A 72,089-nucleotide genomic window follows, 5' to 3' on the forward strand; every position below is an offset into this window, starting at 1 on the left:
AGGTAGGTGTATGCCTTTAAAAAGATTATCGATCCCACTCCAACTGTACTGTACCGTTTCCGTGTGTTCCCTTTGTCTGTGACGGTTCTCAGTCTATCCAGATCTTATTGCTTAGGGGAAACTGTTTGATACATGGCTGTCTGGGATATTTCTCCTCGGGAAATTATGGATGTGGCCTTACGCATTTCGCGGGCTCCTCCCCACTTCGTCAGAGCCTAAGCAATAAGATCTGGACATCTGAGAACCGTCACAGACAAAGGGAACACACCGAAACGGTACAGTGCAGCTGGAGTGGGATTGATAATCTTTTTAAAGGCATACACATACCTCACAAGTTTGAGGGCAGCTTTGTGAGTGTGATATCTTTTTATGTAGCAACAAATAAAGTGTTATCTTTAATACTACACTTAGATTGTGGATGCACTCTATCTTTTCTCTTTTCTAGAGTCATTTGCTATATTTCTAATAGAACCCAAGAGTGGACACCGTTGGGCAGAAAAGGAGCAGCAACCCCAGTACATTACAGACAAAGTAAAAAAATGTTTGTCTATTTGGACATTATACCGGTCAATTGGGACTTTATATACTAACCAGAACTGTTTGTGTTTGTGTATATGAAACAAAAATAGAGTACACTGCGGTCCTTAAAAGTAAAAGAAAGTTTAATAATCCATATCGTAAAAATAGCAAAGTATTGAAAAAGGCAACAGGGTTAAAAACAAAAAAGTTAGACAATACATTTTCAGGAACCAGTCTGTCCTACATGTTTCGGTTAATTCCTTGTGTTTGTGTATACCCTAAACATTTGAGTTAGTAACTCTTATATACCGATAGTATATGATCTTGTATTGGGTATTACGATACAGTATTTTTAAGTATAGTGTCTGTACACTCTAACTAGGACTGTTATCAATCTATACTCATGAAAGATATATGAGATTGTGTGTATGCTTATAGGATATTGTGATACAGTTCGAGCCCTCTATTGATTGTAAAGTGTGGGGGTATCCTATTAGTATTTTATAATAATTTTAACCTTATTGAGTTTTTAGTGTGGCGCTGTCTATTAAGTTGTATGTGCATTTTTGGTTGAGAACCTGGGTTATGCTTGCTTATTGGTGGGTAAATGTAAGCCTACAATGAGCAAGCACTATCCATGAACCTAAAATGGGATGGCTGCTAATATTTACATTTCTGCTTTTAAAATAAAGATAGAAAGAGAATAAAGAAAAAATGATAATTGGAGTAAATTAGAAAGTTGCTTAAAATGTCATGCTATATCTGAATCATGAAAGAAAAACATTGGATGCAGTGTCCCTTTAAGAAACATTTTAATCTTCTGGCAGCAGATACTAAGCTAGATGAATGTGTGAATAATGGCTTATGCTGTTCATATAGATGAAGAAAAACCTTAGGGAATTTTCTATCCCCCCTCTGAATGACCACCGCCTACCCCTTTAAATAGGGGCTCATGGCTATCACCCAAAGGAATGTATAGGTGCAGAAAAACTAGATGCAGACCCTGTGAATTTGGGATCTTTTCTAAGACTTTTGTCTCATCTGTCACTAGAGAGACATTTCAGATTGACACTTGCCTCAATTGTACCGCATCGTATGTCATATACCTAATAACTTGCATAGAGTACCACCTACAATACGTAGGATTAACAACAAATGATGCCAACACTCACATAAGAAATCACCTATCTACCATCAAAAAAGGTGATGCGAGTACTCCCCTGGTAAAACACTTTACCCGTGTACATCACAAAAAGAATGATACATTCAGATGGCAGGCGATAGAACAGATCAGGCAACCTCCCAGAGGAGGTAAAAAGGATAAGATTTTGGGAAAGAGAGAGATGTTCTGGATCTTCAGATTGAAGACAAGAGTCCCTACAGGCCTCAATTCTGAGTATGACCTGATTAACTACTGTAAATAGGGTTAATCCGGATGCAGCTCTCTCTTTTTTCCTTTTTGATTATGATTTGGTACCTAATTTCTCTATATCTCCAGGAATCTCTTTTTATATAAAGAATGGAGACTCGACATGCTATCCAGTATATCTGTCCCCCTTTTTTGAGGATTATAGAAAGCCATATTGATTCTTAGATTTTGTTGCCCGAAGGTATATTATAATACATTTCCATATGATGATCTTCTGTTAGCCAATTTTGGGTTCTGTGTTTTAATATATTAATAAGGCTATTTCTCCAGTACACTCAAATGTATTGATACTTTCTGTTGGACACACGGTCCATATGGTGTTTTGTGTGAATTATCCACTTATATACTTCGATATATACCAATGTATGGACAATAATTACTTAGGTAAACTGTTTAGTTAAACAAGTACATTTTTACCCATTTGTCCTTACACATAATTTAATGGTATATATATATATATATATATATATATATATATATAATCAGAACAATTAGGAAAGGACGCAGTTGCTAGTGTGAGTTGGTTGGTTGCGTAAGGGCTTAAATGTCCAAGCAACTTAAATTTAAATATGGTGCAGACCCTTAGTTTAAATGTATCATGTACACAAAAGAGACGTACCTGGAATATAATCCTGGTACCAAAAAAGACAGGGTTTCAGCACTCTTTTAGAAAAACTCACAAATCACTCTAATGTAATTCAATAGCTTTAATAGTGGCAGCCAAATCCCACACAACATGGGAATAAATCCATGTAAATATTAAAACACATAAGCATACAAGTGTCGACTCATGAATGGACAGTTCAAAAGAACCTGACCGGTCAGGGGTACACGAAAAAAGCAAATGTGTGGCGAAATGTAATAGCAGTAGTATTGCTTAAGCACAGGTTATTATAGTGAACCACTACACCCAACTACCTCAGAACCTCCCAAGTAATGGTCATGGAAGGTATATCCTGGGCAGATATATGAACCGGGATCTAAGTGGTAAACACTGCAAAGCCTGTGTCAGGCACCTTGTAGAAAGTGATTTCACAGTTAGAAATGAATACTGTTACTGCAATGTACAAAATATAGGCTATTATATCAAGTGAGACCTCCTCTGGCTTTGCTACACCCAGCTGCTTACAGCACCCCTGCAGTTATGGGGCTACTTGCTGCGCAGGTTACAAAGGGGATCTAAGCAAGCCAGCAGGTGAGCCCCCTGAATATATACATAGGTAGACAAGTGGGTAACAATTGTAGAGGTAACACAATTCATGCAATATTGATTACATTCGCATTGTGCATAAACCATATCCACAGAAGAAAGTCTGCAAAGCAAGATGCAAAGATGTTAGCATGATGATGTCGCAGGTGCATTAGTGTTTTCACATGCAGGCAAATAAGAGTCAAGTTGTAGTTAGTAGAGCACAGTCTAAGCAAGAAATGTATGACTCCAAGCGAAGACAGGTATCAAGGTATTAGTCTCAGTGAAAGACAAAACAGCGCCTTCTCCAACTTAACAAAATGCCATTATTTTCTTCAACATGGTCACCTATTCCATATCAGTATATTTCAGGTGTCAACATGTCACACTTATACGACCTTGCTTTCAGATGTTGTTGTGTCCAATATCCACAGGGGTATGTATTGTCCCCACTTGTTAGCATTCCATGCCGGTAGCGATCTCCATCACAAACGCCAAACACAGCGGTGCTCCACGTGTGTCACGTGACCTGGTCGGCTCCACCAATGCCGACGCGCGTTTCACCCGCTCGACTGGAATTCAGACCGGGCTTCGTCAGGGCGTAATCATGCTAACATCTTTGCATCTTGCTTTGCAGACTTCTTCTGTGGATATGTGTATGCACAATGCGAATGTAATCAATATTGCATGAATTGTGTTACCTCTACAATTGTGACCCACTTGTCTACCTATGTATATATTCAGGGGGCTCACCTGCTGGCTTGCTTAGATCCCCTTTGTAACCTGCGCAGCAAGTAGCCCCCATAACTGCAGGGGTGCTGTAAGCAGCTGGGTGTAGCAAAGCCAGAGGAGGTCTCACTTGATATAATAGCCTATATTTTGTACATTGCAGTAACAGTATTCATTTCTAACTGTGAAATCACTTTCTACAAGGTGCCTGACACAGGCTTTGCAGTGTTTACCACTTAGATCCCGGTTCATATATCTGCCCAGGATATACCTTCCATGACCATTACTTGGGAGGTTCTGAGGTAGTTGGGTGTAGTGGTTCACTATAAAAACCTGTGCTTAAGCAATACTACTGCTATTTACATTTCGCCACACATTTGCTTTTTCGTGTACCCCTGACCGGTCAGGTTCTTTTGAACTGTCATTCATGAGTCGAACTTGTATGCTTATGTGTTTTAATATTTACATGGATTTATTCCCATGTTGTGTGGGATTTGGCTGCCACTATTAAAGCTATTGAATTACATTAGAGTGATTTGTGAGTTTTTCTAAAAGAGTGCTGAAACCCTGTCTTTTTTGGTACCAGGATTATATTCCAGGTACGTCTCTTTTGTGTACATGATATATATATATATATATATATATATATATATATATATATATATATGTGTGTGTGTGTGTGTGCAACAAATATAAGAGTACATCTTTACTATAGACAAGGAATATGATATAGATTCTCTGGTTATTTCTTGTGTTCTCCCAATTGTATGTACACCCATATAAAGATATATATACATGTATATCCACATCCTTTCTCTTGGCTATCACTTTAATAGATAAGACTATTATTCCTTAGAATATAGTTCATATACTATATATGCATGAGCATTATGTGGGGACTAGGTTCCTTTAACACACTATCTTTAGACCGCTGCTTCATAACTGCTGTTTCTGGCAAGCCTGCAGGGTGCCAGAAACACAGACCCTCAAGCTCCATCCGGAGCTGATAAATGTGCCCCTTTGCCTTTACTTTTTCTATCTATTGACGCTTACCCTCCTAACTATACTATACTGCCATATCCATTGGGAGAGTACTCACTCAATCATGCTTTTGATAGGCCATTTGTGAAGTCATTCAAAAATCATCATCCTCAAGATCCAGTCCTGTAGCACTTTCTGTGTCCGACCATCAGACTGTTTAATGACCTGCTCCTTCACTCACTGCGGTAGATAAAGCGGTATCCCTAGCAACCATACTCTCACGCCCCAGTGTTGATATCGCGCAACTTGATCGCATCGGCTTCGATCCACCAGCAGCACCTTCGGGATCTACTGGTAGATCCTGATCTACCTATTGGGCACCCCTGCTCTAGGACAACTGTGCTAAAGCCAAAGGTGCACTAAGAATTATTTAGATACCTATTCTTCACATAGAAGAAATTATTTTAATTTTTAAATAAATATGTTTCTAAAAAAATATATATACATCCACAAGTAAAATGCACTCATCGGGTCTTGATCAGATATAACTCTTTATTTGCATGGCATTTTGTCCTCAGAAAATCATTACAGTAAGACAGTGTACTTACCCAACTTATAAAGGTCCCTAACTCCCACCCCTGGTGCTGTTGGCAGGGTTCCGGAAGTCCTGCAACCACGTGGTACATACCTACGTCATTGATTGTTATGGCAACCGGACACCGTTCGGCAGACCTGTGAATGCAATAAAAACAAAATAAAAATAAAAACAAATTGGCAATACTTCATAGGAGCTTTAGGAGAAACATAGTATAGTTAGTATTTGAGAGGATAGTTAACTCTACACAAATCTATTGCACATAAGAAGGAAAAAATGTTAAGAACATGCCTGTCAATACTTAAGCGGTAGCATTCTAAACCTAGGGAGTGTAAAATATACACTTTCATATGGGAATCACGCTCTACATCATAAACCAAGACACATATAAAATATTGAGGGTAGACCCTATGGCAATATTTAAAAAGAAATTGGACAATATGCTACAAACCATGCATGACATGAACTGCATAGACAAGGGTGCTTTAACATACATGACCGTGGAGCATCCAAGGACACCGGTTATGTATATGTTGCCGAAAATTCACAAACGCATGATAGCCCCACCTGGGAGACCTATAATTTCGGGTAGAGGATCCCTTTTACAGCCCATTTCAATCTTATTGGACCAACTACTACAGTCGCTGGTAAGAAACATAGATTCACGTGGTTGCAGGACTTCCGGAACGCCGCCGACAGCACCACGGTTGGAGTTAGGGACCTTTGTAAGTTGGGTAAGTACACTGTCTTACTGTAATGATTGTCTGAGGACAGGGGCAACCCCGAAACATCACGCAAATAAAGAGTTATATCTGATCAAGACCCGGTGAGTGCATTTAACTTGTGGATGACTGTATGCTTCAATTGCACCTAGGGCGGAAGAAAATTACTTAAGGTATTTCTGAGAGTGCTATACCACCACGGATGATTTATATATATATATATATATATATATATATATATATATATATATATATATATATATATACACACACAGTATATATATATTGTATATATAGATATACGTATATATATATATATATATATATATATATATATAGATAGATAGATAGATAGATAGATAGATAGATAGATAAATAAAATTATATATATAGTATATATGAATAGATAGATATGTAGGTAGATAGATAGATTATAGATTTATTGATTTATTATAAAAAACTGTGGAGCGTGTCTGGGCAGTGGCCATGATTGGTTCCATTATCTGAAGCTGTAGAAATGACCCAATTAATCCACCAATTAACTTTTTGAAATAGCATCTGCACTTGTCATTGATACCTTTAGATGCTCTATTGTCTGCTGAAAATTGTGTAACTTTGCTGTGTTGATGATTTTTCAGCCCCGATCCGGACCATTAAGACTTTCAGTGGTGACCTAACTACTTATCAATAATAAATATTTGAATAATTGAATTTTGAATATCACAAGTATTTACACAAATAATATTCATCACTTTTAAGTTAGATATAATTTCCCTTGCCTTTACACTTTAATATGTTTTATCATAACACCTGTTCAGGACTATTGTAACCACTCTCACCTCACCACATGTTATTAAGTTTTGATTAAAACTATACACTATACAGCACAAATAAATTATTTTATTTATATTAATAAAAATATTAAAACCTTTTAGTCAGGGGGCGTGGCCAGGCAACAGCTCTGATCAGACGCAAAAATAAGGAGCTCCCAAGATGGTAATGATGAATTGCTGTTTTCCCCAGAATAGTTAATTTAACCCACCTTGGAACTATCAGATTCATATTCCTTAGCTTATGCAGCATTGAATGACACCAAACTTGCTCCTCTACAGTATCCTGTCCGGAGCTAACTCATAGTGAATTGCAGCTACGACCTACGCCATAGCACTCATTACCCGCCTAAATCCTCTGAGCTCAACACTTAGCGTATAACTGCCAAAAAACCTGTCTAAGCTCCAGCATGGAAGAGACCCACACTGTCCTTGAGCTACTACTTAAAAGCATTGAGACTAAGATGGATGTCGCATTTACAGACCTCTCCAGATTATGTCGGTCCTTAAGCAGTTGCAGTGCTATGCGACCGGAGGAACACGCAATTCTGTATGATGAAGAGGAAGCACAGGGTAACCCGGCCAAGCAGCGAGACATCGCGCATAAAGGAGAACTCGTGGCTGCTTTGCAGGAACTGAGGTCGGATGGTGTGCACAGGCCGATGGGGTTTTTCCCCAATCAATTTTCGTTTACCCCACCCTTATCCAGAAGCCACAACAGACGCCAAACACCTCCTCCCTCCTCTCTCACATGCCGGAGAAGAAGTTTGAGTACCAGGAGTATCGATCCGAAGTGAAACAGACCACCGAGCATACTTATGAGAATATCTATCAGGACATCTCAGAAAATTGTAAGTACTACTCTGACTCAGGGAGCATCTTTTTTGATCGAATGACAACTGGGAGACAACATAAACGTTATGTTTGTGACTGTACAGAATTTTACATGTTTTGGCCTGAAACTACCCAGCATTACATTCACCCTATGGCTGATTCGGGACTTTTACGAGCAGGGATAACAGGAGCTTGGCTCTACATAGTCGATGGCATTGCCCCCACAATAACCAGCAGGCCCAACACATCGCTAACCTTTGTAACACACTACGCAACCAACCCTAAACGGCGCAAAACTGCAGCTCGACTGAACAGACTACAACTCCCCAGAAATAGGTTGAAATACAGGTTTGGAGTAGGATAAACTTATGTCGGGAGATACTTCATTTTACATACCCAAGATCTACATGTCAGTCTTTTGAATACCTGATGGCGTTTTGGGAATGCTGGTCAATATATGACTTTATGTTTGCTCCCTATGAGTTCCACGATAGGGGCCTGTTAATAAAGCTATATGCTTAGTTTTTTGTTAGATCTTGTACCCAGCAGTTCAGATGGTTTATATGCTATATTTTCATGTTGTTTCCTTTAGTCTTACAAATCACTTTTACTGATTATCTTATTTAAGCCCTAGTTCCACATAAAACTGACAGCTTTTATAAATTCACACACTCATTTAGCCCTCTGGTTAAGATCTTCCTATCTTCAGTTAAGAACCACCCATTTAGAACGTAGCAAGATCTGAGCCCACAGTAAAGTTGGAGACAGGACTGTAGGAAGAGGCCAATATACCTCAAGAACATATTATATCTGTTTTCTTTTTAGAGTAGGCTTCAGTATGCTAATCCTCAATACCACATCTGCATGCATTATATAACAACAGTTTGATACGCACCCACATTTTGGTTGGCCTTCAGCAGTCTCTAATCTTTCTACTCCCCCTGTAGAGTAGGTAAACATCTAGCTAGCAGTGTCTTATACCTCTGCATTAGGATATTTTACAATACTATTATTACAGAATCCCATATATACATTAATAACCCCTTAGGGACATATTACAGGAATACAGTAGCCCCAGTTATGTATACATCCTTGCTGTCTTGCTGTCATGTTTTATAGGTCCTTCAAGAGTTAGACACCTGACTGAGTACAAGATATATACTGCATGTTTCCAATATGTTTATTGTTACTGTTTCATAGGCAATAACTTCATAACCCTTATTATCTAAGGTTATACCTCGTTTATGACATCAATGGGTGCTAGTTGATTTTCATATACTCTTGCCTTTGGTCTTGCTGATAACTCTTATTATCCTATTTCGGTTGAGAAACATAACCTAAGTGAACTGAGGTTTTGGTTAAGTATACATTATCACAGAATTAATGTCAGATGTGTATGTGTTCATTGGGATCCAGATCCCATACTCTGTTTAGAATGTATTTTGTCAATATGTTTACTGTTAAATTTATACAGGCTATGACTCACTTCCCTATACAGAGATGGTATGTAATGGATATACAAGTTAATTATGTTTAGTTATGCTTACCCCTATATAATATAAGGTCACCCATGATGTATTGTTTTGATGTGCCTTAGCTTTCTGCCTGCGCAATTCTTATACCTCACATAGGCCCCAAGAGAAATCTGATTGTTAACTAATACCGCTATACTTATCTAAATAGTAATATAACGTCCTGGCCACGCCCTCCCCACCCCATCTCCTTTCGAGCGGCTCTTGCCCGCTGCACTTTACCCTCTCCCCTTTATACACTTTGGCCCATTACTGGCCAAAATAAATGCTAATTCTCCACTTCCTAATTTTATTAGAATTGTTAGAGTACAGATAGTTGAAGTGGGGAACATTCGCTATGTAATAATATAAAATGAAGTTCCATCTTATTTGCTCCAGACACTTTTATTACAATTTATCTTGGCATCACTGGTCTTATTTTTACATGTCTCCCCCACATTATAGAGTTCGTCACCCTCATGCCAAAGATAAAATTAGAGACAGCTCTATATCTTATTATTACTTATATATGTTTTTGTTCATGTGACCATGGGAATAATAGTTGAAGATGCAATCTTTAATTGCTTTGATGCTCTTTATATGATAACTATGTATCTCTTGCCCTGTTGCAATTTATGTGTCTGGACAAACTTTATATGTATTTCTTTATTTCGCACAACTTCAATAAAAACCGTTTTCAAAAAAAAAAAAAAAAAAAAAACCTTTTAGTCAGACATTAAAGTGAATGTAAAGTCAGTCGGCCTGCTAAACGCAGCATTAAAATTTATCTCAAAATAGGTGTATTTTAATTCATTATTTTTGTAATAAAGTTTGAATTTGAGTATATTGTAATTATATCCCTGGGATCTTACTTTTAATCCTCCGCCCGCCATCTTTTATTATTGATTGACATAGTAGGCTTGATCTTGTCAACCAATCATTTAATCCCCCCCCTGGGGGACCAAACCCCATTGCTGAAGATGTTGTGTGAAAACAGCAAACAAGCCAAATGAGCAGTGGGAGTCAGTCCAGGCTAACCCCCCATATTGCATGTGAAAGCAGCTATATTCCTATGTTAAGCCGTAAGCATGCACTTATCTGATTCTGGAGGTGTCCACATGTGCATGCTTACGGCTTAACATAGGAATATAGCTGCTTTCACATGCAATATGGGGGGTTAGCCTGAACTGATTTCCACTGCTCATTTGGCTTGTTTGCTGTTTTCACACAACATCTTCAGCAATAAGATGTACTATGCTTTACTAACACACATGCAGCTTTGGCAGCACTTATCCCATTTTGCATATTTTGGACTTATGCTAAGTTTGGCTGAAAACAATACTGCTATATGTGGAAAATCATCCTGGTGTGATTTGGTTGTTTTCTTCAGCAATACACTCTTGTGAGAATTTTATCTCAATATATGCAGGCATCTCTATGTAAACTGCTGTGTCTCTATGTAACTGCTGTACTGAGGCAATTTATTATGGAGGTTGTATTACTATGTTCCACTATCTATCTTATTGCTAATAACCATTGCAATAGTTATTCTTTATACTTGCATGTAACTCACTATCTATCTTATTGCTAATAACCATTGCAATAGCTATTCTTCATACTTGTATGCAATTCTTTGTAATTGTTGCTATGCTGCCATTATTGTTGTTCCTGAAATCTTTACAAAGCACCTATCACTACTTAGATCCCAAAAAATTTACCTGTCTGGTAATTATCCCTTGTATTGACTTGGGTACCGTGTACAGCTTGGGTGTAGCAGTGTACTAGGTGTCTTTGGACTGTATTTTTGCCAATATTATGATTATGATGTGCTCATCTTCAGTGTTTTAATTGGCCACATGTACTATATTGTTTGTTCAACATACTTTACTTTGTGTTGCTAACATATACCCGAGACCAGCGCACAACTGGCCTATTGCTATGTTTGGACAGTTAGGATTTAATTATTTCTGTACTATTAATAAACAATTTTCTGTTCTCTATGATTGTACTGGTCAGAGATTCATTCCATTTGTTTAATTTAGCTACACTTTTGAGCTATTTTTATAAAAAAAGAGTGCTTGATTCCCTATCTGTACAGGGCCTTAGGAAATTTTTTGATGGTCCTTGTTCTCCTCTTGTAGTTTGTTGAAGAATATATATATATATATATATATATATATATATATATATATATATATATATATATATATACAGTATTCCACAAAAGTGAGTACACCCCACACATTTTTTGTAAATATTTTAATATATCTTTTCATGTGACAACACTGAAGAAATGACACTTTGCTTCAATGTAAAGTAGAGAGTGTACAGCCTGTATAACAGTGTAAATTTGCTGTACCATCAAAATAACTCAACACACAGTCATTAATGTCTAAACCATTGGCAAGAAAAGTGAGTACACTTCTAAGTGGAAATATCCATATTGGGCCCAATTAGCCATTTTCACTCCCTGGTGTCATGTGACTTGTTAGTGTTACAATGTCTCAGGTGTGCATGGGGAGTAGGTGTGTTAAATTTGGTGTTATCCCTTTCACACTCTCTTATACTGGTCACTGTTCAACATGGCACCTCATGGCAAAGAACTCTCTGAGGATCTGAAAAAAAGAATTGTTGCTCTACATAAAGATGGCCTAGTCTATAAGAAGATTGCCAAGGCCCTGAAACTAAGCTGCAGCATGGTGAGCAAGATTATACAGCGGTTTCACAGGACAGGTTCCACTCAGAACAGACCTCGCCATGGTTGACCAAAGAAGTTGATTTCACGAGCTCAGCGTCATGTCTAGAGGTTGTCTTTGGGAAATAGACGTATGAGTGCTACCAGCATTGCTGCAGAGGTTGAAGGAGTGGGGGGTCAGCTTGTCAGTTATCAGACCATATGCCGCACACTGCCTCAAATTGGTCTGCATGGTTGTCCTCCCAGAAAGAAGGGTCTTCTAAAGATGATACATAAGAAAGCCTGCAAACAGTTTGCTGAAGACAAACAGACTAAGGACATGAATTACTGGAACAATGTCCTGTGGTCCGATGAGACAAAAAAAACGTATTTTGTTCAGATGGTGTCAAGCGTGTGTGGCGGCAAGGTGAGGAGTACAAAGACAAGTGTGTCTTGCCTACAGTCAAGCAGGGTGGTGGGAGTATCATGGTCTGGGTCTGCATAAGTGCTGCTTGCGCTGGGGAGCTACAGTTCATTGAGGGAACCCTGAATGTCAAAATGTACTGTGACATACTGAAGCAGAGCATGATCCCCTCCCTTCGGAGACTTGGCCACAGGGCAGTATTCCAACATAATAACAACCCCAAACACACCTCCAAGACGACCTCTGCCTTGCTAAAGAAGCTGAGGGTAAAGGTGATGGACTGGCCAAGCATGTCTCCAGACCTAAATCCTATTGAGCATCTGTGGGGCATCCACAAACAGAAGGTGGGGGAGTGTAAGGTCTCTAACATCCACCAGCTCCATGATGTCTTCATGGAGGAGGGGAAGAGGACTCCAGTGGCAACCTTTGAAGCTCTGGTGAACTCCATGCCCAAGCGGGTTAAGGCAGTGCTGGGAAAAAATGGTGGCCACACAAAATATTGACACTTCGGGCTCAATTTGGACATTTCCACTTAGGGGTGTACTCACTTTTGTTGCCAACGGTTTATACATTAATGGCTGTGTGTTGAGTTATTTTGAGGGGACAGCAAATTTACACTGTTATACAGGCTATACACTCACTACTTTACATTGTAGCAAAGTGTAATTTCTTCAGTGTTGTGACATGAAAAGATATAATAAAATATTTACAAAAATGTGAGGGGTGTACTCACTTTTGTGGGATACTGTATATATATATATATATATATATATATATATATCAATGAACAGGTTTGTTGAGCTGGACTCGGTGAAAATCCCATCTGAACAACAAGTAAGCAAGCACCAAAGAGTTACTGCAACCACCTTTAATGTGTCAAAGCAATGTAACACATAACATTTCGGCCCCTCACAGAGGCTTTGGTCACATGTAAAGTAAAACACAACCTATACCAACATACCCCTATACTAGTGCCTAATATATCCCCATGGAATGACCTGATTCGCTGCAAGGAGGACCGCGTTACCACTCGCATCAAGTGTGAATGGAAACACATGTAGTGTAATTGTCATCAAAACAGGTTCGCTGTCATGGTTATCGCTAAACAAAAAACACCAACATATAACAGCTGTTTACATTGCAGCATGATATTCAGCTCTCTCTGCTGATATGATAACTATTTCCGAAAACACCATGGCAACGTACAGACAACACAGAAAATACGTCAGATCCAGATTGCAGCGAATCCAGGGATCCCCTGTCATAAAATATATTGCAAGCCTGCTAGACAAAAAATCACTACGGTAAACTATAATATAGCCAACTTATCACTAGCCAAACTTCTATTTATACATATTTTAAAGCTATATTACATCTTATCCGCATGTGTAGCAAATGTGCTAAAAAGTTATAGCAGACAGCAAATATTAAAAACAAAGAATAATAAAAACGCAATGTGCCCCAAAGATATGGTAGAAAAATATTGGAGAACAGGAAACCAACAGTTCTATTTATAGAAGCAACTGTAGTCGATCATAGTGTTTAGACCCTTTGGTGAAATAGTCCCCAGACGATATATCCACCTCGATTCCAACCTCAATAGTGCTTTTGCTCGATCTCCTCCATGTCTTAATTTTGGTACATGATCAATCAAAATAGTCCGCATGGTGGGGATAGGATGGCCAGCTTGCTGACAGTGGTGTGCCACTGGTTGGTCTGATCCATCTTTTTCAAAGCCCAACCTTATTGCCGATTTATGGTTCGCCAACCTCTCCCTAAACGTGGTAACAGTTTTTCAAATATATTATAGGGAGCATGGAGGGATGATAATGTAGACGACATGGTCTGATGCGCATGTCAACCTATGTCGAATCTGAAACATCTGATTGGTATGAGGGTAGTGGAACTGATTCCCTGTAATCATTCCATTACAGGTTGAGCAATTGCCACAACGGAAGCATAATTTCTTGCCTGCTGGCAGCCACGTATCCTTATGATAGCTATTCACTGGGTCCATCTTCACCAAGAGATCTCTTAGATTCCTTGACCTCTTGTAAACCAATCGGAGGGATGTCATCAAAGGGTAAACTTGTGTCCGTAGACAAAATTGGCCAGTGTTGTTGCACAATCTTATGCACTGCACTAGAGGCAGGTGTGAATGTCATTATGAAATTCAATCGTGTATCTGGTGGTTTTGGTTGTTTGGAGATGATGGATTGTTGGGTGAGGAGAGATGCTGTCTCGCATTGTGCTTTCACTATGGTCTCAGGGTAACCCCTATTTAGGATTCATTTGGACATTGTCTCTAGTTGTTTCTTCTTGTTGGTCTCCTCTGTGTTATTATGTACAACACCCAGGAGCTGGGAGGAACTGACCCCTACTTTCTAAAACTGTGGATTATAACTACCAAAATGTAGTAGTGAATTCTTATCGGTAGGTTTACTAAATAACGTAGTGTATAACTTAAGACCATTGATTGTATCTTTCTTATAAATTTCTACATCTAGGAAGTGTATCCGTTCCAAATCATTCTCAATTTTGAACTGTACAGTAGAATTAATTGAGTTGAGTTGGTGGTGTTTGGTGGTGTTTTCGGAAATACTTATCACATCAGCTGAGAGAGCGTCATATTTTCGGCTGGATATCACGCCGCAAAGTAAACAGCTGTTACGTTGGTGTTTTTTGTTTAGCGATCACCATGACAACGGACCCATTTTGATGACGATTACACTACATGTGTTTCCATTCACACTTGATGCAAGTGGTTACGCGGTCCTCCTGGTGGTGAATCAGGCCATTCCCTGGGGGTATATTAGGCACTAGTATAGGGGTTTGTTGGTATAGGTTGTGTTTTACTTTACATTTGACCAAGGCCTCTTTGAGGGGCTGAAACATTATTTGTTACGTTGCTTTGACACATTAAAGGTTGTTGCAGTAACTCTGTGGTCCAGTTCAACAAACCTGTGCATTGCTGTTATGATTATGGCAGAGCACACAGTATATGGAGATGTTGGTGAGTGCTGATCTTGGTGGATTTCTATATTTATATATATATATATATATCCCCAAGTCCGTAAAAGTTGGGACAGTATGCGAAATGCAAAAAAAAACAAACATAAATAGTCATTTGAAAATTAATTTCACCCTGTACTATATTGAAAACACATTAACACATTTGATGTTTTACTTTTTTAATTTAATGTATTTTTGAAAATATACACTTATTTCAAATCTGATGACCGCAGCATGTTCCAAAAAAGTTGGGATATGGGCAATTTAGGACTAATAGCGATGTGACAAGTTGAAATAAGAAGGTGATTTGAAACAGGTGAGGCAATCGTGTAATCATAGTATATAAGGAGCCTCTAAAAAAGCCCTAGTCCTTCAAAAGCAAGTATAGGTTGAGGCTCGCCAATCTGCCAACAGATTCATCAGCGAATAATCCAACACTTTGAGAACAACATTCCCCAAAGACAAATTGGTAGGATTTTGGGCATTTCACCTTCCACAGTGCACAATAGCTAAAAAGTTTCAACCAATCCGGTCAAATCTCAGTGCGTAAAGGGAAAGGCCAAAAAACCACTTCTGAATGTGCGTGATCTCTGATTTCATTGTCTCAAAATCCGTCATGAGTCTGTAACGTATATCCTGAGATGGGCTCAAGAATACTTGGTAAACCTTTGTCAGTCAACACCATTTGCCACTGCATCCACAAATTCAAGTTAAGGCTTTACATAACATTGTTATATTAATATACTTTATAACCAAACCTCTAAATTTCTGCCTTTTTCTAAGCCACTAAAGACAACCTCTCATCAAATGCTTTTTTATTAGCTTTTCACAACAGGTGACTTCTAGTTCATGTATGCCATATAGATAGCATTGTGCTCAGCCCATGGCTTGTGGATGACACTGTACTAATTGGCGTAAATGCAAGTCAATATATAATAAATAAAAAGTCATGTGATCAGGGGCTATCAGAAGAGGATTAGATACAAGGTAATCACAGAGGTAAAAAGTGTATTAATATAACCATGTTTTCTGTGCAAAACTGGGGAATGGGTAATAATGGGATTATCTACCTTTTTAAACAATAAAGTTGTCACACCTGCCTCAGTGTCAGATAGAGAGACAGGCAGTAAAATACAATACCTACACGAAGTATAGGTATGGTACAGAATAACCCAGAGATTGAGGTGGAGATAGGAATAACAACAAGCCTGAAGCTCTGGATGCAGTCTGGACTGTACAGTACTAGATCAATCTGGAGATATTGAGCAAGAAAAACTAGTACAGGTAGCCCTCAGTTTACGCCAGGGTTAGGTTCCAGAAAGAATGGTTGTAAATCAAAACCGTTGTAAATTGAAACCCAGTTTATAATGTAAGTCAATGGGAAGTGAGGGAGTTAGGCTCCAGGCCCCTCTCAAGTAACACCTAATCCATTATTTTTAAAGCTTTGAAATGAAGACTTTAAATGCTAAACAGCATTATAAACCTAATACAATAATCACACAACACAGAATATATAATTAAACTAAGTTAAATGAACAAAAACATTTGCTAAACAGCATTATAAACCTAATAAAATAATCACACAGCACGGACTTTACTTGCATTTTTTGCAAACAGTTCTTTCTATGCATTCCAATCTGGACTGATTTATAGACAGGAAGATATTGTTCCTTTGAAAGCTGCTCGATAGCTCAGGTCTAGCTAGCTACACTAATTAATTTCAGCCTGCTTGTGTGCTTGGCTTGCATATCTTTGCTGCAACACAAGCGGACAGCTCCACCTACTGGCTATTTTAATCAATGCACGGCTTCTCAATGCTTTTCAATAGCAGTCACATGACTGAAAAAAAAGGTTGTTATTCTGAAATGGTGCAAATTGAACCATTGTAAACCGAGGGCCACCTGTACTGCAAAAGGATATAATTCGGTAGTACAGGAAACAGTCACTAGGGGTCAGACTTGAGCATAGTCAAAAACAATCCAGGTCAGCAACAATAAGGCAAACAATCCAGCGAGTTACAAGGAGTTAAAGCAAAGCGTAGTCAAAGTCTAGTTCCAAGATCAAAGAAAACAGCAGATCCAATGATGTACCAAGGGGCAGAGAAAAAGGCAGAGTCCAGAAACCAAATCCAAGTCTGTAACAGTGAGCAATACAAAATAGCAGTAAACAGCACACTCTGAGTAGAAACTCAACAAACAGGCAATGACCGCTGGGAGAGCTGACTTATATAGGCAGAGAGTAATTGGCAATTACCTGCAACTGCAGAGAGTGCGGGTGCTAGTAAAGCCTGCCTGCAGTCCTGACCTGTCTCCAATTAAGAATGTATGGCGCATTATGAAACGCAAAATAAGGCAATGAAGGCTCTGTTCAGTTGTGCAGCTGAAGACATGCATAATGGATGAATGGGGTAAAATTCCACCATCTAAACTTAACCAACTGATGTCTTCAGTGCCCAAACGCTTAATAAGTGTTATTAAAAGAAAAGTTGATGTTACACAGTGGTAAAAAGTAGACTGTCCCAACTTTTTTTGGAGCATGCTGCAGTCAACGGTTTTGAAATGAGTATATATTTTTAAAAATACATTAAATTCACAAAGTAAAACATCAAATAATGTGTTAATTATGTGTTTTCAATATAGCACAAGGTGAATTGTAATTTCAAGACTCTTTTTGTTTGTTTTTTTGCATTTTCCATACTGTCCAAACTTTTTCGGAATTGGGGTTGTGTGTGTGTATATATATATATATATATATATATATATATATATATATATAATTTATTTATTTCATTATATATATGCATTGAGCAATGATAATTTTGTTGGACTAACTATTGCCTAGATTACGAGTTTGGCGTTAGCCTTAAAAAGCAGCGTTGAGAGGTCCCAACGCTGCTTTTTAACGCCCGCTGGTATTACGAGTCAGGCAGGAAAGGGTCTACCGCTCACTTTTCTTCCGCGACTGGAGGCTACCGCAAATCCCCTTACGTCAATTGTGTATCCTATCTTTCTATGGGATTTGACTAACGCCGGTATTACGAGTCTTGGAAGAAGTGAGCGGTAGACCCTCTCCTGGCAAGACTCCTACCGCATTTAAAAGTCAGTAGTTAAGAGTTTTATGGGCTAACGCCGGAACTTAAAACTCTTAACTAAAGTGCTAACAAGTACACTAACATCCATAAACTACCTATTAACCCCTAAACCAAGCCCCCCCCCCAACATCGCAAACACTATAATAAATATTTTTAACCCCTAATCTGCCGACCGGACATCCCCGCCACCTACATTATACTTATGAACCCCTAATCTGCTGCCCCTAACATCGCCGACACCTACATTATATTTATTAACCCCTAATCTGCTGCCCCCAACGTCGCCGCAACCTAACTACACTTATTAACCCCTAATCTGCCGACCGGACATCTCTTTAATAAATGTATTAACCCCTAAACCGCCACACTCCCGCCTTGCAAACACTAGTTAATTTTTATTAACCCCTAATCTGCTTGCCCTAACATCGCCGACACCTACTTACATTTATTAACCCCTAATCTGCCACCCCCAATGTCGCCGCTACTATAATAGTTATTAACCCCTAAACCTAAGTCTAACCCTAACACCCCCCTAATTTAAATATAATTTAAATACATCTAAATAAAATAACTACAATTAAATAAATTATTCCTATTTAAACCTAAATACTTACCTGTAAAATAAACCCTAAGCTAGCTACAATATAACTAATAGTTACATTGTAGCTATCTTATGATTTATTTTTATTTTACTGGCAACTTTGTATTTATTTTAACTAGGTACAATAGTTATTAAATAGTTATTAACTATTTAATAACTACCTAGTTAAAATAAAGACAAATTTACCTGTAAAATAAAACCTAACCTAAGTTACAATTACACCTAACACTACACTATAATTAAATAAATTACCTAAACTACCTACAATTAATTACAATTAAATACAATAAACTAAATTACGGGGAAAAAAACGTACGGATCGGATGACCACTGGTGCCCGGCTGGGTGAAGACGGCTCAAGGTAGGGTGATCTTCAATGGGGTAGTGTTAGGTTTTTTTAAGGGGGTATTGGGTGGGTTTTAGAGTAGGGGTGTGTGGGTGGTGGGTTGTAATGTTGGGGGGTATTGTATTCTTTTTTTACAGGGAAAAGAGCTGATTACTTTCGGGCAATGCCCCGCAAAAGGCCCTTTTAAGGGCTATTTGTAATTTAGTGTAGGGTAGGGAATTTTATTATTTTGGGGGGCTTTTTTATTATATTAGGGGGGTTAGATTAGGTGTAATTAGTTTAAAATATTGTAATATCTTTTTTATTTTCTGTAATTTAGTGGGGTTTTTTTTGTAATTTAGTTTATTTAATTTGATTGTATTTAATTGTAGGTAATTTAGGTAATTAATTTAATTATAGAGTAGTGTGTAATTGTAACTTTGGTTAGGGTTTATTTTACAGGCACATTTGTCTTTATTTTAACTAGGAAGTTATTAAATAGTTAATAACTATTTAATAACTATTGTACCTAGTTGAAATAAATACAAAGTTGCCTGTAAAATAAAAATAAATCCTAAAATAGCTACAATGTAACTATTAGATATATTGTAGCTATATTAGGGTTTATTTTATAGGTAAGTATTTAGTTTTAAATAGGAATAATTTATTTAATTATAGTAATTTTATTTAGATTTATTAAAAATAGATTTAAGTTAGGGGGGTGTTAGGGTTAGGGTTAGACTTAGGTTTCGGGGTTACTACATTTAATATAGTAGCGGCGACGTTGGGGCGGCAGATTAGGGGTTAATAAAATTGTAGGTAGGTGGCGGCAACGTTGGGGGCGGCAGATTAGGGGTTAATAAATATAATGTAGGTGTCGGTGATGTTAGGGGCAGCAGATTAGGGGTTCATAGGTATAATGTAGGTGGCGGCGGTGTCCGGAGCGGCAGATTAGGGGTTAATAATATAATGCAGGTGGCGAGGATGTCGGGGGCTGCAGATTAGGGGTTAATAAGTGTAAGGTTAGGGGTGTTTAGACTCGGGGTTCATGTTAGGGTGTTAGGTGTAGACTTAGAATTTTTTGCAGGTGTTAGTTTTTTTTCCAGCCGTCTCAGCCCCATTGTTTCCTATGGGGAGATCGTGCACGAGCACGTTTTAGCCAGCTTACCGCTACCGTAAGCAACGCTGGTATTACAGTGAGATGTGGAGCTAAATTTGCTCAACGCTCACTTTTCTGAGGCTTACGCAGCCATTCAGAAAACTTGTAATACCAGCGTTGTTTAAAGTGAGCGCTGGAAATAAAAGGCTTGTTAGCAACGCACAGCTTTACCAACAAAACTCATAATCTAGCAGTAAATATTTATAAGTAGACAAGCTTTCAGAAGAATTCCTTCCTTTCTCAAGTCTGAAGCAGTACTGACCAATGCAATAGAATTTACAGATTATGGGCTAGATTACAAGTGGAGTGCTATTGTAACGTGCACCCGTAAAGGAGCAAATTTGCCTGTTTATGGGTGCACATTAAAAACCAGCCATTACAAGTGGTTGGTTAATGTTCTTGCGAGGCTGCAGTTTCACTTTGCGCTTAGTGCAATTAACCAGAGGTCAGACCTCTGGTTAATTAAAAAAATGTGCCCCAATTGCCCCCCCCCTCAAAAAAAAGGTGGACTGTTCCTTAATATAAATAAAAAAATATGAGCATTTGATTTTTTTAATGAAAAACTACACAAAGCAGTTAGAAGGATTTAAAGTGAGGGGATATAGGGTGTTTGGGGAAAAAAACGGTACTGAAAGTTCCTTTACATTGAAGTAAATGGGGACTGTGTATTCACTATAAATATATATGTATATGCTTATACACATATATACATATATACAAATATATATTTATATATTCATATAAATATATATATATATATATATATATATATATATATATAATTTTGCTAGCAAACGCTGTGCAAATTGCCCCCTGCGTTGCACTGGGTGCTTTGCCGTGTCTCACGGAATGAGAAAAAGGCTCCCATTGGATCCTATGGAAGCATGATCCTGTGAGCGCAAAACTTCCAGGCAATGCAAATGCAAGGTCATGTTCGCATTGTGCCTAACTTGGAATACCAGCACAAATTTACGTGCACTGGTATTACTGAGTGGAGCGCAAATATCACCCTCGCGAAAGAGCAATATTGTGCTCGTCTTGTAATACAGGCCTATATCCTGAAACACAGGGTGGATAAAAAGACAGAACATATTACAAAAGTCTGAGTGCAGGGAGATGAGGGGTGTCATAAAAATCGAGAGGGGGGCTTAGGTCACAGAGGCTAACAGTAATCAGTGTAGGAGAACAGACAGGGAAGATATATCACCTAAGCAATTTTTATCACCTAATGATTTTTAGGACTCTAAATTTTAGCTGATAGTACTAAAAAAGTAAGTGAAATACAAATCCCTTTAGCAATATATAGTGCACTGTAATTAATAAAATTAGAGGTTTGTCCATCAGTTTACATCTGGAGATTAAGACATTTTGTTTAAGATCATGAGGCCTATTTAACAAAGGTCTGTCGGACCTGATCCGACAGTGCGGATCAGGTCCGACAGACCTCGCTGAATGCGGAGAGCAATACCCTCTCCGTATTCAGCATTGCACCAGCAGCTCTTGTTAGCTGCTGGTGCAACGCCGCCACCTGCAGACTCGATCGGGTGGAATTGTGGCAATCTCTGCCCGCCTCATCACAGCAGGCGGACAGGTTATGGAGCAGCGGTCTTTAGACCGCTGCTCCATAAATTGCGTTTCTGGCGAGTCTGAAGACTCGCCAGAAACAGGGGCCCTCAAGCAACATTCGGAACTTGATAAATGGGCTACATTCGGAACTTGATAAATGGGCCTCTAAGTGTTCATATATCATTACATGCAGACACTTTTTTTCTATTACTCAGTGTACCGTTTGGAACTTGAAGTGTATCTTAAGATATAAAAAAGCAGATGACATTTGCATTTTTTTATAATTTATTTTTTTAACTTCAAAACCTCAAAACCAAAAAAGGTGTTTGACTGGGAAGGGATTAAATTAAAAGTATATGCACACAAAACACACACTTTGGAGCTCTTCCCAGTAAAATGCCTTGACATATACTATATACCTTTGAAATACTTTTTATACATTTTTATACATTTCTTCAATAATAATAAAACTTATATTTTATATCACATTTGTTTCTACATGAGACACTTTATTTTAATGTGTTTTACATGTGTTTTGTGAATCTTTAATTTTAGCCTTAACACTTTACTTCAGGTTTAATGTCATGCTAAATTTTCTAGTACTATTTTGGATTGCCCTCAAGCACCATACATAACTTTCAACTTGTAATATGAGCAATGTTAAGCACGGTCGCAATATCCATTGCAAGTATGAGCACTAAAGGGATGTCAGTTTCACATTCTTTGGTAATTCAGTTTTACCATGGGCTTGTAATATCAATGTACACGCTAAACCTAGTACTGTCCAGCGCTCCAATTCTAGTTGGGCCACTGTGTGGATGACGACCATGTGTCATCAGTCAAACTTAAAGGTTTAGCGTAACCATTTGTCATCACTCATACTTAAAGGGTTAATGCAACCATGGTTATCATGGAGACCTGGTTTAAAACGCACATTATTATTCACTTATAAACTGATTACTGATGGTTACAGGATCTTCACCAAAAGCATAACAGCTGGCCAAATGTCAGTAAAGCATAGATAATCAAGGAGGAATTTAAATGTGGCAAACAACAAAACTCCATTCACACATTTGTCAATCGTGTAGCTAACAGAGTCAACACAAAACAACCATTAGTACCATTTACAGATTCCCAAGGACCTACTTATGTCCTCACTGATAATTAAATACATTTTGAGTACACCAGACCATAAAAAACAGACACAATATTGTAATGGGTGATTTTAACACATGGCAGGCTATTGACAGCAAGACCATATTGATGAAAACATTAAGTCACAGAACCAGCTCACACACACAGCTATTTTTGGGGCCTTATATAAACCAACAGAATAGAAACAGTATATAAATGTATTAATATTCTCATGGTTTGAACACATCAATATCTGCATTCTTCCTCCATAAAAATTAGACCCAGCAGGAAAAACATCAACACACCTTAAACATAGTCAAGTGGGAACATAAATGTTACTTAAAGGGACATGAAACCTAAAATTTTTCTTTCATGATTCAGATAGAGAGTACAATTTTAACCCCTTAACAACCAAGGACGTGCCAGGTACATCCTGCAAAAACTGTCAGTTAGTGACAGTCCTTGGTCTTACTGAGTGCTGGAAGCAATTGCGATCCCTTCCAGCAGCTCTCAGGGTATAGCAGTGATGCCTCGATATTGAGGCATCCTGCAATATCCTTTTTCAAGCATCCTCTGTGGCCCTCTCTGCACCGGTAGCGATGATGCCAATCGTTGGTGGGTGGGAGCTTAGCAGGAAAGAGGGGGGCGGACCATGAATACCCGGCATTCAGTTCCTGTAAGTGCAATGTGCACGCTGGGTGCCGGGAGCGTGCAGGGGGGAGGGCCACAACCACTGCCACCAATGATCCCTGAATTGTAGGTGAGAGGGAGAGGGAAATTTAAAAAAAAAAAAAAGTATCAAAGGATCTGGGATGGGGAGGAGGGTATTGAGGGGGTCGCTACACTAAAGAAAAAGCTATATTTTATAAAAAAAAAAAGACATGCTGCTTTTGGGGGCAAACTGGGTACTGGCAGACAGCTGCCAGTACCCAAGATGGTGGAAAATAGGTGTGGGGGAGGGTTACAGAGCTATTTGGGGGGATCAGGGAGGATGGGGGCTAAGGGGGGGTCCACCACAGCTGAATAAATATAAAAAAAAAAAAAAAAAAACTTTTATTTTAGTACTGGCAGACTTTCTGCCAGTACTAAAGATGAAGGGGACAATTGTGGGTTGGGGGAGGGAAGAGAGCTGTTTGGGAGGGATCAGGGGGTATGATGTGTCAGGTGGGAGGCTGATCTCTACACTAAAGCTAAAATTAACCCTGCAAGCTCCCTATAAGCTACCTAATTAACCCCTTCACGGCTGGGCATAATACAAGTGTGCTGCACAGCTGCATTTAGCAGCCTTCTAATTGCCAAAAAGCAACGCCAAAGCAATATATGTCTGCTATTTCTAAACAAAGGGGTCCCAGAGAAGCATTTACAACCATTTGTGCCATAATTCCACAAGCTGTTTGTAAATAATTTTAGTGAGACACCTAAAGTTTGTGAAAAAAATATTAAAAAAGTAAAAAAAAATTTTATTTGATCGCATTTGGAGGTGAAATGGTGGCATGAAATATACCAAAATGGGCCTAGATCAATACTTGTGGTTTTCTATTACACTACAATAAAGCTAAAATTAACCCTACAAGCTCCCTACAAGCTCTTTTATTAACCCCTTCACTGCTGGGCATAATACACGTGTGGTGCGCAGTGGCATTTAGCTGCCTTCTAATTACCAAAAAGCAACCCCAAAGCCATATAAGTCTGCTATTTCTGAGCAAAGGGGATCCCAGAGAAGCATTTGCAACCATTTGTACCATAATTGCACAAGCTGTTTGTAAATAATTTCAGTGAAAAACCTACAATTTGTGAAAAAGTGAACGTTTTTTTTTATTTGATCGCATTTGGCAGTGAAATGGTGGCATGAAATATACCAAAATGGGCCTAGATCAATACTTTGGGTTGTCTTTTAAAAAAAATATATATACATGTCAAGGGATATTCATGGATTCCTGATTGATAATTTTGAAAAAAAACTGTTTGGAAATAGCAAAGTGCTATTATTGCCCTATAACTTGCAAAAAAAAAGCAAAGAACATGTAAACATTGGGTATTTCTAAACTCAGGACAAAATTTAGAAACTGTTTAGCGTTGGTGTTTTTTGGTGGTTGTAGATGTGTAACAGATTTTGGGATCAAAGTGTTTTTTCCATTTTTTCCTCATATTTTTTTTTTTTTTATAATAAATGATAAGATATGATGAAAATAATGGCATGTTTAGAAGGTCCATTTAATGGCAAGAAAAACGGTATATAATATGTGAGGGTACAGTAAATGAGTAAGAGGAAACTTACAGCTAAACAAACACTGCAGAAATGTAAAAATAGCCCTTGTCCTTAAGGGTAAGAAAGTTGAAAAAATGTTCTGGTCATTAAGGGGTTAAACAACTTTCTAATTTACTTCTATTATCTAATGTGTTTCATTCTCTTGGTATCATGTGTTGAAGGAGCAGCAATGCAGTAATGGTTTCTAACTGAACTCATGGGTGAGCCAATCACAGTCGATATATACTGTATATGCAGCTACCAAACAGCAGCTAGAACCTAGGTTCTCTGCTGCTCCTGAGCTTGCCTAGATACAACTTTCAGCAAAGGATAACAAGAGAATTTTTTTTTGGTTTCATGTCCCCTTAATTACAAAGGGAAAACTGTAATAAAAAATATTTTGTACCTGTTTTTTTCTTAAAAAAATATTTTTTTATTTTTTATAGCAACTCCTTAATTGAGTCTTTGCTTAAAACTATTTGCTGTTTATTGATAATTAAATTATGTAAATATAAAATAACCTATTACTTTATTATTTGACAACTTATTTTGTTATAGTGAATAGTTTTAAAGGAATATTAAACAAAAATGATTACGCATATACAAGTAAAATAACAATCACCTGAATTACAAGTTTTGCCTTGCAGCTTTTAACGCTGAAAAATAGGCAATTTAAGTGTAAAAGCAGGAACGCACTATTGGGAGTCGTGTCGGTATATCTATACCGCAAGCATTGTAGCCTGTAACGCAATGTCAGACATTTAATGTTTCCTCAAAACTTTTAGATGATACAGACATTTAATATTTTTATATATAAATTTTAAGTTTTAAATCAAATAGTTTTTATTATTCAGTTACTACAGGTCCTGTTTGCATCTGGGTTTTAATTTTTGACTTATAAACATCAATCAATCATTATCTGTAACAATAAATATCCAAAACATTGTTAATAAAACCAAATCCCCTCTATAGCACATTATCCCATAAAAATCAACATTTCTTACTTGATCACCAACATTCTGTTTATTAATCAATTTTAATAAAAGATATGTACGAGCAATATGCTCAGTTAGTTTGAACATCCATACTACATATGACAGGTACTAACTGTGTGTGTAAGAAACTTATATACTGCAAATGAATCCCTATAATCATTAGCAATGTTTATTGAAAAGTTTCAAAAATCGTGAATATTATTTACTATTTATTATCAAACATAGGAATGAATTTAATCTCATTTGTTTTATCAATTGCCTTAATATAGCAATGTATTATTTCATTATTGTTTTTATATTATTTTATTTGCAATATCACTAACACGATCGTTTAAATACGGCAACTATGCTGTTTTAGCCCTTGAGCACTGTCACTTTAGAACCATATGGGCATTAACACCTGCCTGATTTTATGTAAGGAGCAATCTTACAGGAGCTCCCGCTCACACCTCTGAGCCCGGATTGGATAAGTTCATCTTAATGCTCTGAGAATCATGATAGGCGCTCCTATACACACCTCTGAATTCTGATTGGACTATTCGGACTTAAAAACGAAGAGTGCTTTTTTCAACATATCCATTTTATCCCTCTTGAAGAAGCCCGGCCGCTGACCGGGGGAAACGCGTCAGGGTATTGAACTGACAATTTAGGTTGGAACAGAGGTATCGGTATCCTGCACTCACAACAGCCACAGGACTTGTTGACAAGGTATACGGATTTACCTCCCAGTCATATCCAGTGCAGCAGCGCTCGGCATTCACAACAAGCCGGCTGTGGGAAGTAATAAGATCTGTACCACCTATGATCCTCCTAATTGCAGCAGATTCATTTTAATCTTGTAAGTGCATATATGTATGTGTAATATATTGTGTCTTTAAACGCTTTCACTTGAGTCCTGCCTTTTGCGCCATCTTTTCTCTTTACATATACATCTGTTCCTGCATACGAAGCCCTGGTTTGGGAATACCAGGCTGGATTAAAGGCAGCAAGGCTTGGGCGCAGTGTTTTTCCCTGGAACCAAAGGGATCCCAGAAACTAATCATTTGGAATCAACTTGGAATCATTTGTAATAACATTGCCAAATATCCCTGAGCACAGGAAGTCGTATTGGTTTTACCTTCCATCAGAGGTACTGTTTCTTTTTACCATCCGATCAAATTGAAACATTGCAATTTGCAATTTTTATATTAACAAAAAGGACATATCTGCAAACTTATTGCAAACATTTTTAACATTATTTTGAGGTATAGCACATTTTTATCATTATTTTTGTTCTGTATAGTGTATAAATTTGTTTCCTTAATATTGCTGCTCTTACCTTTGAACTAATGTCTGAACCTGTATTTGAAAACAACAGAATGTTAGAAAATATGCCAGAAAACCTGGCTAACATTACACTTAAAGAATTTGGCCATAACCCCCATAGGGTCAAGAGAACCAGAGCTTTAAATTTATTAGATACCAATATAGAGGGTTATAATATGCCTGATACTGACCCAGATGATCTTTTTAAATCCCTTGAAAAACTTTTAATTCAAGATGCTAAAGATTGGCAGGACCTGATTTTACTAGAAAACTATCTAACACACAAAGTAGTACCGAGAGGGCTTAGAATATGTAAACAACCGGCATTTGATCTAGATGAGATAGAATATATCACTGAATGGGAAGCTGCATCACAGGAATGCTCTAACAAATATATTAAGATCCTTATTAAATATAGGGAATCTAGACTAAATAAACTTAAAACAGAACTAGATGATATAGTTACAAGAATTCAACCCTATAAAAATATAGAAAAATGGATTAACCGCAATAAGAGTATACAATTTAGGGTTAGTCAATTAGACAGGGAGTTACAACAAACAAAACAGAAAAAACTTAGAAGAGACCTAGAGGATTACAAAGAAAACAAGATATATTCTTATAAAAAATCAAATAAAGAACCAACACCCCCCATTAATAATATAGATAATCATAAAGCTAATAATGACACTGGTAACAACCACAGATCTGTTAGTCATAAAACTGGTAAACAAGGACAAAATTATGTTAAAGATAATAAATCTTACCATTTTGGCAATCAATCACCAATGGTTCACTATAAACAAGGGACCTATCAGGGGAGATCATATCAGGACAATCATAATTCTGGTATGCACACTGGTTATAATAGTCAGAGAAGGATTTATCATAATAATCATAATACAAACACATACGCTAACAATGATTACAATGGCTATCAGAGAAATCACAATCAAAATTTACAATGGAGAAGGAGAGACAGCTATAGAGGTAATGATAGCTATAGGGGTAATGAATCCACAAATACTCATAATAATTATGCTCATAATAGTCACGGACAATCAGTTCAAAATAAAAATCTCCATATATCTACCTGGGAGAAAAAAGGTGCAAGACCAAAAGATAACCCTGAGAATAATTTTTTAGGGATAGGGACCAATCGGAACCAGGAACCACCAGAACCCCAGCAAGACAGGACAAGACAGAGAAAAAGATCTCTAGAAAGAGAACAAGAGGAAATAGAGCAGGAAAACAGTTTCAGACAAACAGGAAGAATAAGAAAAGAATGAGTCAAGCTAAAAAAGATATCTTCAATTTAGCTAACATTGAGTTGGATCATAATGATATAAAACTCTTACAGAAGGGTCTTAATTTTGCACCGAAATCTAGACCCAATAAATTTGAAATGTATGTAGATCTACACAAATATGTCAGAAAGCTTACACTTCAAAGACATTTTCTGAAAAATCCTCTAAATAGGGATGCACCAAATTATAACCACATCGAATCAGGTGATCTAGGTACCCTAAATATTTTAAAAGACTTAGAAAATATGAACAATTCCATATACCCTAATACAACAAATTCTACTTCTGTCCAGGTAGATATTCCACAAACAAATACACATGAACTCTCAAATGACTATATAGATGCATTAAACTTGTCCTTACATGAAACCGAGCCTGACATACATCATTCCTCATTTAAGGCTAAATCATCTTTTAACCCAGTAGGGTCCCAAGGCGAACAGTTATCCATGTTCACCAAACTAGTTCAGCAAGATCTCGAGGAAGGTAATCAAAAGATTTGAGGGCATTTCATGGGAAGATAACATGGTATGGCTAACATGTGACATATCAGCCCTCTACACATGTATCCCACACAAATTAGGGGTTCAGAAAGTTCAGGAAGAATTGATGAAATTGCAGATTCCCCATAAACATATAGAATTCCTTGTAGATAGTATCAATTTTATTTTATATCATAATTATTTCATTTTTGAGAAACAATTTTACCTTCAAACTAGGGGCACAGCGATGGGGACAACATTTGCCCCATCATATGCTAACTTATACGTTAACGCATTTGAAAATGAATTTATCTGGGAAAACAACCCCTTTATTAAAAACATACTATGTTATGGAAGGTATATAGATGATATTATCATCCTGTGGAAGGGAGAGGTAGATCAAATAGAACATTTTATGAGTTTTATTAATCAAAATAATTATAATTTAATATTCACCAAGTCATATTCAAAAATCCAAATAGAGTTTTTGGATTTAGTATTGTTTAAAGATAGTGCGGGTAAAATTGCAGTGAAAAATTATCGTAAGACAACAGACCGTAATAGCTTTATACAAGCAAAGAGTGCCCATAAGAAAAGCTGGATCAATAATGTCCCTTATAGCCAATTTTTACGTATCAAAAGAAACTGCACACATGCAGCCGATTTTGAATCAGAAGCCCTTATATTGGAGAATAAATTCTTAGAAAAAGGGTACAATCAGGAAATCATACAACAAGCTAAAAATAAAGCAACAAATAAGGATAGAGTTTCAATTATGAATAAGAAAACAAATAATGAGGAATTTACTGAAAAACTGGGGACTAGAATACACAATACAGTTATTAAATCACAAGTAGGTTCAATCAACCAACCTAGATTCATTACAACTTACAATGAGGGCACCAAAAAATTGGAAAATATTTTTAAAAAACATTGGCCATTATTAAAGTCAGATCCTATCCTTGGGCCACACTTAGAAAATAAACCTACTTTCACATACAAAAAAGGAAAAAGTCTGAAAAATATTTTGGCACCAAGTAAACTTAAACCTGTGAAAAATCCGAACTTAGAAAAGGCAGAAACACAATCAGTGGCAGGAAATTGGCTGAGAGAATGGAAAGGAACTATGAGATGCAACAAACCAAGATGCAACATGTGTAAGCACATCAATAGAACACCAACTTTCTCGAACAGTGAACTGACCAATACATATAATATCACATTTAGAAGTAACTGCGACTCAACATATGTAGTGTACTTGTTAGAATGTGGGTGCGGCCTATTATATGTAGGCCGCACGAAACGCAAAATAAGAAGAAGAACTAACGAACACATCTACAATATAAAAGAAAAACTGCTCAAACATAGTGTACCCAGGCATTTTCTTGAGTGCCACGGCAGTAACCCAAGTTCACTTAAAATACAAGTTATAGATTGGGTACCCCCCTCCAAACCAAATAGGCTACTCGAACTAAGGAAACTTGAAACCAAGTGGATTTATAAACTGAAAACACTTCAACCTCTCGGTATGAATATAGATATTGATGTAGCTGCTTTTATCTAAATTATATTTTTAATAAATTCAATAATATAAAATAGCACTAAATAAACAACTCATGCTCAGATCCTTTCTTGGAATATATATCAAGTCATTTAAACTTTTAGATAATGTTTTTTCAAAATTTTTAGAAGATACAGACATTTAATGTTTCCTCAAAACTTTTAGATGATACAGACATTTAATATTTTTATATATAAATTTTAAGTTTTAAATCAAATAGTTTTTATTATTCAGTTACTACAGGTCCTGTTTGCATCTGGGTTTTAATTTTTGACTTATAAACATCAATCAATCATTATCTGTAACAATAAATATCCAAAACATTGTTAATAAAACCAAATCCCCTCTATAGCACATTATCCCATAAAAATCAACATTTCTTACTTGATCACCAGCATTCTGTTTATTAATCAATTTTAATAAAAGATATGTACGAGCAATATGCTCAGTTAGTTTGAACATCCATACTACATATGACAGGTACTAACTGTGTGTGTAAGAAACTTATATACTGCAAATGAATCCCTATAATCATTAGCAATGTTTATTGAAAAGTTTCAAAAATCGTGAATATTATTTACTATTTATTATCAAACATAGGAATGAATTTAATCTCATTTGTTTTATCAATTGTCTTAATATAGCAATGTATTATTTCATTATTGTTTTTATATTATTTTATTTGCAATATCACTAACACGATCGTTTAAATACGGCAACTATGCTGTTTTAGCCCTTGAGCACTGTCACTTTAGAACCATACGGGCATTAACACCTGCCTGATTTTATGTAAGGAGCAATCTTACAGGAGCTCCCGCTCACACCTCTGAGCCCGGATTGGATAAGTTCATCTTAATGCTCTGAGAATCATGATAGGCGCTCCTATACACACCTCTGAATTCTGATTGGACTATTCGGACTTAAAAACGAAGAGCGCTTTTTTCAACATATCCATTTTATCCCTCTTGAAGAAGCCCGGCCGCTGACCGGGGGAAACGCGTCAGGGTATTGAACTGACAATTTAGGTTGGAACAGAGGTATCGGTATCCTGCACTCACAACAGCCACAGGACTTGCTGACAAGGTATCCGGATTTACCTGCCAGTCATATCCAGTGCAGCAGCGCTCGGCATTCACAACAAGCCGGCTGTGGGAAGCAATAAGATCTATACCACCCATGATCCTCCTAATTGCAGCAAATTCATTTTAATCTTGTAAGTGCATATATGTATGTGTAATATATTGTGTCATTAAACGCTTTCACTTGAGTCCTGACTTTTGCGCCATCTTTTCTCTTTACATATACATCTGTTAACGCAATGTCAATCCCGCACTCAAAAAAATCACGTTTTTGTGTGGGCTTTCCATAGCGCCGGTATTACAGGTTGTGCGGTGAGGCTAAAAAGCTTGCGTTACAGCCTATACTGACATGATCCATACCGCCATCTGAGCGCAGTAGTTATGGATTTTGTGTAGCAAAAATGATTCACAAAACTTATAAATATAGAATATTAAAAATATGGAATTAAAATGTATTTTCTCAAGTTTTACTAGTGATTAAGAACCAAAGTATAATATGTTTTTAATTTAAAATATAATATTAAAATCGTATAAAATAAAGTATATAATTATTAGTTTACATTGCAGGTCACCTTAAAACCTCCAGTTAATGCTCGCCTGTAATATTTTTAAAAGTATTAGTTTTTTATTTCTCCAGACATAATCAATATGTTGACTTCATATTGATAAATCATGTCTGAAATAAATATAATAATTATTATTTACCATGACAATTTTCAGATGCCAAACTGCTAACACAGTTCTCAAAGTCACATAACTAAATTTCCCAAAAGCAATAAATATGGATTTTCTTATACTTAATATGAAGAGTTATTGCTTACAGTTAAAAAAAGTGTACAACTAAATATGATTCATAAATTGGAATACCTATTGCGTAGGATATAAATTACTGGAGATTAATATAGCAATATTAATTCTAGGATAAAGTCAACAGGATGTGACTGTAATAAATTAGCTAAGCTAGATGTGAATTTTATTGGAACATAATAGAAAAGACTAACAGAAACATTCAACTGAATTAATTATCTTTACTTATTAATACACTATCATTAATATCGAGACATACATTTTAGTTAAATGATTTATATTCTAATATTTAGTTTGTACTTTCAAGCTTATGCATTCAAACCCTTCATCTTATTTTTAACTTCTCCCTTTGGCCTCTAGTTATGAAGCTCCGTACTTACCTGCCTTCGCTGGCCCCAATACGCTTGCCTAAGCTTGCCTCACATCACTGCCGCGGACCTGAATACGCTCGCCAAAGTTATCAATAAATCTGTCAAAAAGCCGCGCACCAAGTACGGGGTGATGAGCAGCGGACTGTGATAGTTATCAATCATCAATCTCGCTGCTCTTCTGCTTTTTTACAGCTTTATTGATACCCCTGTCACTAAGCACTCACACTATACTATACTGTTCTACCCCGTATACCGGCACCCCCGGAGCCCCCCGCAACTAAATAAAGTTATTAACCCCTAAACCGCCGCTCCTAGACCCCGCCACAAATCTAATAAATATATTAACCCCTAAACCGCCGCTCCCGGACCCCGCCGCCACCTACATTATACCTATTAACCCCTAATATGACGCCCCCTATACCACCGCCACCTACATAAACTTATGAACCCCTATCCTGCCGATCCTGGACTCCGCCACAACTAAATAAATTGTTTAACCCCTAAACCGTTGCTCCCGGACCCCGCCACAACTATAATAAATATGTTAACCCCTAAACCGACGCTCCTAGACCCCGCCGCAACTATAATAAATATGTTAACCCCTAAACCGCCACTCCCGGACCCCGCCCCCACCTACATAATACCTATTAACCCCTATCCTGCTCCCCCTATACCGCCGCCACCTATAATAAATTTATTAACCCCTATCCTGCCCCCCCTATACCGCCGCCACCTATAATAAATTTATTAACCCCTATCCTGCCCCCCCTACACCGCCGCCAATATAATAAAATTATTAACCCTAAACCTAAGCCTAACACTAACCCTAACACCCCCCTAACTTAAAAATTAATTAAATAAATCTAAATAATATTACTCTTATTAACTAAATTAATCCTATTTAAAACTAAATACTTACCTATAAAATAAACCCTAATATAGCTACAATATAACTAATAATTACATTGTAACTATTTTAGGATTAATTTTTATTTTACAGGCAAGTTTGTATATATTTTAACTAGGTACAATAGCTATTAAATAGTTATTAACTATTTAATAGCTACCTAGTTAAAATAAAGACAAATTTACCTGTAAAATAAAAACTAACGTAAGTTACAATTAAACCTAACACTACACTATCATTAACTAAATTACTCCAATTTAAAACTAAATACTTACCTGTAAAATAAGCCCTAAGATAGCTACAATGTAATTAATAATTACATTGTAGCTATCTTAGGATTTATATTTATTTTAAAGGCAACTTTGTATTTATTTTAACTAGGTACAATAGTTATTAAATAGTAATTAACTATTTAATAACTACCTAGCTAAAAGAAATACAAAATTACCTGTAAAATAAATCCTAACCTAAGTTATAATTAAACCTAACACTACACTATAATTAAATTATTTAAATAAATTAGCTACAAATACCTACAATTAAATACAATTAAATAAACTAAACTAAAAAAAAAAAACCCCACTAAATTACAGAAAATAAAAAAATATTACAAGAAGTTTAAACTAATTACACCTAATCTAAGCCCCCTAATAAAATAAATTAAAAAAAATAAATAAAAGTCCCTACCCTATTCTACATTACCAAGTAACCAGCTCTTTTACCAGCCCTTAAAAGGCCTTTTTGCGGGGCATTGCCCCAAACTAATCAGCTCTTTTGCCTGTAAAAAAAAAATACAACCCCCCAACATTAAAACCCACCACCCACATACCCCTACTCTAACCCACCCAAACCCCCTTAAATAAACGTATTGCTAATCCCCTGAATATCTCCCTACCTTGAGTCGTCTTCACCCAGCCGGGCCGAAGTCTTCATCCGATGGGGCAGAAGAGGACATCCAGACCGGCAGAAGTCTTCATCCTATCCGGACAGAAGAGGACATCCGGACCGGCAGACATCTTCATCCAAGCGGCATCTTCTATCTTCATCCATCCGACGAGGAGCAGCTCCATCTTCAAGACCTCCAGCGCAGAATATCCTTCCTGCACAACAACTACCCGATGAATGGCTGGTCCTTTAAATGACGTCATCCAAGATGGCGTCCCTCGAATTCCGATTGGCTGATAGGATTCTATCAGCCAATCAGAATTAAGGTAGGAAAAATCTGATTGGCTGATGCTATCAGCCAATCAGATTGAAGTTCAATCCGATTGGCTCATTGGATCAGCCAATCGGATTGAACTTTAATCTGATTGGCTGATTGCATCAGCCAATCAGATTTTTCCTACCTTAATTCCGATTGGCTGATAAAATCCTATCAGCCAATCGGAATTCGAGGGACGCCATCTTGGATGACATCATTTAAAGGACCAGCCATTCGTCGGGTAGTCGTCGTGCAGGAAGGCTGTTCCGTGCCGGAGGTCTTGAAGATGGAGCTGCTCCTCGTTGGATGGATGAAGATAGAAGATGCCGCTTGGATGAAGATGTCTGCCGGTCCGGATGTCCTCTTCTGCCCGGATAGGATGAAGAATTCTGCCAGTCTGGATGTCCTCTTCTGCCCCATCGGATGAAGACTTTGGCCTGGCTGGGTGAAGACAACTCAAGGTAGGGAGATCTTCAGGGGGTTAGCGATAGGTTTATTTAAGGGGGGTTTGGGTGGGTTAGAGTAGGGGTATGTGGGTGGTGGGTTGTAATGTTGGGGGGGGTTGTATTTTTTTTTTACAGGCAAAAGAGCTGATTACTTTGGGGCAATGCCCCGCAAAAAGCCCTTTTAAGGGCTGGTAAAAGAGCTGGTTATGGGTAGGGACTTGTATTATTTTTTTTTATTTTATTTTATTATGGGGCTTAGATTAGGTGTAATTAGTTTAACCCCTTAACGACCGAGGACGTGCAGGGTACGTCCTCAAAAAAAAGGCAGTTAATGCCTGAGAACGTACCCTGCACGTCCTCGGTGTGGAAAGCAGCTGGAAGCGATCCTGCTCGCTTCCAGCTGCTTTCCGGTTATTGCAGTGATGCCTCAATATGGAGGCATCCTGCAATAACAATGTATGGCCATCTGATGCAGAGAGAGCCACTCTGTGGCCCTCTCTGCACCGGAGATCCGGTGGCTTCCTTCGTTGGTGGGTGGGAGCAGTACCGGGAGGCGGGTGGCGGCCATCGATGGCCCTGGAGATGTGCAGGGGGGCGGGACCGTGGGCGGGGATGTCCGGGGGCGCACGGGGGCGCGCACGGGCACGCGCGTGCACGATAGGGAGGGGGCGGGCGCGTGCACGGGGAGGGAGCAGGTGGGAACGCTGCACTACATAAAATATTATTGGTAATAGGATTGGTAATCAAGTTTATACCGCTGAAATTTTTTTTAAAAAAAAGCTAAATCAGGGGGTGTTGGGTTAGTATGTGGGAGGGAAGCTACACTACAGAAAAAAAACTGTGAAAAAAAAACCCCAGAAAACATTTTTTCTGCAAACTGGGTACTGGCAGATAGCTGCCAGTACCCAAGATGGCCCCCAAAAATTCAGAGGGGGACGTTTAGAGAGGTGGATGGGGGGTTTCAGGGAGGTTGGGGGATAAGGGGGATACTACACAGCAGCATATGTAAATATGCTATACAATTAAAAAAAAACAACAACAAAGATTCCCTTTATTTTTGTACTGGCAGACTTTCTGCCAGTACTTAAGATGGCGGGGACAATTGTGGGGTGGGGGAGGGAAGGGAGCTGTTTGGGAGGGATCAGGGGGTGTGATGTGTCAGATGGGAGGCTGATCTCTACACTAAAGCTAAAATTAACCCTGCAAGCTCCCTACAAGCTACCTAATTAACCCCTTCACTGCTAGCCATAATACACGTGTGATGCGCAGCGGCATTTAGCGGCCTTCTAATTACCAAAAAGCAATGCCAAAGACATATATGTCTGCTATTTCTGAACAAAGGGGATCCCAGAGAAGCATTTACAGCCATTTGTGCCATAATTGCACAAGCTGCTTGTAAATGATTTCAGTGAGAAACCTAAAATTGTGAAAAATATTAGGTTTTTTTTATTTGATCGCATCTGGCGGTGAAATGGTGGCATGAAATATACCAAAATGGGCCTAGATCAATACTTTGGGTTGTCTACTACACTAAATTAAAGCTAAAATTAACCCTAGAAGCTCCCTACATGCTCCCTAATTAACCCCTTCACTGCTGGGCATAATACACGTGTGGTGCGCAGTGGCATTTAGCGCCCTTCTAATTACCAAAAAGCAACAACAAAAGCCATACATGTCTGCTATTTCTGAACAAAGGGGATCCCAGAGAAGAATTTACAACCATTTATGCCATAATTGCACAAGTTGTTTGTAAATAATTTCAGTGAGAAACCTAAAGTTTGTGAACAAAATTGTGAAAAAGTGAACATTTTTTTTTATTTGATTGCATTTGGCGGTGAAATGGTGGCATGAAATATACCAAAATGGGCCTAGATCAATACTTTGGGGTGTCTTCTAAAAAAAATATATATACATGTCAAGGGATATTCAGGGATTCCTGAAAGATATCAGTGTTCCAATGTAACTAGCGCTAATTTTTAAAAAAAAGTGGTTTGGAAATAGCAAACTGCTACTTGTATTTATGGCCCTATAACTTGCAAAAAAAGCAAAGAACATGTTAACATTGGGTATTTCTAAACTCAGGACAAAATTTAGAAACTATTTAGCATGGGTGTTTTTTGGTGGTTGTAGATGTGTAACAGATTTTGGGGGTCAAAGTTAGAAAAAGTGTGTTTTTTTCCATTTTTTTCTCATATTATATAATTTTTTTATAGTTAATTATAAGATATGATGAAAATAATGGTATCTTTAGAAAGTCCACTTAATGGCGAGAAAAACGGTATATAATATGTGTGGGTACAGTAAATGAGTAAGAGGAGAATTACAGCTAAACACAAACACTGCAGAAATGTAAAAATAGCCTTGGTCCCAAACGGACAGAAAATGGAAAAGTGCTGCGGTCATTAAGGGGTTAAACTTCTTGTAATATTTTTTTATTTTCTGTAATTTAGTGTTTGTTTTTTTTGTAATTTAGTTTAGTTTATTTAATTGTATTTAATTGTAGGTATTGGTAGCTAATTTATTTAAATAATTTAATTAGTTATATTTTATGTCTCACTTTTTTGTGTTGTCATAACAAGGTTTTCTTTTTGTACTTGTTGTCTCTGAACATATTTTTACAGCCCATTCAGAACCAAGACTCTCAGATTCAGTTGGTTTTATGATAGATAGGACTCCATGTAGTATGCAGTAAATGCTGCTTTGGAGCTCTTGATTGGCAGGCTTGCTCATGTGAGCCTGCTTATGGCAATGTAAGCTGACTCACATGAGCAAGCCTGCTCTTACCTCTCCACTACATTTGCTGTAGTGGATTCAAATTGCCCTGAACATGATAAATGTCTGTGCACTAGTTTATGCAGTCAGAGGATGTACAGTGTTTGCTGCCCACTCATCCTGAAGGAACCTTGTCCACTCATTACTTAGTACATCTGGCCCATAGACTCAATTTAATAATTTAAGTTTCCGACAACAAAAATGGTTCTGCTTTCCTTGACAGATGCTAGGTTTGAAAAGTTCTGAATAAATTTAAAGGGACATTAAACCCAAAAATTTCAGATAGAGAATACAATTTTAAACAACTTTCCAATTTACTTCTATTATTTAATTTGCTTCCTTTGCTTGTTATCCTTTGCTGAAAGCTTTATCTAGGCAAGCTCAGGGGCAGCAGAGAACCTATGTCCTGAATCATGAAAGAAAATGTTTGGGTTTAGTGTCCCTTTAAGAATAGAGTTAGAGAACTAAGGGAGTTAGAGCAAATAAGTAGTTGGAGTAACCAAGGGTGAAATTAGATATTTTATATTTTTAAGTTAATCCTTTTAAATAAAAATGTGTGAGAATCTTACTCAGTGTACAGCTTTGCGTCACTGGAGCAGCCACTTTAGGGACCATATGTCTGTGGCAAGTGTTAGCATATTGTCTCTTTAGAAGCTCGTATTAGAGTTCTGGAAGAACCAATTGCAAAACTGAGTGATATTCAAACACTTAAAAGGGAAAGGGAAATGAGCTGCTATTATTGTTAAGCTAGTGTGCAACATATAACTCACAACTTTTAATATGAGAAATGTTTAATGGGGCCTAGCTATCCATTGAAAATATAGGGTGAGCTAAAGAGATAGCGGATGCGTTAAACTTTCTCTGGTAATTCTGTTTTACCACTAACTTGTAACACCAAATTGTGCACTATTTTGAGTGTGGACCCAGTATATTGATAGAGCACCCTGTGCTATCAGTGGCGTTCCACTAATTTGGGCCATTGTTGGAATCTTATTTTGTGATGTTTTGAAGGTATTGAAGGTGTATTTGGGATGTTATTATCATTCATAGTGGAGCTTGTTCTGCACACCGAGTTGTAAATAGTTATGAGCTAGAGCTGCGGAATCTGTTGGCGCTCTACAAATAACCAATAGCTGTGGAATCTGTTGGCGCTCTACAAATAACCGATAGCTGCGGAATCTGTTGGCGCTCTACAAATAACTGATAGCTGTGGAATCTATTGGCACTCTACAAATAACAGATAGCTGCGGAATCTGTTGGCGCTCTACAAATAACCGATAGCTGTGGAATCTGTTGGCGCTGTACAAATAACCGATAGCTGTGGAATCTGTTGGCATTCTACAAATAACTGATAGCTGTGGAATCTGTTGGCGCTCTACAAATAACTGATAGCTGCGGAATCTGTTGGCACTCTACAAATAACCGATAGCTGTGGAATCTATTGGCACTCTACAAATAACAGATAGCTGCAGAATCTATTGGCACTCTACAAATAACAGATAGCTGCGGAATCTGTTGGCGCTCTACAAATAACAGATAGCTGCGGAATCTGTTGGCGCTCTACAAATAACCGATAGCTGTGGAATCTGTTGGCGCTCTACAAATAACCGATAGCTGTGGAATCTGTTGGCACTCTACAAATAACTGATAGCTGTGGAATCTGTTGGCACTCTACAAATAACTGATAGCTGCGAAATCTGTTGGCACTCTACAAATAACCGATAGCTGTGGAATCTATTGGCACTCTACAAATAACAAATAGCTGCGGAATCTGTTGGCGCTCTACAAATAACCGATAGCTGTGGAATCTGTTGGCGCTCTACAAATAACCGATAGCTGTGGAATCTGTTGGCACTCTACAAATAACTGATAGCTGTGGAATCTGTTGGCACTCTACAAATAACTGATAGCTGCGGAATCTGTTGGCACTCTACAAATAACCGATAGCTGTGGAATCTATTGGCACTCTACAAATAACAGATAGCTGCGGAATCTATTGGCACTCTACAAATAACAGATAGCTGCGGAATCTGTTGGCGCTCTACAAATAACCAATAACTGTGGAATCTGTTGGCGCTCTACAAATAACCGATAGCTGAGGAATCTGTTGGCGCTCTACAAGTAACTGATAGCTGCGGAATATGTTGGCGCTCTACAAATAACCGATAGCTGTGGAATCTATTGGCACTCTACAAATAACAGATAGCTGAGGAATCTGTTGGCACTCTACAAATAACTGATAGCTGCGGAATATGTTGGCGCTCTACAAATAACCGATAATAATAATAATAATAATAATAATAAGAAGAAGATGAAGAAGATAGAAGCTGCTATATTAATTATAAAAGAGGGTCATTCACAGATTGGAAATAAGGCAAGGGGTGAGTGAGTACAAATCTATTTGAATTGTACAGTTTTCAAGATGAGATGCTAATGCAAGTTTTCTTCAACAAGATATTTGTTTCATAAACAGGTTTTATGAAATCTAGGCCTTCATGGGCCTTTGTATTTTTTCTGATTGACAAATATACATGTCTAGGTAGCCTCCTCATATCACAAATACATTTTTAAAGGTGGTTATTTACTTAGTCAGTTAGTTAATGGGACTCTGAACTATAAAATGTGTTTCCCTATAATGGGCTAGATTACAAGTGGAGCGCTAATTTATCGCGAACCCGCAAACGGCAAATTTGCCTGTTTACAGTCACGCAATAAATAACCAGCCATTATAAGAGCTTTATTTACCATTCCCCAGTTTTGCATAACCAACACTGTTATAGAAATATACTTTTTACCTCTATAATTACCTTGTATCTGAGGGGCGGAGTCTAGCCAAGCTCTAAGATGGCAGCTTAACTTGGTAGCTCCGTGCAGTAATTAAAGACTGTCACTATAATAGCATGTTTATTCAGCTCTACACTCCTGCATAAGCTTATGTCGAGCGTCATCTAAGGTGAAGCTATCCCACCGGAGAACATTTGCTACGGTAAAGCTAAAAGCAACAGCGGTTTTGCTTCTGAGGCCTAACACAGTCTACAGCCTGCCACGCACAGGAGCTAACACTGTCAGAGACTGCTCTTGTGACCGGCCTGCTATCACATCAGCTACAGACTTACCCGAGCAGTGCAGAAGCAGGAGGATAGAAGACAAGAGGGAGGTATCCCCAAAAAGAGACCAGAAGATACGGGGTGAGTGACGCGGCATAACCCGGCAACGGGAATACAGCAACGCAATTACCGTGCTTGCCGCGGCTTCCACATTACGGCCAGCTCAACCGGAGGAGGTATACAGAGGTCATACGCTCTCATTAAATTCTTAGACCTACCCGGTTAAATAGGCTCCACCATCAGGAGTAGTAGTGTCCCATGAAAACTTGCCTAACAGACAAAAGCAATACAGGCTGCGCAGCATACACACTGCATAGTAACAGAGGGAAATACTGGGCGAAGTCAGGAGAGATTTTAACTGGCATAGTGGCTTTATTTTATGGCATAATAAATGAACAGTGATGCCCTAATAGGTCTATAACATTGGTGTGATACCCACTGACATCTGAGAGGTGGGAAGGGAATAGAACAAGCAAGACAATAGGGTCACTGAACACCTTTACATCCAGTGCGCGGGACTTTTAAAGCCTCACATTTCCTCTGGGACACTTGGGAGTCATTTGCTGACAAGGCCTCATTTTGGGTTCCTTTGTGAAAGTTCTTGCAAATCTACTGAGTCTTAGACTGGTGCTGATCTAACATGGCCGCCAGGAAACCCAATAAACCAGATAGAAATCAGAAATCAACGGCATTAGACCAATACCTCAAGCCAGCAAAGGGACTAACAGTAACAGAACCAGCTGAGGAGGAGGAGGAAGGGAGCCAGGCTACCGCTTTAAATACATCAGACCCCTCTGGAAGGACTACAAGTTTAACAAAAGCTGAATTTCACACATTGGTCTCTAAAGAAGATATGGCCTCAGGCCTAGAAAAACTAATGAATAAAATTGACAATCTGCACTCCTCTGTTACAGGCAGTCTAGCTGAGATAAAACAAGATCTGTCTGAGCTAGGGGATAGAGTGGAGGCGGTAGAGAATGATCAAGAGTCTATAGCTGAAGGCATGGCAACTAACTCTGAGTCTATTGCATCTCACCAGCAACAAATTCTAGACCTCTAGGATAAGATGGAGGATCTAGAAAACAGAAATAGGAGGAACAACATTAGACTCAAGGGGATACCGGAGAGTGTGGAAGCCTCAGATTTACACTCATATCTGACACGCCTGTTTAAAGCTATTACAGGTGAAGAAGGAGATTCAGACTTTGCTATGGAAAGAGCCCACAGGGCCCTGAAACCAAAACCAAAAGAGGGCCTCCCACCCCGGGATGTCATCGTTAAAATGCTCCGTTTCCCGGACAGAGAAACTATCATGTCAGCGTCTAGAAGACATCAACCTTTTAAATACCAGGGACAGGTTATTCAGTTTTTTCAGGACCTATGTATCCGCACTCTTCAGAGAAGGTTTGCTTTACGCCCTCTTACATCCATGCTGAGGAAGCAAAATATCCCATATAGATGGGGATATCCTTTTGCCCTGCATATTTCCCACAACCACAAGCTGTTCACTATTAGATCTGCGCAAGACATCCAGGAGCTATGCCAATATCTCAACATTGATTTGCCAGATTTACCGGAGGACTCTGTCATTCCACAGCACTCTACGAGTAAAGAGCAGCAGAATCCGGTGAGAAAAGCCAGGTGGACCAAAGTAGCAAAAAAGTTAAAACATGAACTGATCCACTAGGTAATACTGGTAATGTTTTGAGTTGCTGTATGTTCTCCTAGCGTGGGATGGGATTTGATTATATGACCATTTCAGAAATGCTTATACTATTTTAGCTCATTTACTAATTGTTCTAAACATGCTTATTTTAGAAATACTGCACATTCCCCTTTTTTTTATGTTAGACATATGAATGTGCCAGGACACTCAGGTAATCGAACTGTTCTTATTGTTCAATACAGGTTTTTATTATGTTTGCTGCCAAATTGTTTTTTTGTAAATAATAGATGCTGTGGAAATGATATCTCTACTGTGACATTTCTATACCAAAGTATATCCAGTTCCTGGGCTGCCTGCGGGCTCCTCTCCATGTCTCACCAACAATCCTCCCTAGCTATATACAGTTTATGGGGTTTCTTAGGGATCATTGCACGAAAATCCCACACACATATATATGGCTCTCCCGACAATTAATTTAGTCTCGCACAATGTGAGAGGGCTAAACACGGATATTAAAAGGTGCACAGCATTTAACCACTATAGGACCCTCCAAGCAAATGTCATTTTTTTACAGGAAACCCACCTCACCAAACCACAAATCCCCAAATACTGGTCTAGAGGTTTCCAACAAAGTTTTCACTCCACTGCTGGGGAGAAAAAAAGAGGAGTATCAATACTGCTGCACTCCTCACTACACTTTATACATACTAACACGATAGCAGACAAAGATGGTAGATATTTATTAGTACTGGGCCAATTACAGGGAGTAGAGATCTTGTTCTGCAATATCTATGCCCCAAACGAAAAGCAGGACGTGTTCTTCAAGGAGATCACGCGTTTACTAACAGGCTGGTCACAAATTAGGATAATTTTAGCGGGGGACTTTAACGTTGACCTTCAGGCACTCATCTACATGCAACAACCACGCTCCTCCAAAAAACTGGCCCGCATGCGAGCAGTGGCTAAAGCTGTCTCAAACTCATTGTCCCCACATACTTTGGTTGACACGTGGAAATCTCTATACGGGGTTACAGCAGATACGACATATTTCTCAGCTGCACACACTAGCTACTCTAAACTAGATTACATTATGATAAGTCAAATTCTATATCCACTTTTACTATCAGCCAAAATACACCCGTGTACATGGTCAGATCACTCTATCACACAGATGACGCTCCAAGGTATACACAACTCTAGCAGAATCCAGACCTGGACATTTGACCCATCTTGCCTTCAAAATACACAGACAAAGAATAAACTGACGCGGGCTATGGAAGAGTATTGGACTCTCAATCAGGGCACCACAGATAGTCCGGTCTCGGTATGGGCTGCTCACAAAACAGTAGTTAGGGGCTTGTTAATAAAAGAGAAAGCGATGCTCAAAAAGAGAACACAGAAGGTAGCGGAGGGATTGACTAGAGATATTGAGATGTTGGAGAAGAAACATAAACAAACCCTGAGCACCCCCATCTTAAGACAATTAGACCAAAAAAGACAGCAGCTTAATGAGATCCTCAATAGTCAATCGATAAAATATGCCCATAGAATGAAAACTCAGTATTTCCTATATGCCAACAAGCCAGATAAATATTTAGCCAAAAAGATTAGAGACAATTATTCGGCCATGTCAATCCCCTCGATATGTAAAAGAGATGGTAACGAGACAAGTCATCCTCAAGAAATTGTAGATGCCTTTGCTTCCTTTTATCAAGAACTATATGATGGGAACAAAGTGTCTCACAACGCCTCCACCAAAGGTTTACTTGGGGATTTTCTCTCTAAGGCAAATCTGAGGAAAATTACAGACTCGGATAGAGACTTGCTAAACTCCAAAATTACCACGATAGAGGTGGCACAGGCCATTAAGGACCTTAAGTATGGAAAGGCTCCCGGACCTGACGGTCTTCCGGGCGAATATTACAAGATGTTTGCAGGCATGCTAACCCCACATCTTACACAATTTGCAAATCATGTTCTAGAAGGCGAGGTACTATCTAAAGACCTACTTCAAGCCAAAATAGTGGTCATCCCAAAGCCAGGAAAAGAACCAAAGCAATGCGCCAGCTATAGACCAATTTCCCTCATAAACCAAGATATCAAAATAGTTACCAAAATCATGGCTAACAGACTAAAATTTCTCCCCAGTATAATCCACCCAGATCAGGTCGGCTTTATTAAAGACAGGGAAGCCCCGGACAACATAAGAAGGATGGTGTCGGTGATAGACTACCTTAAAAGTCATGGGGTGCCTTCTCTGCTTCTATCCCTGGACGCAGAGAAGGCATTCGACAGGGTGGACTGGAGGTATATGTTGGAGGTTATGGAGGAGATGGATTTTAGAGGACCTTTTCTTTCGGCAATCACCACATTATATTCCACCCCCACTGCATTTGTTAGAGCGATTGGTCATCAATCTCGCACTTTTAATATCCTTAACGGCACTCGGCAGGGGTGTCCATTATCCCCCCTGCTCTTTGCAATTTGCATAGAACCCCTAGCGGAGTATATTCGAGGAGAGGAAGAGATTAAAGGTCTAGAGATAGGGGGTAAGTCCTATAAAATAACATTATTTGCGGACGATGTCCTTTTGACATTGACTAGGCCACTGACTTCCCTGCCCATTGTCTACAACATCCTGGACAAATTTTCAACCATCTCAGGTTATAAAATTAACATTGAAAAATGTGAAGCCCTTCCCATTGAAATACCTAAGCCCACTATCAAACTAATTGAGGTCAACTTCGACTTTGCGTGGGTACATGACCACGTGAAGTATTTAGGAGTTAAATTGACACCAGACTTTAGTAAGCTTTACCAGGCTAACTATCTTCAGTTATACAAAATCATAAAACATGACATTGCGAAATGGCAACATTATGGCTTCTCATGGTATGGGAGACTTTCCTCGGTTAAAATGAATATTCTACCTAGACTCCTATATCTTTTTAGAACACTACCGATCGAGGTCCCCAAAGCTGACTTAGATACTATTCAGTCTAAACTAATTACTTATCTGAGGGGAGGAAAACATGCGAGAATATCTGGTCTTCTACTCACAAGACATAGGCAACTGGGGGGCATAGGCTTTCCAAACCTATGGGATTACTATCAGGCGGCTAGGTTAACTCAGACCTCTACATTAGGGAGACGGGGTTGCGATATTGTTTGGCCAACTTTGGAAACATCCATGGGGGGACTGAGCTCCCCAGACGACGCACTTTGAAAGAGGGAGATATGGAAGGCCCCAGGGAGCTTTAAACCACAAGCACTTTTGATCTCTCATAAACAGTGGAACAAATCAATGTATACACATAAGTTAATTCCAGAACATACTCTCATAAGACCACTAAAATATTTACTTTCAGGAGATTGCCACATTCACATAGACAAATGTGAGAACAAAGGCCTATACAGGGTAGCAGATTTTTTACAGAGAGGCTCTATACTCACATTCATACAACTACAGGAAAAGATTAATCCCTACCCCCTACACTGGTTCATATACTTGCAGATCTCTGCTGTTATCCGTTCGTATACCCTTAAGGGAAGGGAGAACCAGCCAACTACTCTTGGGAGGCAATGTAGCGCAATTACTAGGCCCAAACAAGCCATCTCACATATGTATCAAGCTATTCAATCAGCTAACATTAAGAGTATGCCACCCATAGTTAGCAGATGGGAAAGAGACTTGGGTATTGAGCTTACAGGAGAAGATTGGTATAGTATAACATATGAAGTAAGTAAAGGTTTGTTGAGTGCAGACCTTAGGGAGAATAGCCTAAAGTCGGTGTTCCGATGGTACCTGACACCTGAGAGACTAGCGCACTCTACCAAGGGGGGCTCCAACTTCTGTTTTAGAGGGTGTAAAATTAAGGGAACCTACATACATATGTGGTGGGAGTGCCACAAAGTTCAAGTTATCTGGAGGCAGACTTCAAATCTCTTATCCAACTTGCTAGGGGACCACATTGAAGTCACTGCCCCGCAGGCACTACTAAATATTAGAAACAAGAACTATAACACTCACATCAATACCTTTTTTAGAATTATCTTCACAATAGTTAGGACCTCAATCGCCAAACACTGGAAGGTGGGGGTCCCAGATTGGTCAGAGATCATTAATAAAATCTCAAATGTGTATGCCATGCAAGAGACAGCAGCCCACTTACAAAACAAGATAGACACTTTCAGTAAGCTTTGGTTCTACTGGATTATGAGGGGATCTAGTGGTGATCCTCATTGAACTTCAGGAAGGGGATGGATTTGGAGATAATTACATATTCAAGCTTATGACTAGCTTATGACATGGTTTAGGAGTCACAGGAGAGGAGGGGGGAGTTGAGTACACAGTGATCTGATTTGTTATTGTTGTTATCCACTACTGTTTCCTTTTTTGTTTTATATATTTCTTTTTGGGTATTTTTTTTTCTTCAAAAATAAAGAAAGGGTGCATTAGGTCTGGCCACTGTTGGTCTGCCTGAAAGAGGGGATTTTTTGTATATGCCAACAAGAATTACTGATTTGTAACACCCACTGACGGGTGAGCCGGTAGTGGCTTGCACAGTTGTAATGTCTGTTTTTCTTTATCTTATGTTTTAATGCTCTCAATAAAAATTATTTCAACTATAATTACCTTGTATCTAAGCTTCTGCAGACTGCCTCCTTATTTCAGATCTTTTGACAGACTTGCATTTCAGGCAATTAGTGCTGCTTCTCAAATAACTCCACGTGCATGAGCACAATGTTATTAATATGACAAACATGAACAAATGCCCTCTAGCTGTGAAAAACTGTCAATTGCATTCAGCTAAGAGACGGCCTTCAAGGACATTAGCATATAAGCCTACCTAGGTTTAGCTTTCAACTAAGAATACCAAGAGAACAAATCAAATTTGATGATAAAAGTAAATTATAAACTTGTTTAAAAGGACATGCCCTATCTGAATCATGAAAGTTTTAATTTGGACTTTACTATACCTTTAAAGTCCCCCATACTGCTAGGTACATAAGCAGTATTTAAAAATAACACATATTAATGGAAAAAATAAATATTGATACATAATACAGACACATTTAAATAAATTAATATAAGAAAATGAGGTCCCTACTCTGAGGAATTTACAGTCTACTATCATGTCATAACATTTAGATGGATTATTTTTTTTATGTTAGTTGTTAAAGTCAACAATAGGAAGAAAAATGAACAGCTAGTATTAAAAACAGCAACAACAACAAAAAAAAGACCAAAAATCCTGTTGGTTAAAAAGGAAGGTGGTTTCTCAACTACCAAATGGTAGAGAATATATATAAATTCCATGACTTAGTCTTAACCCTTAGGAACAAGATTAGAATTACAGTAAAGTCAAATATAAATTACCATGATTCAGATAGAGCATTCAATTTTAAACAACTTTCCAATGTATTTTATATTATCAATTTTGCTTAGTTATCTTGGTATTCCTTGTTAAAGGGACAGTACACACTACAATATACATTACTATAAGAATAGTCACAAATACTGATCTAAAAATCCAGTATAAAACTTTTAAAAACTTACTGTTGATGAGGTTAGGCTGGGACACCCAGTGAAAGGGGCTGGGGAAAAAGAAAGAGCAGACACTCCCCCTTTCCTGCATATAAAAAGACAGATTACACAAACAGGAGCTGGCAAGAGTCTGTAGACATCAGTATACATCTGACACTTTGGGGCTTGGTTAGGAGTCTTAAAATCAGCACAATGTTTTTAAAAAATATTCAAAGCTATACATTGTTACACAAACACTCCCAGAGTAGTAATTCTTGGTAAGCACAGGGGCATACACCTGTCATTAGCCATTTGGCAGCAGTGTTTGCAACAATGTTTATAGTTGTGTTATACATAGTTGCAACTTTGTTGCCATATAGTGTATGTAGCATTCTATGTCATTAGTTTTTGTATTTATAACATTGCTATAAACCTTTTTGCAAAGACTGCTGCCGATGGCTAAAGACACATGCACGCTCCTAAGCCCACCTAGGATTACTCTTTAACAAAAGACACCTAGATAACTAAGCAAAATTGATGATAAAAGTAAATTGAAAAGTTGTTTAAAATTGCATTTCTCTGTGCAATTAATTTCAGTTTACTTTTGACTTTATTGTCCCTTTAATAACCAGAATCAGATAGGGATAAATGGTAATGCAAAACATATCTGTCTACTACTGCAACTTATAAATATGTAATTCCCAAATATAATGTACAATAAACATGGCTTATTTAAATACAGGTTGCAAATTTTGGTAGCCATAATTTTGACCTCCCAAGTCCCAACGACCTTTAAAATAAACCCACCAATATTTTAGGGATACTTCTCTTTTTACAATTCTTTTAGTTTTCTAAGATGTGTGTGTGATATTACTATGTGATTTTTAAGAACTGTGTCAACTTCAAAATAAAGAAAACAAAAATTGTAGCTCTTTGCTAAACTATCATTTTCTGTGAACAAAAAAAGTACTCTTGATTCTGCAGATTGTCTAAAATATATAATACAGGATACTTCAAAGTGTTATTTATTCAGAAAAAAATAAGCAATAAAAAATATTTTAAATATGTTAAATCAAATTTTGTTTTTCTATCATATATGTCTTAGAAAAACCTTTAACCATCCTTTATTAGATTCTAGGTTGTCTTCTATATTAAAAAAGTTAATTAAATTGAAAGCTTTTCTAATACTTGGTGTGCTGTTTGAGAAAAGAATGACTGAACTTTTTAACCTCCATTATCAAGTTTTATTGATCATAATGCTTTAATATTTGCAAGGTCATTATCTATTTTTCCTATTAACATTTATGATCAATAGACCCTAATTTTGCTCCTAAAAAGTCAATAACATATTGACTTAATCAATATATTTATATATGCTTTTATTTTGAATGCATTGACCTTTAAGTATGGCTTATTAACTATAAGTATTAACTATATTAAATATTTCTTTTTTTATGTCATTATACTTTATTCCATAAAATGTGATTTATTATATACAGATAGATGGTATTAGAAACCATTATGAAATCCAAATCCATTGGCAAGAATAGTCGTTTAAATAACTGAATAAATAAACAGACATATAGTAATATTTAATATAGATGAAACATTAGACAAAAAAATAACAAATATAAAAAAAATGAGATCAATAAGCATAAATATTATACGGTATGCAAGCCTAACATTATAAAGGGATAATATTCAAAGGTTCTACAGCTTGGAGAGAAAATGCAGTTCAGAATTCACAGGGGCTAAACTGAATAATATATTCAAAAGAAAAAGGGTAGAACTCTCCAGCACTGTGAGATCTCTCTCATTTCTATATATGAAGGAGAGTTTTGTTCCACTTACACTTTGTGCAGTGTATTTAATATTACTTTACACTTTAGGTTGGGTCCTTTCAGTATTATAGCATTTAATGGGATAGTCTAGTCAAAATTAAACTTTCATGATTCAGATAGAGCATGCAATTTTAAGAAACTTTATAATTTACTTCTATTATCAATTTTTCTTCATTCTCTTTATTTGAAAAACCAAAAATGTAAACATAGGAGCTGGCCCATTTTTTGTTCAGCACCTGGATAGTGCTTGCTGATTGGTAGCTACATTTTGACACCAATAAGCAAGCCATACCCAGGTACTGAAACTAAAATGTGCACGCTCCTAAGTTTACATTTTTGGTTTTTGAAATAAAGAGAACAAAAAAAATTGATAAAAGAAGTAAATTAGAAAGTTGCTTAAAATTGCAAGCTCTATCTGAATCATGAAAGTTTAATTTGCACCTTAAATGTGCAGCATTGCAAACTGAAACTGACACTTATAGAAAGTGGGAGGGATAGGGCAGTTCCCTGGGATAAAAGGGTAGTTCCCAGAGTATGTCTGAAGCTCTTTCACAAGTAGGGTTGCCTCCTCGGCCATGTTTTCCTGGACACTTATGAGTTACACATGTTGCAGGGTAAGCAGGGCAGAACATGTATTGTGCCTCTGGATATCATACAATGCATGTTCCTCTCTGCACACCCTACAGAATGTTTAACTCATAAGTGTCCAGGAAAACATGGCCAAGGTGGCAACCGTCATCACAAATCTTGTGAAATTGTGCAAGCATTTTAAACAAGCTGGTCTCACTGATTTGTCTCACCAGCTGTGTGCAGGTGAAGTTTGCTCAAAATTAACAATACACTTATTTTAACTAACAAAAAAAGTAATATATACTAAATATAGACAAAGACGTGTTAAATTGTAGTGAAAACATTTAATTTTCATTTGGAATTGATCCAAACTGTGCCTTTATAACAGCCTTCTCTCTCCCATGTGAAATTGTGTATCCCAGAGAGCTTCATTACTTTCTATGGAAGGTATCTCTTGTCTCTGGGATTTCCAGGTTCCTCCCCTTTCTTAGAAAATCCAGTTTTCTAAGAAAATCCAGTTTTCTTAGAAAATCCAGTGAGTTCTGCCTCTGTGAAGTTTGCTCTATAATCAGAATTTGTAAAATCACAATCCTACATACACTGCTCTACACAAAATAAAATGCAAAATAGAAAGTGCACAATTTAAATATAATACAATTTAATCTGAAGTATAAAATGATAAAAAAAATAGAAAGCACAAAGTGTAAATGCAGCAGAACTGTTAGGTCATGCAGTGTTTTATTGCACTGGACATACAAGAATGCAGGGAAGCCCTTTAGAGAAGTATAGCAAAATCTGAAAATTTCATTAGGGATCTCGCAGTGCTGGAGAATCATTTTAGAATATCTTACCTGAGCAGAGACATTTTGAATATCAGGAGCTTAGAAAGGACAACAAAATATTGGTTGTATTTAAAATGTATAAAAAAAATTAAGGGGTCTATTCCAATACAAACTTTTTTTAATGTTTTTTTTATTATTATTATTCAAAACCTTTTAAATCCATTGAAAATCATTAAAAACATTATAAAACATGGTTACTGTTATTTTTTTCTTGTGGCCTCAAATTACTCTAATTGACAAGCAATATTCCAAACTACCAAAAAACAATTTGAGCAACATTTCATATGATTTCTAGATTTATCTAATACAAGGGTAAGAAAACTACATCCCAGAGGACAAAATAAAACACATAACCTGTTTTTGTACGGCCCACAAGCTAAGAATGTTTTTTTTTACATTTTAAATTATTTTAAAAAATAAAACTAGAATAAGAGTTGTGTAATTGCAATAGAGACTAATGTGGTGCTCTCATTATTTTGCACAGCTGATTGGCGCACTACAATATCCTTTGAAATAATATTCCAAACGTAAAGCAAAGCAACGGTCAGAAAAATAAGGAAAATTTAAATGGAATCTCATCAGTGCAGATTTTATCCACAGACATAAAAAAATAAAAATGAGACTGCAAGCCAAGTAAGTCTCTGAGTGGTCCATTTGTTTGTTTATACTTTAATTTGGCAACCAAAAAACTAAGGATTTTTTTTTCGCTTAAAAAAAACTACATACAAAACATCCATGCTTTTTCCTCTTGCCCCACAATAGCTAAAATATTTACTATCTGGCCCCCTTATCTAATTTAACAGCCTTGATTTTCTCAAACACAATTTTATTTTATTAATGGGACATAATACCCACAATGTGTATTTCATGATTCAGATAGAGCAATCGGCTACTACCTCTGTATGCTTTTCAACAAATGATACCAAGAGAGCAAAGCTAATTACATTACATTTCATGAATTTATATTATTGGTTAACATTAAGTCATCTTTTTCTTTCATAAATAAAAAGCGAGACTTGCTCAAGCTGGGAACGAACAACAGAACAATAGCTTGTTCTATGGCTAGTTACTACCCAATAAGCAGCCTCTTTTTGCTAAACATGCACCTTTCACATAGAAAACCTTTCCTGTAGTATATCAGCCTGACCCTGACTAAACGGTGCAGTCCAGTCCCGAAATACCAGGCAATCCCTCTCTGAATGAGAAAAACGGCAAAACCCAGACATACGTTTCTGCCTAGTGTGGGCCTCGTCATTGAGTTGCACCCATAACCCTCTAGGCACACTAAGCAATGAGCCCACATCTGGTTTACCGCATCACCCTTAGGGAACTGTTTTTCTTTCACTTCATATATTTTTCTTTGTTCAATACTTGTTAAATCCTTTATGAAAACCTTTTGAATGACCTGTGAAAGAACTGTTTCTAATAGTGGGCTGGATTTTAATGTGCGCTAACTTTTACTTACGCTTGTGTGCTAGACTTTTAATGCAGGTTTAATGTGCATATTACAAGTTGAAATTAAAAAAGTTAGCGAAAGACTGATGTGTGCTAACCTCCTGACTTCTGATATTGCAACCGTGTTAACTTCTTCTCCTATAGACTCTAATGAGGTGTGTTTTTTTAAAATTAACACATATCGATCACTCGCTAAGCTGACACTGCGTTAGACCCACTGTGCTAATGACAAATTAATACTTTACATCCCGATGTTCTTACATAGAAGAAAATGTTCTTTTTATTATTATTTTTATTATATATATATTTTACCTAATTGTATTTGCTGTTAGAGGAAACAGGTGGGTGGAGCAATAGCTGCTTATGAATATAGTATTGTAATATGCAGAACCTGTAAACTGGCAGGGCTAATGCTATACTCCCGCTAGTTGCAGTGTTCCTGAGTTCCCCCGGGGCTCCAGCTGGCTGCATGAACAGGGAATCTAGACCAAGGCTCAGGCTGAAGTAAAAGTGACTCTTTTATTCTCCTCTCCTTCACCCTGCTCTTTAATCTCCTCCCTCCCTTTCAATGTTGGTGTCATCTTTTTGCCTCCTTCCCTGCCTGCTATAACAAACACATTCTACAGTGAAGATTGCTCCTGTAGTGAGGTCATAAGGAGTTAAAAGCAGGCTGACAAACAGATGTAAAGAAGTTTTGCTTTTGGAATAGCACTACAATACTGTGAAGAAGTACCAAGCAGTTAAAAGGATCGCAGGATGTCTTACAGGGCTTGAAATAGCCTCCACGCCAGCACCTTACCTCATACTGATTGAGGTTTGAACAAGTGAGTGTGATTTTAGCGTGATTGTTCATCCTGGTACCATAACATACTACACCCAGATCTGGCTTCTCTGTGCGCCCTTCCCTTCTTCTGTGTTCACCAAATAAATATATATATATATATGTATACATATAGCTTGAATTGCAGAAAGAAAAAGCCGGCACTTCTCCCAGGATGAATGATAAAAACGATCTTTATTTCATATACATTAAAATAAGTAAGACAGAATGCAAAGTTAGAAAGTATGCCTTACAGTAAGCATGCTTATGATTAAGGCTGCACTAGCCGAAACATGTAAGGCATACTTTCTAACTTTGCATTCTTTCTTACTTATTTTAATGTATATGAAATAAAGATCGTTTTTATCATTCATCCTGGGAGAAGTGCCGGCTTTTTCTTTCTGCAATTCAAGCTATCTACTTTCCCTGACCGGCTTCTGGGCACCTCTCAGCTGTGCTGTGCTGTGGATCAGTTCACTCTATAGTGACGCTTTGGGAGACGGATCACTGGAACGCTATTGGAGGATTGCAACACGTGATACCCGGAAGTGTATTGGAGCCCGGGTCTGGAGCGCATACTGAAGACTAACGCCGGCTGTTTTGTGCACGATCCTGCTTGTCAGACTGTCCCTTCTACCTGGGGTGGTGAGTAACCGTCCTTTGGTATTGTTATGGTCTCTCTGTGATTTCAGGCTGCACTACATATATGGCTCAGTTCATGGAACATTGTAACTTATAGCGTTTTAGTGACAGTGTATGCGCTCCATCTCTTTTATTCACTAACTTGCATCTCCTACATTATAACTGTGGATTGGAGCTGGTTGTGTAACATTTTTTCTTTTTGTCTATGTATACATATACATATATATACATACATGTTTTTAATATATATATCTATACCTATATATCTAAATTTATATATACAGGTATATATATATATAATAAAAAAAGAACATTTACTTCAATTTGAAAAACATTGGAATGCCAAGTATTTATATTTAAAAAAAAAAAAAAAAAACACATTAAAAATGATAAAAATTGGTTAAAAATTACAGAAGTGCTGCCAAGAAAATTTCATTTCAGACGAAATTTTCATTCAGAATATTCAGGGAAATTTGTTTCCCCTAATATTTGCTGGCTGCACTATTCTGTATTTCTTTCCTTCAAAAAACAAAACAGATAATGACTTTTGTTTAATATTGACATTATTATTGACTAGGTGATAAGCCTGCCCAGAGGGTAATCTATTTTTTTAAAAACTACAAACCCCACACCTAAAATTACACAAAATAAAAAATGTAAAATTACAGAAAAAAATTAAAAAAGCTATACAAAATAAAAAATTTAAACCTAAACTAATACCCCTATAAAAAATTGCCCCCAAAATAAAAACACCCCATGATCTAATACTAAACTACCAATAGCCCTTAAAAGGGCTTTGTAAGGCATTGCCCTAAGTTAAACAGCTCTTTACCTAAACAAATTACCAATAACCCCCTAACAGTAAAACCCCCCACCCACCAAACCCCACCAAAAGGGCAGTCAGCTTTTTCCCAGCCCATTAAATCCCAAATCTTAAAAATAAAAAAAAATCCTAACACTAAGCCCCAAATAGGTACTCACCGTTCCTGAGGTAAGGTGGAGAAGGTCTTCTTCTAGGCGGCTCCATCATCTTCTATTTTTATCTGGAACGAAGGTGGCGTGGAGCGGAGGTGCGGAGCTGTCTTCCCCGATGCATGGATCCTGAGCGGCAGTCCTCAATAGCGGTGGTCCTCGGCAGCGTTCCTCGGCAGCATGGAGGCTCCTCTTCATCCGATGTCCTTCATACACTAAAGATTGAATACAAGGTACCGCAATCAATTTGGGGTACCTTGCATTCCTATTGGCTGAAATTTTGAAATCAGCTAATAGGATTAGAGTTACTGAAATCCTATTTGCTGTTCAAATCAGCCAATAAGATTTCAGTAGCTCTCATCCTATTGACTGATTTTAAAATTTCAGCCAATAGGAATGCAAGGTACCCCAATAAATATAGGGTACCTTGCATTCAATCTTCAGTGTGCGACAGATGATCGCATGAAGAAGAGCCTCCACGCCACTGAGGACCGCCGCTGTTGAGGACGGCCGCTGAGGTCCCATGCATCAGAGAAGCAAGCTCCGCATCTCTGCTCCATGCCGCCTTTGCTCTGGATGAAGATAGAAGATGATGGAGCGGTCTGGAAGATTAGGGATTTAATGGCCTGGAAAAGAGCTGACTGCCCTTTTAAGGGCAGTCAAAGAGCTGAATGCCCTTTTAAGGGCAATGCCCATACAAATGCCCCTTTAGGGGCAAAGGATAGTTTAGGTTTATTTAGTGCTAGTTTTTTTTATTTTGGGGGGTTTGGTGGGGGGGGGTTTACTGTTAGGGGATTTAGTAATTTTTAAATGTAAAAGAGCTGTTTAACTTAGGGCAATGCCCTACAAAAGGCCCTTTAGAGGGGTATTGGTAGTTTAGTTTAGGGGGTGTTTTTATTTTGGGGGGGGTATTTTATTTTCATAGGGATTAGGTTTTTTGTTTTTGTTTTGATCATTTTGTTTATTTTTTTCAGTAATTTTAGAGTTTTTTTATTTTTTGTAATTTTAGATACATTTTTTGTAATTTAATGTTAGGTTTTATTTAAGTGTAACTTAGTATTGGGGTTAATTATGTGGTGTTAGGTTAGCGGGCTTAGTAATTAAATTAGTTATTTGCGTTGTGGGGAGTTGGCCATTTAGCAGTTAATAGGTTAATTAGGTTTATTGCGATGTGGGGATTTGGCGGTTTAGGGGTTAATAGGTTAATTAGGTTTATTGTGATGTGGGGGGTTCTTGGTTAAAGGGTTAATAGGTTAATAAGGTTTATTGTGATGTGGGGGTTGGTGGTTAAGGGGTTAATATTTTAACTATGTTATTTGCGGATTAGGGGTAATTATTTTATTATTTTGCAATTTGGGGGTTGGCGATTTCGGTGTTTGTTAATACTTTGGAGGTTAGGTTTTTTTTTGTTATACTTTGTGCGGGCGGTTACGTGTTTTTTATTTATTTATTATTTATTTCTTGCGGGCGATTACGGGTTTTTTCGTTATTTCGTGTGGGCGGTTGTGTGTTTTTTTTTTTTAAGTCTACATTCTTTTGGCTGCCTCATGCAGCCAACATTACTTTGAGGATGTGTGCGCAACTGGCGACACTGACGGAAGCATTACAAACGCGATTATAGTATAGATAAATTGACATTTAATATTGATGAATATTGACATTTGTTTTCGATAAAATGAAGGCTAATGTTTCACAGCTACAGGATTTTCTTTAATTTTTGTTGTGTATTCATTCTGATTTTCATGACAAATGTGCCTTTGTCACTCAGAATCAAAAGACAAGGTTTAGAGTTAAGTTGTTCTCGAGAGGGGCAGAATAACCAACATTGGGAGATAACCAGGAGCTGTTCTCATCTCTGCTCACCGGTGCTCAAGTAGAGTGATACTGAAAAGTCTGCTATACTTTTTATAATTCAGTTGGATACACCTGATTTATATGGCATATAAGCATATTTAAATAGACATGTATTAAACTGTCAATGAACAGGCAACTCAGTTCCTACAACAGATGCAAATATTTTTGTCACTTCTTAATATATATCTTGATATATTTTGTATTGAAGTGGTGTTATTTGACAGTTATATCTGTAAATAATTTAACACTCGTCTAAGAGATATGTTTTTGTGAAATTGACTAGTCTTAGCACATTTGATTAGCACATTGGGATGCATGCCAAGAAGTGTCTAAATTATTCAGCATATGACTGCAAAGTATGAGTACAAATAATTGAATAATGGTATATTCAAATGAGAACTTTCCTGAATTATTGGAAGTGTTTTGGGACATTACATAATAAGCTAAAATAGATTGTTAGTGTCAGTCAATTTTCAGTCCAAATACATGAATTCCTCCTGAGCTCAGATATGTGTCATGCATGCAAATTAATGTGGCAGACAGAAAGCTGTTGACAAGTGTTAACTGATAAAACTTGAAAATAATTCACTACAGTGATGATAGTACATTTTCACATATACTATACACTTTTATAAGATGAGCATTATAATTGTAAATAACACATTTGTGTGACATGACAACATTTTTATGTAGTTTTAAATGTCAAGACAATTTTTGGTTGAAATGTGTGTTTATTTTTTATACCTAAAGTTCTTTAATATATATGCCATTATTTTTTATAAATTTGGATTTAATAATTTAATAATTTCTGTTCTGATCTAATTTAATTTTATGCAGAACTCATATTTTACAATATAAAATAATTAAAAGCAGGGATCCAGCAACCAACCCATAAGTGAAAGAAAGTCCCAGGACAAGTTGAGGTAGGCAACAGATCTTTTGACTTTACAGGACACCTGGAGATTGCAGGGGTTAGTAAGGAAGCAGAGATGATGTGGTGTAGGGTCAGGCTAAAGAATGACTATGGGCTTGATCACATTTCTTTAGAATAATGTATTTAATGATTTATATACAACATCCCTATAGACCTAAAGGGTGATTTCCTGTTGAAAACCATTAGATACCTTTTTCTAAATAATTGTGATCGACCCCTATGTTAGATAATCCATTCAGAGGATATCTTGAGGTATTTTTTAGTTAAGATGTTTAGCATTATAGTTAATCCATTCAATGTAAACCCATCTCCAGGCACATCTTGTGCATCAAAAGAAACATAATAATTGGCATCAATTTTAAATGCGAAGGGATTATGTTTTGCATTAATTGGTTGCATTCCAATCCATCAAAATTCCTTTGCAAAGTCACATACAAGACAAGATTGTGACAATATATTGCGCTGTATGCTGAATAGCTGCATGATAGTAATATGCAAAAGTTATATGTTATGTCCAAATTTATATGGTATTGTATTGACAGTGTCACCATATAACAGGCATCATAAAGCTGCTTTCAAACAATCTAGATTCATTTTCATATGTATGGGTGAGATTGCTTAATATCAAACACAATTCTTCACCCTTTACCAAGAAAGTAATTCCACTTTTGCAGGTTAAATAATTCACTAACCAATACTCCGCTCTTTGCTCTCTCCATAACAGCCTTCAGACAGATCTCCAAGCATAACTTTGCCCGTATGGGCGTCTTCATGGCTTCCCCACATGGGACGCACCTGTGGTGGTGAGTGATGATGTATCTATTGGGCATCGGAGCTACCTGATGACTCCCTATAATGCAAATTGCATGCTACAAAAAATCCAAACAGATAAAGAGACATTGCTCTATGTATAAAATGTAGCTTTTATTTAGTCCAGTAAAAAAGTAAACAGTAAAAAGTTGGGATAAGCTGCCAGCCACCCAGCCCCTACTAGAATCCTTTGCGCTTCATGCCTGTTACAGCACTTCCTTTGCAAAGTACCTTGCATGACTTTTACTAGTTGTTTAAAAAAATAGGTATTTTATTTATTTAGCGCTGTGGAATCTCTTGGCCCAATATCCCATAACTGATAATAATATTTATATAGTATTGAATTTGTAATCTATCGGGAAATAGTTTTCAAACAGATTTTGGGACTATTGAGTCAGGTCGCAGCATATTTTACTGCTCACATGCATTGTTTTCAAGCCTAGAGTGCGCTAACATATAGAATTTGGATAGCTTGGCCACACTAAATCCCTAACATAGCAGACTTCATTGAAGCTCACTGAAAAACTCAAGACCTGGCTACCACTCAAAGAGCTCCATGTATTAAATGGTGTGCGGACAGCTTCTTAACTTGATAAGCTGTCTGTGCGCCTTTGCTGCATATCGGCAGTGGATCTGTTCATCAGCCTGTATGCATCATTACACACTCTGCTTAGTTCGTAATGCCTGCCCCTTCACTTGTGCAACCAATCGTACAAGAGAAGGGAATGTCAGTCATTGAGAGTGAGCAAGCTCTCTATGATTTCTCTTTGCCACTTCAGAGATGGGGAATAGTGTAATGCAAGCGCTCAATCAAACACACTGGGAACAAGTCAAGGGTGCCCAGACTTATATAATCTCCCTAGACATATACAAAACATGGAAGGGGACTGCACTCTCAAACTGGACTGGGTACAGCTGAGTGCTTGTAAGTGAGTGCTGGACTTTCTCTGTGTGTTGTATTAATTTGTTTTGTAATTTTCCCTATGAGCATTGCACCCAGACTTGTATGGGGTTGACTGCTGTGGACTCTGGGGATAGCACAGCTACCTGGCTGTGAGTGCTATTGAGCACCCAGGGCTGTGCATGTTTGCAGGGTCACAGGATGTCTGAGAGTGCAGTCCCCTTCCATGTTTTGTATATGTCTAGGGAGATTACATAAGTATGTGCACCCTTGACTTGTTCCCAGTTTGTTTGATTGAGAGCTTGCATTGTATGGCTGCATTTGGGTCCCAGGTTTTGGGAGAGACCTTGACGTGGTACTTGGGCTTATCCCATTTGGCCAGATGTGGTAACTTACTCTTCCAGTTTTGCTTTCAATCTTAGCTGAGTGCTTGTAAGTGAGTGCTGGACTTTCTCTGTGTGTTGTGTGTGTATATATATATATATATGTGTGTGTGTGTGTGTTTGTATGTGTGTATGCATATATGTTTATATATATTTTTGTGATGTGCATACATACATAGATACATACACATACAGTACATATGTACACACACATACACTTACATACACATTTATACATACGCATAATTTCGTATATCCTGTAGTTTGTGCAAGGTCAGGGGTTTCTTTGACAATGATGTTATAAGATGTCATACATAAGTAGATTTGTTTTTTTGTTTGTATGTAAATGATTTTAATATTGATTTTCTAAAAACATTTTCTCATCAAATAAAGTTTAATATTGTCAGTTTATTTAAAATTAGTCTAAAGAACTTTATAATAAGAAAATCAACATTCAACTTTATTGTTCTTTAATGTTCTACAGAATTTTACTATATTAAGAATAAGAATAATGTTATTGTGATTATTATTGTTTATAGTTAGCAGTAGCAGTAGTAGTAAAATACTTTACCCATCCAGTATTATTTTCATGTTCCTCAGTTCTAATACATTGAATTTCAATAAATACCAGAGCTAAAAATAAATGTTTTTTAAGCCTTTGTAATGTTCAATTTTAAGCATTGGTATCATTTGCAGAATTAAATAAAATGGGAGACTTCAGCTTTGTATTTTATTTGTTTTGCAAGGGACGCTAATGCATTGGCACTCATTAAAATCCCATTAATATTCAAATTATTATTTTTTTATTTTGCAGTACAAGGTCATCATGTTTGCACTTTGTAAGTTCATTTTCAAGTTAAGGGATCAACATGGACACTATTAGAATGAAAGTTCTAATTAAAAATCATAATTGCTTTATTGCCTAGTGGAATTAAGCAATTAATTCACTTTGAATGTCTGCATTTAATGTAAAGATAAATCTTAACACACCATTCAATAATTGTATTGCCTGCTGCCCTCAACAATGTTGTATCTGCCTGTGTTTATGATTATATTTATATTTACTTATAATTTCATTTTATATAGTTAAAAATACAATGATAAACAAAGTGTGGTCTATATAATAAGAGCTATTTAAACATTTACTTATGTTAAGAAAAAAATAATTTCTCATCTGCAATAAACACTGTGTGTTAAATTGACATAAAATGCTCTTATGTGCTACAGCATTTTATTATTGTTTCATGCATATAACTATTAGCTAGATTACGAGTTTTGCGTTATGAGTGAAAAAGCATCGTTATGCTTCATAACGATGCTTTTTCACTAATGCTGCTATTACAAGTCTTGTCAGAATAGCTGTACCGCACACCTTTTTGGCCGTCACGCAACGTCAGTACCGCACTTTAAGAAAAGTCCTTTTTCAATGGGACTCCATTAGCGCCAGTATTACGAGTTTTGCTGTGAGGCCAAAAAGTGAGCGGTACAGCCTAAAATGACAAGATCCGTACCGCCATCTAAAGTCAGTAGTTATGAGTTTTTTGCTACAAAGCTGTACCATAAAACTCATAACTAAACTGTCACAAAGTACACTAACACCCATTAACCCCTAAACCGAGGCCCTCCCACATCGCAAACACTATAATACATTTATTAACCCCTAATCTGCCTCTCCGGACATCGCCGCCACTTCAAAAATTTATTAACCCCTATTCCGCCGCTTCCAGACATTGTCGCCACGTTTTGCAGCGTCTTGCAGCGGATCCTTTTGCTTGATTCTATCTACCCCAGAAGATGACATGTTATGCAAGGGAGGAGCGGCCGCGTGAAAAAGACAGGTACCTATGTGAACTATAATCCATTACTTACTTGGTTTGGCAATACGGCTTACCTTACCTGTGAAAAAGACGCGGAGATGTTCAGCTCCCCCTCGTAATAAGCTCTAACGGAATACATGGATGTGATGAGCAGGGGTTTAGATTTGATTCGCCTGGCTTTGAGAATAACTGGGGACTATCTTTCTCCCTTTGGATTACAAATTATATGTACTTATCTTGAATGACATTCATTCTTAAATCTCTGGTGCACCAGACTAACTCTCAGCCAGTGTGCTCTTACATGTGCTATTATGGGATCCCCTGTATGAATGTGATTTGCATGATTGGATGTATGATTACCATTTTATTAGTAAACATTTTCTAAATTTGACTTTTTGAATCTCTAGAGTGCTTTTTTACTAGACAGTTGTGCTGATTTTGCCTAGACTTTTAGAAACTCCGTATTGTGGGGTTACTACTCTCTTTCCTATATTATTATATATCTACTTTTCTAGGAAGCACCTGTACACTTTTACACTGTTTATTAGAGTGCTACTCGACCGTTTGTTGTTAGGGTTACGTTATGGTTAGGTTTAGGGGTTAATATATTTATCTAGTGCTAGTGATGTTGTAGGCCAGAGGTTTAGGGGTTAAAAACTTTAGTATAGTGGCGGCGACATTGGGGACGGCAGATTAGGGGTTAATAAATGTAACGTAGGTGGCGGCGATGTTAGGGGCAGCAGATTAGGGGTTAATAACATTATGTAGGTGGCGGCGATGTTGGGGGCAGCAGATTAGGGGTTAATAACTGTAATGTAGGTGGCAGCGATGTTAGGGGCAGCAGATTAGGGATGTTAAGATGTGGTTTTTATGTTAGGGTGTTTGGTTTAAACATAACTTTTTCTTTCCCTATAGACATCAATGGGGCTGCATTCCGGAGATTTTGTTTCCTTGATCGCAGGTGTTAGGCTTTTTTTTGCCGGCTCTCCCCATTGATGTCTATGGGGAAATCGAGCACGTCAAAGCAGCGCTTGTATTTGGGTGAACCATGGAGCTCAACGCCACCATATTGCCCGCACAAGCCTGCTTTTTGTAAACTTATACTAGCAGTGCTATATGGAGGTTAAATACAGCCACTTTTTTGGCGGTCGTTAATTTCCCTATATCGCTCAAAACTCGTAATCTGGCTGTATGTGTTTAATCTCTACTTATGGGGTTAAACACATAGTTAAAGGTCTATTACAATCCTAAAATTACAAACTCTAATTCATTATAGCAGGTCATTTTTCCACAACCAACCCTACAATTATATGTTTTTAACCCTGATAAAGGGGTTTTTAAAGTACTTTTTAGGAGCCGCAGAGAACTGCAGATACAGCCAGTGAGACAAAGAAAAGTAGTTATTGCACACCTGGATCATTCAAAAGCTAAGCACAGGCAGTTAACATAGGCTTGCAGGGCTGTTAGTGCAGTGCAGTACACTGCAGAGAATAAGAGCATGTGATGTTTGCATTATAATGGTCCTTTAAAGTCAGCTCTAGAGCAGCAAAGCACTACTGGGTCTTACAGGAACACAGCTGGTAACACCAGTAACAAAACTGCAGCTACTTAACAAGTGTTTCAGGCCCCCTTGTGGTGAGCGTGAATTGCTAAGGCCCCTGAATCTGTATCGGCAGCATAATTAAAGGTGCTCATTGCCTCAACATGATCCTGCTACTATTCAGCTTCATCATGTTGCTTGTTTTTCTAACAAAATTTACATCTTTAGGGTATAACTATGATGGGACAATAATGACGTGTTAGCACTGGAGCTAGCTTTGACAGAGTGGAAACATTTTTTTGGAAGAAACCCAGGCAACCATCTTAGTACTACTTTCCATTTAGGTGGTAAAGTTTGGAAACTGGTGATAAAAACATTTAGCTCTATTAAAGTCTATAGAGAATTTTTATGTTACCAACAGTTTCCAAATTTTACCACCTCAATGAAAACTAGACCTTAGTCTATACAGATCATAAAAATCTATCTGCTTACTGTGTAAATACTAAGGTCCATAATTGGCACCAGCATTTATCATTGCACAAGCAATTGCTTGTTAATAATTCTAGATGAGTAAGTCTTGAATGTTTTGCATTTATAATCTGCTGCTTCTTAACTTGCAGATGCAGGCTCAAAATAGCACGTTTGTACTGCAAGAGCTCTGAAGTTGCATTTGCAGCTTGATTAATTGAACTAGAAAGAAGATGCACGGTCTACGCAGTTTTTAACAGATGATTACTCCTATATATTACTCATACATTACTAATAGCTTTTCTAATCAATCAAGAACATCAAACTTGTTTCTGTAGATGGCCATTACGAGTTTGATAACACCAAAATAATGTATTCTAGGGGTCATGGTCATCAGTTACAATAATTGTTGGACTAGAGGAGCTACACTAAGCAATTTTGGGTTCCTTCCTGAGACGTTCAGGCATCACCCAAGCCTTTCATTTTGTACTCCCAAATGACTTGACTAATGAGAATGCTTCAGTGGGAGCTGCTATATTTCCCTGTAAAAAGTATTAAGAGGGATATTGTGATATTAGAGTAATACCACAAATCCCCTATAGGAGGCGCTAATGACTCAGGGCAGAAAATAGTACTGAAATACAATCAAAAAACCCCTTTGGTGATACCAAAAATGTAAAAAAACCTATAAAACAATATATAGAAAATAAATGGTAAAATCTGTAAAATGTAAAATATAAAACATAAAATATAATGATAGAATAAAAAATATATATATGAGAATACAGACGTATCAATAGGTGAAATGGGAAAGATCCCAACTGAAGTCCAAATAAGTCCAAATAAATGGAAGTAGAAATAGAAGGCAGCTCTCGGTCTTCACCCAAACGATGGTGTATCTTCAAAAAGAGGTTTCACTGCAAGGAAAACAGAAACAGAGGCGCCACATGTGTAGATCAATCAAAACAGACAATATCCAAGTTAGATGAGATACAGGATACTCACAAACGTGAAGGCACTCTCTTGTGCCTGTAGGAGCGGGCTGGTATTTATACAGCAAACCAGCTAGCTGTACCAAGGGAAGGATTACTGTTGCGAGGATATCCTGACGGGGATCCCTTGGTACAGCTAGCTGGTTTGCTGTATAAATACCAGCCCGCTCCTACAGGCACAAGAGAGTGCCTTCACGTTTGTGAGTATCCTGTATCTCATCTAACTTGGATATTGTCTGTTTTGATTGATCTACACATGTGGCGCCTCTGTTTCTGTTTTCCTTGCAGTGAAACCTATATTTCCCTGTAGCATGATGATGATTGTTTATGTCAGAATATGACAATTGTCAAGTTTGACAAATTAGTTAGAATATATAAAAAAAAAAAAAAAATCTGCCTTTAAAAGCCAGATTATGAATGGAGCGCTAACAGTTACAGGGTTTATCGTGAGTATTTGTGCTTGTCAGATTTACCACTGGTATTGCAAGTTGAAAGTAAATGCACTTGAGTGTAAACGCAATACTACATTGATTACCGTGTTCTCAGAGCTCTGGTTAACTGTTTTGCAAAACTAAAAAGTCTCACAAAACACATCAAAACTTAATTACAAAATACACTTCCAATCATAATATTAAACATTATTCAAAAGAAATATTGCACACAAAAGTTAAGTTAAGGGCTCAAAGATATGAGGTCTCAGATGTTATGAATAATAGACAGGCAAGGGGCTTTAATATAGACATACCTACATATTCATGTCTAAAGATACATATGTTTATATGTGTGCACATGTGCATTTATGTATTTAAATGTGTATATATGTATTTACAGACATATACACATATAAACACATAGATACATATGTACACATATATAGACATGTATAGAAGAGCATTGGAGCCATTTGCAGATAAGTAGATGAAGACATGTAAAAGCATATTTATGCAATATTCCCATTTTATAAAGTGTCTAACTGTGTTTGAACTGTAAAGATGTCACATTCCAAAGTTCTGCACATAGTAGAATATGTTCTAAGTATTTTAAATATATATATATATATATATATATATATAATACGTATAATTTTTTATATCTATAACTATATATAATTATATAGATATATAGGAAAAAATATATATTGTACGGAAATACCATAATATATGTAGTAATATGAATTTAAGAACAAATAGAACATATTCTTTTATGTGAAGAGCATTGGAATGTGAAATATTCATATTTTCATGTCCGGTTAGCGCAAATCAGAATATGCAATCAGGGTTTGCGCGCGATTTGGGTGTTAGTTTTTCCCCCACTTTTTTGCTTCATTGACTTCTATGGGGAAATACATGAACGCGCACGCGATATTCTATGTTAATCTTTTTGCGCTCGTCGGGTTAGCTCGAGAGTGAAAACAGTTTACTTTCAATTCATACTAGTGCAACTCAATGTACACAAAAAGCTTACATCTAGCACAGTTAATGCTCGAGCAGGAGCGTTAAATAGAACTCCACTTGTAATCTGGCCCAATGTGTATTAAACTGCACTTTCCTAGGGTTTGTATATGTTGATCTGATATATTGTTGTAGAACTAGTGCCTCATTTCCTGACTACTCACTGCTTTCTAAATGCCTGACAGTATTTGGCTCTCCTGTTGCTGAACCTTTTGCTCTATAATAATTGAAAGATCTCCAGTGCTTGACCCTTTTCTTGAACTAACCCTGATATCAGATTCTGCCTCTACCAAATTATTTATTGAACTCACCTCCTGTGCTTGATCCTTGGCCTGAAATGACACTGTGGATTGGATCCTGTCTATGTTTTTTTGCTGTTTGGACTGACTCTAAGTAATCAATTTTTTAACATTACTGACTCAGCTTCCTCTTTGCCGACCTTCTCAGCTGAGCATTATCTACAATAAAGGTTATATATAAGGTTTTTAATTTCTTAAGCTGAATAATCGGGGGGTACAAGGCCTTATTGGCCCTGAAGTGTCTGAGACCCTTAAGCCTGCTGTTGTTATTGGACAGGCTTGGCACTATAAGCATTAGGGCATTTAACTCTTCTTATACATGTAATACTATTTATATGAAACAGCCCGTTTTGTCAGTCAAATATGGTATGAAAGCAGTAGTTGTTGGGGGGGGGGGGGCATTTTAAAGATGAAAAAAAATTATAAGAGATTTTTTAAAAAACTGAGCTAGTCGTATAAATTATCTTGATGTGATTTAAAAAAAGTTCTAAACTGAACATAAAAAGTCACGTGGGCTGTCAACTATATAGCATGCAAATTGCTTACCAGCTCTATATTTAATTCCAAAATGTGTATTTACTTTATTCTAAGAAACTTAGTTTATTACCATACATTTTGAATAGCTTAATAACAAATGTTATCAATAAAAATGCCAAATAGACTAAATGGAACATTTTGTACAAATAAAAATGAATAAACTTTTGAATCATAATTACATTTACCCCTATGTTCTCTAAAATATAATTTCTTACTCCTTATTTTTACCTGAATAGCACAGATAATTAATGCGTAAAGGTACTCACATTTAAATATTCAAGACCCATTTATTATGATTGTAAAACTGTAGTGCTTACCCTAAAAGAAAATTGAGATATTTACTGGTTTGCCACCTGAAATTATACCTAAAAATAATACCTGACAAGTGCTTCATACATTCACATACTCAGTAATCGTTCATATTATAGAACAATCTTGTTAGCAAATAGTCATGCTTTTTGCTGATTGATATGGCGTTATATATAAATAATGGCATATTATGACTAGGACTCTTTGAAAATGATTATACTGGACAAACCAACATGAAAGTGTATATTATATAACAGAAATAAGAACAAGACAGCCTTTGAAATCAAAATGCAAATACCACATTGCTGTCACTACTGGGACAGCATGTGACTGAAATATAATTAAAGTTAACCTTTATCTGAATGCTTATTAACTTATTTTAGAATCTGTCAAAAACTAACTCATTAGGCATAAAGATTCATTCCATCTACATAATGAAAATGTTTATCCATGCAAAATCCAAAATTAGAAAAAATTTAATTAACCCTCAAAAGATGCCATATTCATCTTTGTCATAAGTATAAGCTTATACAAAATAATATGACTTAAATGAGAGACAAAGATTTATAGCATAAAATTATTTCCTAAAAGGTAATTTTGATAGAATTCTTTAATCATTTATTTTTTTTAAAATATATTTACATTTATGTATTTTAAGAATTGTAATTATTTTTAAAGATTGCCATGTAAAAAATAAACATAGTTAAAACAACGAAAGCAGCTAAAAATAAAACTCTATAAAACAATAAATAATAATAAATCTCTTAGTTAAATAAGATTAAAATGTAAAAAGAAACTCTAAGAAATAGTTGAGAAAAGTGCTGTTGGTCAATATCAAATTTAGAAATTTGACAGTCCCAAATTAGGATATTTAATCTGCTTTTGACCCCCCTCCCCCGCCAAGGAAACAAGAAAAAGTTTGTCCTAGCAGCCTTTTTATTCAGTAGTTTTCAATTTCAGTAATTTTGTCCACTTTTCTTCCTTGTGACCTTTAGAATGCCAAACAGTATATAATAAACATTATAAAATGTTATTTCTATTTTCATAACCTAATAGCTGCAATAAAATCCAGCTATTGTGCACAAATGCTTCTCCTTCTGCCCCATTATTCGGTGGTCTTAAACTTAGTTACATTCGGTCAAGGCTTACTGAAATGGAGTCTGACAGGGAAGCTTTATGGGAGAGCTAAGCCTATGGTACTATGTGATGATGGAGCCTGGGGCTGCGCTAAGACGATTATGTTTAGCGAGCTGGTGAGTACAGAGTGAGCTGTAGTTTTTTGTTTGCTGAGATCATTTATGGCGGGATGCACTAAGGACAGCGCATTTGACCTGCAGACTTCTACAATTGAGAGGAACTGTTTCAAGTAAAAGGGATTACTAGGGGTTTTGGTTCCACTGTGGTGGGAGGGTGTGATAGTTAGAGATTAATAGTGGTAGGGGTTTGGTGGTTGAATAGATAGTAAACAACTTGTAATTACAATTTTTTTTGTCATCTTGCTACAAAATAACATATAAGCCCAGTCTAAGCATAATGAAAGTACCCTGCATGGCGCTTTTTATCCATGCACTCTTACAGCCCTAGAATACTACTGCAACAGGCAAAAAACAGGGTACATCACTGTCATTAAGGGTATATTAAAAAAAAAAAATTCTGCTGCAATCTCTTTTCAATAGCCTAACTGCTCCTTACACTTGCCTTGTTTGGATGAACTAATCAGGGCTTTAGTATGCAAATAAGAAGGCTAGCCACAGTCACAGTATTAGTAAAGAATGAACTGTTTGGCAATTAGTTAAAGCTATAGTAATTAGGGTAAGCAATACAGCCTTGAAAAGTCAGCAGGGCTCCATGTAGAAATCATGACAATGCAGTCTCTCACCCTCTTAAGAAAAATATAGTTGACAAATCAATACTAAGGGCCCGATGATCTAAAGGTCTCTGGGCTGGTGAGATTATTAAAAAATGCTCTCTAGTACTTCTGTTTCCCTGGTGGATTTGGTGGAACAATCTTAAATCCTTTTTTAGCCTAAAAATTGGGGCGTGTACTGCATTTTCTATAGCAGGAGATGCATACATTCAAAATTGCACAATAAAATTTGTATTTTAAAAGTCTTACAGAACAAATTTATTTAACCATTCACATAAAAATATGCATGATAATTTGTATTGTTAAGTTGCCTCAAAAATTGTAACAAAATTCTTTACCATAAATCGTATTTTATAAAAAACACAAAGGGGTCAATTTATCAAATTTTCAACTGTGAATACACTGTAATTTCATATCAAATTAAGTGCAAAATTGATATACTGAAGTTAACAATGCCTCAACATAGTCAAATGTACGCTCCAGCGAGATTAGTTTGATGCAAATCGATGCTCAGGTTATTTGAGGGTACTAATGGTAATCTACCTTTACATACGACTCTATTCGAACAAATACAAATTTATGAAACATTCAACTGGTACGTTCAAGTCTCGATTGGCGCAGAGAGCATAAGAGTGCACAGAGTATTTCTCCCAAGAATTGGTCATTAATGCCTTTAGTGATAGAGAGATTATTAGGAGCATCTGTCTCAATAGGAATTCCATAAAGAGACTGTATGATGAAATCAAAGACTCCCTAGAGCACCTTACAGCATGGATAAGGACAATACCTGGTATGGTCAAACTCCTTTCTGTTCTTAATTTTCTGGCTACGGGATCTTTACAGTTGGTCAACAGAATAGTGATTGGGATGATTCAGCCAACTCTCTCAAGGCATCTAAAGACTACTTTGAATGCCTTACTCCAACTTCTTACACGCTATGTGTGTTTCCCCAATACACCTGAGGAATGGCATACTTTAACAGTCATGATTTCCAGGATCAACCCATGACTCTTTTATTCTAAGAAATTCAGCTATTTATGACAAGTTCTAAGAGTGAGAAATGCCAGAGGGTATTATTCTAGGTAAATGTCTCATAAATATTTATATATGTATTGTATAATATTCCATTAATCATTTTGCTAATATAAATTGTATATTTATTGCATTCAGGAGATCCTGGCTATTCATGCTTTTCATGGTTGTTTACATCAGTCAGATTCCAGTGTTTAGATAACTCAGGTGGAATTATGCAATATGCCCCAGAGAAGGTTGCCAAGATATTATTAATTTGTTGTATGCTGCACAATATAGCAATTAGAATACCAAATATTGAAAATTTGATTTTAGATTTGGCAGAGTATGAAGAAAATGATGCAAGGGGACTGCAAGCTAGAGCTGAGTATATTACGGCATTTACATGTACAATTATTTTTCTGCTACAGAGGTTTCTGGATAACATTTTATAAATTAAATATTTAATTTGAACTTATACAAATGTTTTGGTTTAATGGAACCCCCCCCCCCCTATAACTGGGTACAGTGTAGCGACTCTTTACATTAGGGTGATATCCAAAACCTCTAAAATCAAGCTAAAATAATAAAAGTAAAGAAGCGCCAGTTACAACAGTCAGCTGTACAGGTAGAATATATTATAGATCTAAAAAAACTGTGATACTATA

Source organism: Bombina bombina, chromosome 4, assembly GCF_027579735.1.
Source record: "Bombina bombina isolate aBomBom1 chromosome 4, aBomBom1.pri, whole genome shotgun sequence".
Taxonomy (NCBI): Eukaryota; Metazoa; Chordata; class Amphibia; order Anura; family Bombinatoridae; genus Bombina; species Bombina bombina.